General features: G+C 33.8%; 3 protein-coding genes across 3 annotated transcripts; 2 read left to right on the forward strand and 1 right to left on the reverse strand.

Moving 5' to 3' along the window:
• Positions 1–22,129: 22,129 nt before the first annotated feature.
• LOC139859710 (uncharacterized) lies at positions 22,130–36,334 on the forward strand. The gene is made up of 3 exons (XM_071848488.1): positions 22,130–22,279; positions 22,950–23,086; positions 35,830–36,334. The coding sequence occupies exons 1-3, from the start codon at positions 22,130–22,132 to the stop codon at positions 36,332–36,334; spliced, it is 792 nt and encodes a 263-aa protein (XP_071704589.1).
• A 4,350-nt stretch (positions 36,335–40,684) lies between these two features.
• Positions 40,685–42,354, forward strand: LOC139859711 (uncharacterized). The gene is made up of 3 exons (XM_071848489.1): positions 40,685–41,464; positions 41,570–41,741; positions 41,894–42,354. Exons 1-3 carry the CDS (start codon positions 40,685–40,687, stop codon positions 42,352–42,354), a joined length of 1,413 nt encoding a protein of 470 aa, XP_071704590.1.
• A 1,926-nt stretch (positions 42,355–44,280) lies between these two features.
• On the reverse strand, positions 44,281–47,700 carry LOC139859712 (uncharacterized). Its single transcript, XM_071848490.1, has 4 exons — positions 46,866–47,700; positions 45,470–46,750; positions 44,895–45,047; positions 44,281–44,729 (listed from the first exon to the last, which is right to left on the reverse strand). The coding sequence occupies exons 1-4, from the start codon at positions 47,698–47,700 to the stop codon at positions 44,281–44,283; spliced, it is 2,718 nt and encodes a 905-aa protein (XP_071704591.1).
• Positions 47,701–72,089: the final 24,389 nt, after the last annotated feature.

Below are 72,089 nucleotides of genomic sequence, written 5' to 3' on the forward strand. Positions count from 1 at the left end.
ATTAAAATTCATTGATTTTCAAGTCGAAATTATATAAAGATTAAGTTTAAATTTGGTCGGAAATTTTCGGGTCGTTACAGTACCTACCCATTAAAGAAATTTCGTCCCGAAATTTGATCGAGGTCGTCATGGCTAATAATAAGAATGTTATTATGACGAATATAAGTTGATTCATAGGGTTTTATCATGACTGAGAAATATGGATAAAATAATTCGATTACTCGAAACGTATGAGTGAAGCTATCGTAAAAGAGTGAAATGAGAAAATAGGGATTCGTCTTATCTTTTGACGTCATCACGGTTGATCTCCGGATTAAAGAAAATCTTTGTAATCTATATAATATTTGATTCTTCGGCGATTAAGGAAATTATGATCCTCTTTGATTTAATGCAATAATCTGTCTCGATTTCTCTGTCGGATATTTTACTATAAATCAACCTCCTACGTTTCCTTATTTCCACATCTCCCATCTTTTATACTTTCTTCCTTTCTTCGTACTTCCAAAATATTCGTCAATATGCTCCATCCAGTTTTAATTCTTGATATATTCTTGACTATCACATCTGTCATTCTTCTTTTTCATCTTCCACCGGAGGAATCCGTTAATTTCTACTATGCTCTTGGGTTTATAGTGTTCTTAGTTTTCTCGTGTCTTTATATTGCTATACGCATCGATATACACGGTTTGTAATTTCTGCGTTGTCTTCATGCTTATATTTTTCCTTATATTTTGGAGTTTCATGCTTCCGCCTTCTTTTCCCGACTTCAAGCTAAGCGAATAATGGTCTAGAATTCATAGATATGAAATTTGGAATGAACATAGCTAATGCTCTAAGAGAGAAATTGTAATAGCACAATTTGACTTGTGAAATTACTAGAATCCAAAGGAAAAGATAGAACTATCAATAGAATAAGTTCTTGATATGTTTAGAGATTAGATTGAATGTAAGAGTCATGTAACATGGCACATGATGACGTTATGGTCTGTGAATCATTACGTTCCATTTAGAAACTCAGCGTGACTTACTGTAATATAATCACGTTGATCAAGTGTCATTATATTATACTAACTCATGCTTCAGTTCCCAACATTACTTCAAAAACATTCATACTTTACACTCAGAGGTTTCAGATATTTAGAAACTAAAACAGTTTTCTTTATGATGTGATACCGATAACGCGAAGGAATAAATGATTTCAGATAAGAATGGTTATGAAAATATATTCAAAAATATGAAGGATATTTATAATGGAAGATACGATGATATCTTAGAATATTTAAGATAAGAGGATAATGAAGAATATTGTCCGCAAGGGTTTTAGAGTAAGGAGCAAGGAATTTGCTAAGGATTTTAGCAGACACCGAATCATTTGGATTCTTTGAAGGTAGATTTTGTCCTTGTGATTTGTCCACAGCCTCCTTCAGGGTTTGCTCAATCCGTTTTCCAGTTCCAAACCTTCTCTTTTTCTGTACTTTGCTAACACAATATTCTTTATCATCAACTTTTGACTGTTACAGTTGTCTACAGTTTCTGCTGCTTCATTCAGCTTTTTCAAAACTTCATAGTACTGATTCGTAGGCTGAAGTGCTATTCCGGATTTCAGAATTATAATTCCAGGAAATAACGTTATATGTATATGCAGAAATGATGTGAGATTCAAGAATAATTATTGATGCTTCCTGGGGTTTGGTATGACAATTATTGTTACAAGATGTAGATGGGTACATGACAAGGTTTTATAGTGATCTTTCAGAGAGATTTAAGTCAAAGAGCAATAAAGTTGCTGGTAAGCTTACTACTAATGTGGTGGAATATAAAAGGTTCCCCAGTAACGATGGTGAAAAGACAACTTATATATCAAGGTTATAATAAGGTTACTCCTGATGAAAAGTCGAAGTTGTCTTTTTGGAGCTGTGATAAAATTCGCTATTTTGAAAAGGGATTGTAAAGTTATTTTGGATAATAATAATGCTAAAGGATCTGACACGGATACGTGTTGAACCTTTGCTTAGGTTTAAGTGTCCTCCGAATGCATATCTATATGCATATATTCTTCGATTGTTCCTTAGTTGAGATGTTTTCAAAAATTTTGAAGGGTTTAGACGCAGGTTGTCATCGTCAATATCCGTATAATGAATTCACCGTGAATCTTGAATGATACGAATATCTTTATGAGTTCTGTGAATGAAAGTGATGTTCTACTATAGTTTGAATTTAAAGTATGATTTTGAAGGATGTAGGAATTTAATATTGATGGCACTTCTTAAATCTTGACTTGGATTTTGATCTGTCAAAATCAGAATATGTAATTGAATTGGTATGGAAAATGATTTTCTTGAATTTTGTGAAATGATGTATATTGCTATGAAAGGAGAGAGTATAATTAACGATTGTCGAAACATCATTGAAAATGTACAGTGTAACATATTAATGTGAACTTAAGTATTTCTCGGGTATTACCTACCCGTTAAAATAAAATTTCACAAGTAATATTTTGTACAAAAGAATTTTTATTACAGTCTTTATGAAAATATATGTATGTATATTTTCTTCAAATGTAATATGGATTTAATGAGTTAATATTATATTAATCTCATTTGGTTTACGGTTGGAACTAGAAATGAATAATCCCTAAAACTTTAGAGTTTACATAATCGCCGCGGAATATTTCTTCAACGTAAATGAAATAATGAATTAATACTTCATCACTCATTATTGTTGGTATCCCTCAGTGCCTGCGGTGCGTATGATGTTGATGCTCGTGATGTGTGAAATCGCGTCTATAATTTATAATGGGAAATACCGGTTCAAAAGATTACTACACTCTAACGGGCAGTGTACCCGATCGTGCAATAGTATAAAGTCGGTAGATCCGAGATCGTTCCAAGGACAGTTTAGACGTGAAAATTAAGATTGTAACTAATGGAAAAAAACTAAGTTAATCTAGAAAATGGAAATTACGAGATAATAGTTTTGGTGGCTATTTAACGATTAGCCAAATCAAAGATAGCTTTAATTAATAACAAGAAAGAACAATATTTTTGGTATTTTAAGATTTAAGCTTTAAAGCAAACAAACAAGTAAAAATAAGATAGTTATAAACAAATAGGAGAACGAATGCTTGTCTAGACCTTTTACACCTAGTATTGGATGCATTTAAATTAAGCCCCATCTATTATCTAACTTATGTGAATTATCTAGTTGTTTCACCTGGAATTCCCCAGTGCAAACACTTCAATTAAGATTACACGACACGGAATTCCCCGTAGCCTAAGACCTCCTAATTGTGACCAAATATTTCGACTGAGATAAAGACTCGAATCACAATCACACCAACTCTCGTTGCGTATAATTCACCCCTATTTCGTCTAGCCTTTTGAATTCAATTTACTCTCGTCTTCGAGTAAGCAAACAATCAATTAAGACAAACCAATTGTAAATTTATGTACTAAATTAATGAACTCTCGTCCTATCAAATAAGTACACAACCAATTAAATCGAAAGTCTAGCTTTAATAAGAATCGTTCTTTAATTCAAACATCAAAACATCATAAATTAAAAGAATAACTGATAAGTAGCATCCAATACATAGGTTTATGAGTTTAGACAAACATTAACATAACTAGCCAATAACCATGGCAACAAAAGAAATCAAAAACAAACAATTAAGATAATTCATTATTGTTGATAAGAATTAAACCTAGTTGAAATCTTGATCTTGAACGATTGACGAATCAAAACGTGTTTCCGGAATGATTGAGTTGCTTAGATGATGTTGGGATTCCCCAAAAATAACTAAAAATAACCCCAAAGTTGCTGGAATTCGTCAGGATAAAAGTGATAAAAAGTTAGGGTTTAATTCCCTATTTATAGCTCCAAAACCGACACAGTAACGACCCGCGCCGCGGGCCTTCGGGCCGCGCCGCGGCTTAACACTAGCCAACACTCCATCATTTATCAATATGTTTGACTACCAAATATAGTTATAGTCCGCGCCGCGGGTCTTCTGGTCGCGCCGCGGCTTAATACGTGCTCAGACTCATCTTCATTTTTCACCATAAAAATGCCCAAAACCAATTTGCTTCATCATATTAAGGCACCGCTGATTCAATAACATAGAACATACCTCAAAATGATCAAAAAGGCGTATAAAAGATCTTCTCGGCTCTCAAATCATAATCTTCCCAATTATCGCGAATAAAGACCAAAATCGTATCCAAATGGACTAAAAATGAAGGATATTGCCATGTTAAATATATAAGAAATGCGCAATATCAAATCACCCCACACTAGAGTCTTGCTTGTCCTCAAGCAAAGTCGACTCGAAAATAATCTTCTACTAAATGATAACGTCTTCATAAGTGATAGTAGAATCAACGAACAATAACCAAATGAGCAACTAGCGTGGGTACGGTTTAAAGAGAACAAACCAACAATGTGACTTCCACTTGTAATCCCCAAAATCTCCAACATCCCCAAATAAAGTATCGGCACAATAATGGTAATTCGAACAAGTGTACCAAATATGTAATTCAAATAAATGCAGAAGATCTCGAACCTGATAATGTCTTCAAATATATGAAATAAGGGATATAAGTGGAAGCCATGAGCCAAGAAGGTGAAACACACGAACCAAAGAACCGTACGGGCTACCCCGCGATTGGTCAAGCCAATGCCTCCCACAGTACCTAACATCGTGAGATGTCGGTAAGAAAATAATGTGCTTAGGAGGATACACATTACGTCCGGATATCATCAATAATCATGAGGTAATCATCTAATCCGTTAAGTCAATCATAAAGATTGAGGTTCATCAGGCTTGAAAGTTGATATATTACCTTTTTGGAGGTTATCCACTGGGAATCTGATCAATCACTGACATTTTGTGTATCATGGTGCGGTTTCCAATTGGCTAGCAAATCTTCCTCATTGAGATAAGCTTTGACTACCAGTTTTCCTGTTTGATGTTGAGGCCTGGTAGATTTCCAGTCAATTTTAGCAATGACTTTTCAAGATTTTTCGTCACCCTACAACTGGTCTGGACTACAACTTCTGAAACAAATCAGCAAGTGTGTCGTTCGGGAGACTTGACTCCATTTAGGATAGAATAGATACATCCTGTGTGGTTAAATAAAGTGGTCGGGTGCAACATTGTCCTTGTTAGGAGAAACAATAAGGATCACCCTGTTAAAGTTTTCGATCTAGCGCATGGCCCGGTTTCGACCACACGCTACTATCATCGTTCATACGGTTGACACCCGCCTTGGTGCAGATGCCCTACGTATGAATTTCAATGTTCATGTAGGATTTCACATTTAAAATAATGAACATGTTTTGAAAGTTCTAGACTTTCACCTCTAACAGTACCTCATCGTGAAATGATGGGTAATGAAATGGTACAGCTTAAGAGGTATACGTACCAAGTGAAACAGTTGGAAGACTTTACTTCCTTAATGAGTGGATCTGAGTCACTCGGAAGTGCCAATCTATTTCAATTGACACTTGGTTTGAAACAACTTTCGGAAGACTTTACTTTTGATAAATCCCGAAAACCTTCGGGTGCCATAGCTTTTGACTATGGGTTGTGTTGTCTAAGCAAACACAAGCACGTAGCTATTGTTCCTAAAAAGGACAACACTGGTGAAGCTCAAGGCTCCTCTTCCCACAGTATCACACCATTAGATGATGTAATAATAAAATGATATAGTTTCGGAAGTATGCTATACCAAGTAACCAAAAGTTCTTGATCTGGCATGTGATTCGGTCACAATCACGCTATGCAATCACCGCTCTCTCACGTTTTACACCCATTTTGGTACAGGTGACCTACTATTGAGTTCTCCGAACTCGTAGGATTTCATGTCCAATGGTAATGAACATGTGAAACAATTTTGGCTCCTTTGAAATTACGAAATATACCATACATTACCAAGCCATATCATAAACAAAGGTTTTGGCTGAATTTTCAATTGGTTTTCTATTTTTTTTTCTTTTTCTCTAACTTTTCTCATTTTTTTTTATTTTCCCCTAAATTTTTCAATTTTTTTTACGATCAAAACCCGTGAAACGTCAAGTCTTTTAATATCAAAACTAATATGATGATGATTTCATTAACTACCAACCCGAGAGATTTTACATCCCCACCCCACACTTGAGATCGAGTAATGTCCCCATTACTTGAGATCAAAAATAGATTAAAATCGAAAGGGTAAGAAAAATAAAAACTTATCGAGTTAACCACCGATCGTGGAATGACAGTGACAGATGGCGTTGAACTAACTGCCAGCATAAGAACATCGTCCATTCCCGATCCTTACACCAATATCATCACTCATGCGGTTTTGTTGAACTTAATGCCAGACTTGAAAATCGTTTCACCAACAAACCTAACAAACATAAAAGAAACTACATAAAACGGGAAAAGGTGGCACCACCCGGTACCGAAACGCCTTGTCCCCGAATAAGTCTACAGTACATAATTAAAGCAAATAATTATCCAAGTACAGAACCAGATAAAATGTTTGCAAGCAAAATACAACATGATCATCGGGCACGCAGGCCCTCCTTACTGAAAACCATCATACGGCCAAGTGTCGTACAGATACTGCTGCTGAAACCTCTGATGCGCATCTTCCAACCTTTCCTGCTCACTATAAATCGGGCCCTGCACTCGTGGCCGAACTGGACTACGATAATACACGGGTGTCTGAGCAGTAGTACCATAATAATGATCCGGGTTGAAGTAGAAAAGACGAGCATTGTGCCTTTGCCAATCGTTCCCATAAGCAATCCATTACTAGTTATGTAAGGACTCGGCCGACCTCTCATCGACCCGCTGCTGACTTTCCCACATACGGTCATTATGCGACCATTGTTCTCCCCGAAACTCATTAAATCTATCTGACACACCGATTTGAACATTATCAACCCTCAAAACCAAATTATTCCAAACTGTCTCCGAAACACCCTAAGGCTGACCACTACCCGAACCATAAGGCTCCTCTGACTCAGAACCAAAACACTCGTGGATGCGAGCCGTGACTTCATCATCATCATCATCGTGTCGCATACCACCACCACTCGCTCCCCCTCGTTGAGACGGTTCAACATATTCAACTAACATAGACCGATTCGAGTTCCACATCAAAATTTGTGCATTGATATAAAATTGAACCCCGAATGGTTTCATTGAATCCCGAGCCGGTGTACAACGAGTGAAGTTAATATTGAAAAACCGAACAATTTTAGTAAAATAATGACCACCCAAAAGTGGTTTTGCCTTTTGTTTCTCCATCGCATGCTTACGCAAATACTCACCCACCAAATTCGCCAAATCAGCAAACTGTCCATGCTTAATCATATAAATGGACCACAAATCATGATTCGTCACCTTGTCATACCCATTCACTCATGCACAAAACGTGCAACCCAACAACCTCTGAATCAATCTAGCATCTTTGTCACGAATGTCCGACCCCTTTGATTCACTAGACATAAACGGATTCTTCCCACTCAGTTGATACCAATATTGATGTGCATTAAAGAACTCGGCACCATAAAATTTAGTTTCTCTCAAATACTGTCCTAAAATGAAATCTTCCATTTCGGGGTACAAATTTAATGCCCGACAAAGATCAAACCTACTCATTTCCCTATCCATCCCTCCTAAGCGAAATTGTAAGAAACTCGTATCTGAAACTGCACGGCGAGGATTAAAAGTCAATGTGGAAAAGAATTCCCACACCAATTCATCATAAATAACATCCGTACACAAAAACGCCTGCTCCCATGCGTGAATGAAATGGTTCCCCGGTTGTTTTACGCATGTAAGCACCTCTTGGAGATGAGTTCTCAAATGTCTTCCCGCTTGTTCTAGCGGGGCCCAGTCTAAATACCAAGTACCGGTGATGAGACGCCTTCTAATATATCCTAACATTCCGGCATACTCTTCATCACCCCTTAACGCTTGTAACCAATTTTCAGGATTGGTTTGAATTTCCAAAAGTCTTTCTTCCTCCCTTTGAGCATTTGAGATTCTTTGCTTCTGTATTAACAAACACCAAACAAACAAAACACAAAAGCAAACATTGCCATTAGCATTAAAGATTAGTCCCTGCTCATATTCAAAACAATCCACATTTCAAGCATAAGTCAACCTTGGTCAACAAACTTCTACAAGCATAAATCAATTATGACCAACATCAAAATCACAAGCAATCAACCATAACTAATCACCTTTTCCAAATAATCAAACAATTATCATTCATTAGTACATCTCAACATACACTTAAGACGTTCGAAGCAATTAACCTTAGTGGAAAGATAAGTTGAAACTCAAAATTTAGCAATTCAATCCAAAATTCAACAAACAAACTAGCACCAAGTCATCACAGCATCAATATCATGGCATCTATATCATATAAAAGCAAATTAATCATAAGAAAACCATTCAATTAACAAGACCCATAACCAATTCCACCAATTACTCATCTCTAATTGACACATCCTACACTTATCATTCAAGTCAAACCATAATTAACAAGACCCATAACCAATTTCCCCCAATTACTCATCTCTAATTCGAAATCAAATTAACCATGAACCTTAGAATCAAAGATATGCATTAAAAACACAAAAAGATTATGAATTTCATACATACTAATCATATTCAACAAAGACCCATGATCAATTTAAGCATTCAAGACCAAAATTAACAACCCCACACTAATTCTAAACCTAATCCGAATTTAATCATAAAATAAGCATGTAATTAGGCTAGAACAAGACAAAGAAAGTTAAAATCGTACCTTAGGTGCCATGGATTAGAGATTTGATGAAGAAATTTAAGCAAAGATTGAAGATTAAAGATTAGGGTTTGAGAGATGTTTTTGAATGGTGCTTGAAGTTAATAAGTTATGTGTGTTTTTAACTCAGCAAATACTCCTAAATATGTTAAATTCCTGTCGGGTATAACCCTTGGGTCGGGTTTGACCCATTTCCTTTTATAAAAAAAAAATGAATTTGGAATTCCCAACAGATACGGACCGCGCCGCGGTCCCTATAGCCGCGTCGCGGCTTAAAACACCAAAAACTCCTGAATTTTTAAAAACCCTCGACCTGCAATTATAATGTTAACCCGCGCCGTGGTCTCTCCAGCCGCGCCGCGGCTTAATGAATCAAAAACCCCTGAATTTTTAAAAACTGTCGACATTCATTTGAAGTGTTAGCCCGCGCCGCGGGGTCCCCAGCCGCGCCGCGGCTTAATACAGCCGGATTTTCCTTCACAAATTTTAAGTTTTTCCAACCAAAAACCCAATTATCCACAACCAATGCCTTAACCAATGATCATATTGTACCTGTTTCAAGCATGAAAAATACAAACTACAAAAATTATTATACAAACTCTACAACAAAGGTTATAACCAAGATTTTCACGCATCGTTAGAGTTAAAGATGAGTTTAACCTCATCGTCCACCTCTTGCGGTCCATCGACATAATGTTTGATCCGATGATCGTTCACTTTAAACTCTCCCCCCTTCGAGTTAACCAAATCAACCGCCCCATGGGGATAAACCTTACGAACAATAAATGGTCCCGACCACTTAGACTTCAACTTTTCGAGAAACAAACGGAACCGTGAATTGAAAAGAAGCACACGATCCCCCTCCTTAAATTCCTTAGGATCTTTTAATCGACTATCGTGCCACTTCTTTGTCCCTCCTTACTAATCAACGAATTTTCATAAGCATCGAGCATCAATTCCTCTAACTCATTTAATTGGCTCAAATGAAGGCGTCCCGCCTCCTTAAGATCAAGATTGTTCGTTTTGAGAGCCCAAAAAGCTTTGTGTTCAATCTCCACGGGAAGATGACAAGCTTTACCATAAAGTAACCGAAAAGGAGTGGTTCCGGTTAGCATTTTGTACGCCGTTCTAAATGCCCATAAGGCATCATCTAGCTTAAACGACCACTCCTTAGGATTAGAACCAATTGTCTTTTCAAGAATCCTCTTTAAAGCTCAGTTGGTGTTTTCGACTTGCCCATTCGTTTGAGAATGGTAGGATGTGGAAACTTATGGGTCACCCCATATCATTTCAACACCTTTTCAAGTTGGGCATTACAAAAATGAGTTCCCCGATCGCTAATTAAAGCTTTTGGTGCACCAAACCGAGAAAAGAGTTGCTTAAGGAACGAAACTACAACCCGTGCATCATTAGTGGGCAAAGCTTGCGCTTCGACCCATTTCGAAACATAATCGATGGCAACAAGAATGTAGAGCTTATTATTGGATTTCGGGAACGAGTCCATGAAGTTAATTCCCCAAATATCGAAAACCTCGCAAACTTGGATGACATTTTGTGGCATCTCATATCGTTGGGTGATTTGGCCCGCCTGTTTACAAGCATCGCACGATTGACATATTCGGTGGGCATCCTTGAAGATAGTAGTCCAATAAAAACCGGCCTCAAATACTTTTCGCCCCGTAACTTGGGGACCATAATGCCCACCCGTCGGTCCATGATGACATTGGACAAGAATGCGCCCGCATTCGTCTCCGGAAACACATCGGCGGATCATTCCATTGGAACACTCCCTAAAGAGATAAGGGTCCTCCCAAAAATAATACTTAAGGTCACTAAAGAATTTCTTACGTTTATGATGTGACCAACCTTTTTCTAAGAACCCCCCAACCAAGTAATTAGCAAAATCAACGAACCAGGGATCTTCACACTCCTCCACCTTCATGAGATATTCATCGGGAAAATCATCATGAATAGTAGTCTCATCGAGAACCTCACGGGAGGGATTCTCAAGACGTGAAAGGTGATCGGCCGCTAAGTTCTCGGCACCCTTTTTATCCCGGATCTCAACATCGAATTCTTGCAAAAGCAAGATCCATCTAAGCAGTCTAGGTTTAGCATCCGGTTTGGCGAAAAGGTAATTTAGAGCAGAATGGTCCGTAAAGACTATAGTCTTAGATAAGACTAAGTAGGACCCAAACTTATCAAATGAAAAGACCACCGCAAGGAGCTCCTTTTCAGTGGTAGTATAATTCAATTGTGCTCCTTGCAAGGTCTTGCTTGTATAATAAATGGGTCGAAAATATTTCTCAACCCTTTGGCCCAAATCAGAGCCAACAGAAAAGTCGGATGCATCACACATAAGCTCGAATAGAAGGGACCAATTCGGAGCAATTATGATGGGTGCATTGATCAGTTTCTCCTTAAGAAGTTCGAATGCCTTTTGGCACTCTTCGGAGAAGTTCCAAGGTGTGTCCTTTTCGAGGAGTTTATTCATCGGGTTAGCAATTTTGGAAAAATCCTTGATGAACCGCCGGTAAAAACCAGCGTGCCCGAGAAAACTCCGAACACCCTTAAAATCGGTGGAGGTGGAAGGTTCTTAATAGCCGTTACCTTTGCGGGATCCACCTCAACACCATCCATAGAAATCTTGTGCCTGAGGACTATGCCCCCTTGTACCATGAAATGGCACTTTTCCCAATTGAGCACGATATTAGATTTCTCACACCTTACCAACATCCGCTCTAAATTAAGAAGGCATGAATCGAAAGTGTCACCGAAGATCGAAAAGTTATCCATGAACACCTCGATGCAATCTTCTATCATATCATGGAATATGGCCATCATGCACCTTTGAAAAGTGGCCGGAGCATTACAAAGGCCAAAGGGCATGCGACGGTATGAGAATGTACCATACGGACACGTGAAAGTTGTTTTATCCTGGTCCTCGGGCGAGATAGGAATTTGAAAATAGCCCGAAAAACCATCAAGAAAACAATAAAAGCTATTCCCCGCCAACCTCTCTAGCATTTGATCCATGAAAGGTAACGGGAAGTGGTCTTTGCATGTGGCGTCATTTAACTTACGATAGTCAATACAAACACGCCACCCCGTGACAGTCCGAGTGGAAATTAACTCGTTTTTATCATTAGTGGTAACAGTCATACCACCTTTCTTAGGTACACAGTGTACCGGGCTAATCTACAGACGGTCAGAAATTGGGTAAATCAGACCTGCATCGAGGAGCTTAATGATCTCTTTCTTCACGACATCTTGCATGTGCGGGTTCAACCTCCTTTGATGTTGCACCACAGGTTTGGAGTTATCCTCCATTAGAATTTTGTGGGTGCAATAGGAGGGACTAATACCCTTGATGTCGTGAATTTTCCACGCAATGGCCAATTTATGGGCCTTTAGCATGGTCACAAGTTCAGTTTTCTGACCTGTAGTAAGAGAAGAAGAAATAATTACCGGGAGCTTAGATTCCTCATGCAAATAAGCGTATTCCAAATGATCTGGAAGTGGCTTCAATTCTAACTCAGGAGGTTCTTCAATTGAAGACTTGCTCCAGTAATCCACATCACGTTCTAGTTCTTTGAACTCCTCCTCTGTCGGCTCATAGCCTTTTTCCATCAAGGTGGTCAAAATATCCACCTCCTCAACCTGCAAGTCTTCATCAATTTCAACTAATGAACATTCTCCTGAACCCTGTAACTCTGGGAATTCCTGCAAAAACTCAGACTGGACATTCACAGTGTTAAGAAAATAACATGTATCATCAGTGTAGGCAGGGTATTTTAAAGTATGGTCGGTTGAGAAAGTTGCATGCAAATCATCTATCCTAAGGGTTAACTGTTGGCCATAAACATCAATGATACATCTAGCCGTATTTAAAAATGGCCGACCCAAAATCAGTGGAATCCTCTCATCCACTTCCATATCCAACACCACAAAATCGGCCGGGAAAACCAACGACCCGGTCTTAACTAGCATATTCTCTATAATTCCATGAGGGAATTTAATGGAGCGGTCAGCTAGCTGAATGGCCATACGTGTGGGTTTCAACTCCCTGGGGTCTAGCTTTAAGTAAATAGAATATGGCATTAAATTTAAGCTAGCCCCCAAATCTGCCAACGCCCTCATACAATCCAAATTACCCAGTAAACAAGGGATGGTGAAACTCCCAGGATCCTCAAGCTTCTCGGGAAGCTTGTTTAAAACTACCACTGAGCATGCAGCATTCAACCTGATTGAAGACACATTCTCCAGCTTCTTCCTGTTAGTTAGCAAGTCCTTAAGAAACCTTGCATACTTGGGCATACCTGCAATCACATCAATAAAAGGCAAATTTATGTTAACTTTTTTAATCAAATCCATGAACTTGGACTTTTCTGCCTCCAACTTCTCTAATCTCTGCTTCCTCGGGAATGAGAGTGGTGGTTGATACTCTTTAACTACCGGTTTAGCAGCAACAGTTTCCGGTACCCTCACAACTTTCTCAATCACCTGTTCCAGCTCCTTATCCCCCTCCGGTTCACTAATAACAACCGGCTCACTATCCTTAACCAACGCCACTCGCAAATCATACTCATCGGGCTTCCTCGGTGGATCATATGCTAAACCACTTCGGGTAGTGATAGCATTAACGTGCCCATTCTTCGGGTTATTATCTGTCTTACTCGGTAACTCCCCCGGTTTCCTCTCATTATTCTGATTAGCAAGTTGACCAATTTGTTTCTCCAAATTCTGAATAGCTGCTTGTTGATTTCGAAACATTTGATCATTCTTCTCATTATTTTGAGTAACAGTAGTAACAAGCTGAGTTTGAGACATCACAAGCTTTTCGATCATAGCTTCAAGGTTGGACTTTTTCTCTTCTGCTTGGGGTTTCTGAAAATACCCGGGAGCTTGCTGTTGATATCCTCCACTAGAACCTGGCTGGAACCTCGAACCTTGATTACCTTGAGGATTATAAGGATTGTTGAAATTCCTATTAAACTGCGCACGTCCCTGAAACTGATTGTTGTTCTGTTGACTAATATAAGTGATCTCTTCTTTCTGGTTCATAGTCAAACCTGCATCACAATCTTTGCCTAAATGTAATCCCCCGCAATACTCACAACCAACCTTAATACCATGCATGTCCTTTTCCAACTTCTCCAAGTGTCTACCAAATTTGTCTAACTTAGCTTTAATAGACCCATAATCATCATACGCACTAGTGGTTTTGGTTCTCTTAACTGACGTTGAACGAGTTGACTCATGATCTTGATACCATTTGTGAGTGTAAGCAGCTTGCTTTTCAATAATCTCCAGTGCCTCTTCTTCGGTCTTATCTATTAAATTACCACCTGCTGCTTGATCAATACTCTGACGAGTTGGTATGTCACACCCCTTATAGAAAATATGGGCCTTTTGTAAATCATTCAACCCGTGTTGCGGACACAAGCGTAACATATTAGAATAACGGTCCCAAGCATCAAACAATGTCTCACTGCTCTTTTGTCTGAATTGTGAAATATCTGCTTGAAGTCTAGCAGCTCGAGACGTAGGGAAAAACGTGGCTAAAAACTTATCCACCAAAACTTCCCAAGAGGAAATCGCTCCCTCTGGCTGCTTATCTAACCATCTCTTAGCTTTTCCCTTAAGAGTCCAGGGAAAAAGCCTCGTCTTGATTGAAGTATCGGCAACCTCATGCAGCTTGAAAAGGTTGCAAACATCATTGAAAATACGAAGATGCTCGTTAGCATCCTCACTATCCTTGCCATGAAATTGGCAGTCAGAAGAAATCAAACTAAGAATCGGACCTGTAATTTAAAAAGGCTGATTGATGTTCGGTTGAGTAATCGAATTGCCTTGGCCAGCTCGGGTGGCCTTCAACTTTTCTGCCATAGTCCGAGGATGATTTGGTTGATCAGCTTGGTCAACCATATCTTCAGTCTCGAAAAGATCTAATGAAACGTAAGATTCTTCTTCTTCTCTGATTTTAGGTGGTGTATCGGGCACCACAGTCTCAGAACTACTACCCAAATTAATTATATTAGCACTCGAAGAAAAAGATGAATCCACTGTAGACTGTTGCTCTTGACTTAACGCTCTGAATAACTCTCTTTTGGGTTCGTCAAACGGTTGAAGAATCGGAGAATTAGAAGAACGCGTATGTGGCATGCACTACCTGTTATCTGCGAAATCACAACTAACAACTGATTAAATGCACCGATTGAACTGAGAATAAATGAAAAGAAATAATAAACTATAAATAAAACTAAACTAAGAACAATTAGATAACAATCTTAATTTTCGACACAACTGTCCCCGGCAGCGGCGCCAAAAACTTGATGTGTGAAATCGCGTCTATAATTTATAATGGGAAATACCGGTTCAAAAGATTACTACACTCTAACGGGTAGTGTACTCGATCATGTAATAGTATAAAGTTGGTAAATCTGAGATCGTTCCAAGGACAGTTTAGACGTGAAAATTAAGATTGTAACTAATGGAAATAAACTAAGTTAATCTAGAAAATGGAAATTACGAGATAATAGTTTTGGTGGCTATTTAACGATTAGCCAAATCAAAGATAGCTTTAATAAATAACAAGAAAGAACAATATTTTTGGTATTTTAAGATTTAAGCTTTAAAGCAAACAAACAAGTAAAAATAAGATAGTTATAAACAAATAGGAGAACGAATGCTTGTCTAGACCTTTTACATCTAGTATTGGAGGCATTTAAATTAAGCCCCAGCTATTATCTAACTTATGTGAATTATCTAGTCGTTTCACCTGGAATTCCCCAGCGCAAACACTTCAATTAAGATTACACGACACGGAATTCTCCGTAGCCTAAGACCTCCTAATTGTGACCAAATATTTTGACTGAGATGAAGACTCGAATCACAATCACACCAACTCTCGTTGCGTATAATTCACCCCTATTTCGTCTAGCCTTTTGAATTCAATTTACTCTCGTCTCCGAGTAAGCAAACAATCAATTAAGACAAACCAATTGTAAATTTATGTACTAAATTAATGAACTCTCGTCCTATCAAACAAGTACACAACCAATTAAATCGAAAAGTCTAGCTTTAATAAGAATTGTTCTTTAATTCAAACATCAAAACATCATAAATTAAAAGAATAACTGATAAGTATCATCCAATACATAGGTTTATGAGTCTAGACAAACATTAAGATAACTAGCCAATAACCATGGCAACAAAAGAAATCAAAAACAAACAATTAAGATAATTCATTATTGTTGATAAGAATTAAACTTAGTTGAAATCTTGATCTTGAACGATTGATGAATCATAACGTGTTTCCGGAATGATTGAGTTGCTTAGATGATGTTGGGATTCCCCAAAAATCACTAAAAATAACCCCAAAGTTGCTGGAATTCGTCAGGATAAAAGTGATAAAAAGTTAGGGTTTAATTCCCTATTTATAGCTCCAAAGCCGACACAGTAACGACCCGCGCCGCGGGCCTTCGGGCCGCGCCGCGGCTTAACACTAGCCAACACTCCATCATTTATCAATATGCTCGACTACCAAATATAGTTATAGTCCGCGCCGCGGGTCTTCTGGCCGCGCCACGGCTTAATACGTGCTCAGACTCATCTTCATTTTTCACCATAAAAATGCCCAAAACCAATTTGCTTCATCATATTAAGGCACCGCCGATACAATAACATAGAACATACCTCAAAATGATCAAAAAGGTGTATAAAAGATCTTCTCAGCTCTCAAATCATAATCTTCCTAATTATCGCGAATAAAGACCAAAACTGTATCCAAATGGACTAAAAATGAAGGATATTGCCATGATAAATATATAAGAAATGCACAATATCAGCTCGTAATGCGACTTGCGATGTTGAGGCTTGTGATGTTGTTGGTAATGCTGCTGCTGGTGCTGGTAGTGGTTTGATGTGAGGATAGATGATGAGAATTTGTTTTGTTTTGTATTGTGAAAGAAGATGTTTAAAGTTTCTTGAATAAAAAGAGAGGTCAAGAGCTTTATAAAGGGAATGAAATGATGTAGGATGCACTTGCTAATGAAGTTTTGCTTTTCATGACAGTATTTTATTTTATTTTTACTAAATAATTCACCATGCAAGATACGGAGTAAAGGTCGGATAGCCTCAATAATATTAGTAATATTTTACTCGTTGCGGCATATCTTGGAAAGGAGAGAGAAAATGGTGTTACGAACGGGTTCGCCGGTAAGTGCCTCATATTCTTCACCAAGAGGGCAATGTGGTGGATGGAAGGGATCACCTTCTTCTTGTCTCCAATGATTAAGTAGAATACGAACCCATCCTCAATTCATACAAAATAGATGATGGCTAATTGGTTGATCCATTCCGGTCACACTGCTTTCGGAGCTCGAGTGAAATTCCATATCGGAATTCGAGGGACTTGAACTAGTGGAGAGTTCCATTTCGTACGATTGAATAAAGGATTTTTCGATATGAAATGATTTTCGGCTATCGGATGGTATTCTAATTACATAGAATATCTATATATATAGAGCAAAAGATTTCATAGATTACGGAGGAATTTACGTAATATGTTAGGCAAAGTTTACAGTAACAGATACGCTAAGATATAAATTAGCGTATACGCTAAAATATGAACTTTGTCTATACACTATTTATGTAATCAATGCAGTAAGATGTGTCTAGACTAAGAATGATAAGCATGTAATTTTTTAAGGGTGATAAGCAGATGATTTCCGACTAGAAATGATAAGCAAAACTTTTAACATGCAGTTAAGATCGAAGTCCAGACTTACTAATGCATCTTAATAACTATCCGTTAAACACACTAATGCAAGACATGGTTCGCTAAGACCACCGCTCTGATACCAACTGAAACGACCCATCCATATTACTATAAACGCAGTACGTTCTCATTGGTCCCATAGCGAGTTATTTGACCTCTATATGATACGTTTTAGAAAATATTGCATTCGTTTCATAAAAAGCACATCATTATTATACATGATGCATGTTTTAAACAAGTGGGCGATTATTTAAGAAATAATCCCCAAAATACATCGGTTTCCAAATACTACACACGTGACGTAACAGTCGAATATAATACATGACAAAGGTTTTATTGAATGCAACACTTTATTTAAATAAAAATATGAGACTCCATGCACAGCTTGCTCAGATAATGCAACAGCGGAAGACTTTCTTAAGGACCTGAGAATAAACATGCGTAAACAGTCAACACAAAGGTTGGTGAGATATATAGGTTTATCATCGATATAAATATAGATCACAAAATTTCATAGTTATAAATATATGTACACTCGCAAGTGTATAAAAGTATTCTATAAGTTATTGAGTGCTTCGGTAACCATACTTAACCATTAATGTGGCATATTTCCTTTATTATGAAATCTCCCTACACTGTACCAAGTGTAGTAAAAAAACGAAGTACTATGCAACCGTTTACGATACTAGAGCAACTAGCCTGGTTGGGGTTGTCAAACCCGATAGATCTATCAATAGGATTCGCGCTTACATGTTCTTACAACATGTAAATATTAGTTACCAAGCTATTAGGGAAGATATGCAAAGTGGTACAACTCAACGTAGAATATATTTTAAGTACTTGTGTCTATGGCGTAAAAAATAAAATGCATGTATTCTCATCCCAAAATATTTGTAGAGTTTAAAAATGGGACTATATACTCACAGTAGTAAAAGTATATTAATAATAAGTTTTCAACTTATTAAAAATATGACCGTCGTCCTTGGATTCACGAACCTATAACAATAATAACGATTCAGATAATAATACGACACATGAATAAAATAAAGCAAGTTCATAGAATACTTATATAATAATTTTTAACATTTTATGTTAGTAATCCATTGTTAGTAGTCCTTTGTTAGTAGTCCAAAATAGTCCGAAAAGTCCAACAGTCCAATAATCGGTATATATATATATATATATAATCTTAGAATTACCCCACGATGTATTATATACGTATTGTATTTGCATCAACCCAGAGACGCATTGTATATGTATTGTCTTAGAATTAACTAAGACGTATTGTGTACGTATTGTCTTAGGATTTATCAAAACGTATTGTATACTTATTGTGTTAGGACGTACCAAGAATATTATTATACATATATACAATCACAGAATTAATCAAGATTATAATATTTTGTTATACTACTGATAACATGTCCAAATATATATAGGATATAGGAAAAGTTAACAAGGATATGGTTAATATAGTTTTTATAATATAAATTTCGTCCATACAACGTTAATTTTAGCAGATTTTGTTTTGCTCGCCAAATATTCATTACAACTCCGTTTAAAGTGAATCAAATTGCTATGGATTCATTAAGAAGTAAATTTTACAAAACCAATTCGAAAAGTTCATCCCAAGTAGTAATTTTTAGAGCTTTACCCTCTTTTTTTGTCGGTGGACAGATTTAGAAAAATCCCGGCATCCACCCAATATATGATTTTTGATAAAATACTTCCACTTTGTCTAAAATCATGAAAAAAATACTGGAAGTCTTATTTACATATATTAACATATTTCCAAAGTCTTAGCCTCGAACTCAAAGTCTAAGATAGGTTTTTAATTCCCAACCCAAAACAGCCAGCTTTTTACCGAATGGAGATTAAAGGATATATGTTAAGTTTCAAGGTGTTCTTCATATGTACAAGTTATAAGTTCTTATATTAACTTAATATAACATCATAATACATATAAATAAGTGTTATTAGAGTTAAGTTAGAAAGATTAGATTAGTTTTTCAAACAAGCTTGGTGTTCACCAAAACAAGTTCTAGTTTTTACAAATTTTATAAGTATAATAAGATAGCAACTATACAAGGAATTGAACAATGATTTTGAGAAGTATTTTACCTTGATTATGAAGAGGAAAGTTTCTGAGATTAAAGTATGATATGAGAGCATTCAAGTGTATGTTTTTAGTTTAAGAAAATGTGGAGTAAAAATGAGTTAAAATGGTCCTTATTTATAAGCTTATAATTTTGGATTTTAGTGAAAATATCTAAGATAAGTTAAATTATATTAATTCATGCATGACATATTAAATTTATTAGGTCATGGATGACATATTACATAAATAATTGCAGATTTCTATTGGTATATACCAATAGTAAATACTTCTAGAAGCTGTGTATAATACGGGTAAAAATACCGTATGAATGCGAGTAGAATTCTTTGAGAAAATTGAACGGAAATACGAGTATAGTTATCCTTTATATGTATTGGTATATTATAAAGTGTATTCAATACTTGTAAGGATATATTTACACTCGTAATACATTATATGTAAATACATTTTAACATAAGTTAATTACGTCGTTTAAATAATAATATATATATTGTTTGAAAACTCTTTAAATTAGTAGTATGAAAAAATATATATAATACTTTGTTAATATACTTAATGAGATATTTAATTATCATATTTTCAACTTAAATATATATAAATCCATATATATACACAATAATTAAACAATTAAATCAAGTTATGACGTTCGTGAATCGTCGAAATAAAAGGGTGACCAAAAGCTTGTGTAAAACTCTTTTCGAAGTTTCAAGATTTATTAAAATTCATTGCTTATCAAGTCGGAATTATATAAAGATTAAGTTTAAGTTTGGTCGGAAATTTCCGGGTCGTCACACCGCGCATCTAATTACATCAAAAGGTCAAAAGCGCGCAGCATGTGACGCAATTCAGCAAAAGTCGCGCACAACAAATATTGGGCAACCAAAGAAAGACGTGGAATAATTGCGAAGGATGAATAAGACAAAAGATGGTACAAATGATAAAAGACGGAATCTTCGTAGTCGTACAAGTAGCAGAACATGGCAGGGTAGCATGCTATGGAAGAGACCACGTGAGTGCATGATCCATGTGACAGAACAGTACTATTTTGTCCCCCATTCTTTTCTTGTCGCCACTATTCTGTACTATTCTGTCCCCCCTTCTTTTCTTGTCGCCTACGTGGCAAGAAAAGGACGGCCCTTCCACCTATAAATACCCACAGCAAATCTCATAAACGGGACATTCGTGTAGAGGGAAAATACCATCGCTTATTGCTGAACTCTACCTGCGCATCAACCATGGTTCTCATGTAACGTTCTTCGAACATCAAATACTAACAAGGAACCTCCACATCGGGACTATAGCCTAGCTCTGATACCAGTTGTAAGGATCTTATAACTCAAACACAATGTCTTGCAATATAAGCCCAATAGTCCATCCTTATTTTAAAACCAATTGGTGATAGAATGACTTCCTCTTAGACTTATATAAATACATTTGTTTTATCTCATGACCAATGTGGGACTTTGATTTACACCCTTACACCACATCCACATACATATTATGTATAATAAAAACAAAGAAAAAAAACTAGACTAATAATGTTAGTTTCATATACAAATTTATTCGTTTGGGCATCAAATTAAAACTTTATTTATACTATCTCGTTTTAAATAAATTATACCGTATATATTAGTTTACTCGATTGATGATACGCACATTGTTATTGTTAGAGATATTAGAATCAGAGAACATCGACTGTTTGAGTTTTTTCAGGTAAAAACCTGTTGGGTTTAATCGGTTATAATAATTTTAATATATTAATTGTTATGTTTAAATAAATTAATTAGTGGTTTTAGTAGAAATTGATATTCCATATTTAGCTGATTTGGTAGATCAAATACGAATGGAATAGATATTATTCTTTTGGGACAAGTTAATTGTAGGCTATATAAAGCCATAATTAATATGATTAATAAAAGTGTGTGGTTAATTATAATTTCTTTCAAACATATTGTTACGAACGTCAAAAGCTCCTGTCTTTATTATCATCATTTTATCAATTTAGATTTAGTGTTATTTAAGTTTTGATCCTACACTTGGTATCAAGAGCTAGGTGCAGCTTCAACTAGATCGTGTTGTTCGTGAGAAGAAAACTAAACCGGGGACAAGAAATCGTTATAGCCCGTGGCCAGGGTTTGTTTTCTTGAGTGGTGTCAAGAGTTTCTTAGAACAAAACTGATCAGAAGTTGAAGTTGTCAAAAAAGAAAAAAAATGGCGTTAGTACAAGCTAAAGAAGGGGGATCCATGTCATATCAAGTTTCAGTTTTGACCCCAAAAAACTATCAGGTGTGGGCGGTCAAACTGAAGGCAATTATGGATACTTATGGAATATGGGAAGCGGTGGAACCAAAAACAGGTGTGGAATTGGATCCAAAGAAATCAAAACAAGCACTTGCGTTCTTGTTTCAAGCAATACCTTAAGAGATGGTGTTGCAAATGGCGAGTTATACCGATCCAAAACAAGTGTGGGACGGTCTGAAAACACGTTACTTGGGGGTGGATCGGGTAATATCGGCTCGGGTTGCAACTTTGAAAAGGGAGCTTGAAAGTTTGCGCATGAAGGAGGGAGAAATGGTTGATGATTTTTGTGACGAACCGGAAATTTCCGACCAAATTTAAACTTGAACTTTATATGATTTTGACACGATAAGCTAAGTCTTTAATGTTGAAGTCTCAAAAACTTTGAACTGTTTCATAAATTCAATTGACCTTCGACCAGTCTCGACGATTCACGAACCATTATTTGTAAATAGATGTGTATTTATTTATAAATAGATATAATTTCTATACATAATTATTATATGAATATTGTAATAAATTATAAGTATAATAGGTAGAAATTTATAATATTTACTTATATGTAAATAATTACAAATTAAAATATAGTATTGTAATAATATAATTGTTACTATTATTATTAATATTAATATCAATATTTGTATTATTAATATTACTGTTATTATTATTACTATTATAATTGTAATTAATAAAATACTAACAAATTTTAGGGTTATCAAAATGAAGATTTTAAAACTAAATATTAACAAAGAATGATTGAAATTATAAACTAGTTATGCGTTAAATGAATTATTAGTTATTATTATCATTATTTTTTTTACTTATTAGTATTAGTATCATTTCAAAATTTCTATTCTTGATGATATTATTAATTCTATTATTATTATTACTAGAATATTTACTATATTCATATTTATAATTAATAATACTAAACCTAATAATGCAGATACAAACGAAATCTGTTTTATTTCAAACATCATCTTTATCTTTGTCTGAATTAGTCAAATTTGTTACGCATCGCAATCAAATTGCTTTCACTTTCCTTAATTTCCGTGACTTTGGGTCGACAAAAATAGAATTGAAGTGAGTGTTAGGATATTTTAATTTTACATTATTTAGTGGAGTAATACCATATCCTTTTTAACACCCACTAGATACCACATGTATACTTGTGCTTCTTCTTTCCTTCTTTCTTATTTACTGGCTAACCCACAACCAAAGTGAATCATCTTTAGAAATTCACCAATCGATCATCTATTCTAGTTTCTATTTGACTAACAACACAAACCACCATACTAGCCATAAACCGTACACCACCCTTATAAACCATCACCAAAGCCACTCATCTAACCACATTTTTTTTTCTTCTTCCTGCTACGGGTTTTCTGCTACTACCATAACCCGACTACTACAGCTCTAGTTTTCTGTTTCTGCTTCGAATAAACTATAAACCAAACACCATATATGTTGCATATATTCTTCTGTTTCAAACCTTCACAAACACCACGACAATCAACTACATTATATTCCTGACTTCCTATTCGCTGTAGCATATGTTTTCTATTTTGTTATCTATCAAACGGACCAGGCCAAACAAGCCTTATCTGCTACTACTTTGATGCTCCTTTATAGCTGTTCCGTTGCTATTTTGCTCGCAAACCAGGACCTAACCGAACATAGCTTTAAATATTATTGAAGCTTATCAACTTGATAATGTTTTATATTATACAAAGTAATTCAATTATGCTTATGGAACTAAAAGAGGAACCTCATGGCAGACAAAAGGGAGTCACTCAAAAAGGGACGTTTCACTTTATATTTTTTCTAAAGTAACCTTGATGATGATGTTTTAGAATATATTTCAATTGATTAACCAAAACCGCCAACCATCGATGGTATCCCATGCTCGATTTATATATATTATTTTTCTGCTCGATACTGGAAATAAGGGACTGCTGTGCAGCTCCAATCCGTTGCTGTCGTATTGTAACAAACAAGAGCGAATAGATATTAATGATGAATATGATATGAGATGATTGAATGAAAAAGATGTTAAAGATTAAAGACGGTTATAATAATACATACATAAAATAACAAAGATATAGGTGACGGTTTGATAATGATTGATGATGTTGTTTGATGATGAAGAAGAATACACTTGATGAAACGATCCTGTGTTGCCTGCCTATTGATCGAACCAAACCTACTAATTTAATCAATTTTGCTGTTGGTCTTATAAATCCATAGAGCATGATACTCCTTGTTGGGCTGAATTGAAACTGGGCCAGGAAATAAAAATAACGAGTTAAATAAATATTGGGTCGGCTTAAAATCAAAAAAACTGAATTCGCCGAATGGTTGGATGTGTTTGTGCGTGAGCGGGAGGTCTCGGGTTCGATTCTTGTTTGGGGCATTTCTTTTTAGAAAAACTTTTAAAGGGTATACACTTTTACTTTTATTTTCATTATCATTATTATTATTATTATTATTAATATTATTATTATTATTATTATTATTATTATTATTATTATTATTATTATTATTATTATTATTATTATTATTATTATTATTATCAAAATAAGTATTATTAGTATTAATATTAATATTGTCATTTTTTTTTGTAAAATTATTATTAGGATAGTTATTATAGTTATTATTATTACCAATATTATTATTATCATTTTTTTACTAAAAATATTAAAATTTTCATTTTTTAGTTAAGTTATTATTATTATTATTATTATTATTATTATTATTATTATTATTATTATTATTATTATTAAAAGTACTATTAAAATTATCATTTTCCTATCATTACTATTAAGGGTATTAAATTTATTTTTTTATAAAATTATCATTTAGATTATTAATAGTATCATTATTATTATTACTATCATAAAAGAATACAAAATTTTTATTTATTATTATCGATATTATTTTATCAAATATATAACTACATAAGAATATATTTTATACATATCATATAACAACATTAATATTTTCATAATAAATACTAACTATTTATCAAAAGTATATAAAATAAACATAGTTAATTTAGCTATTAATGAAACATACAAATTACTAAAATAACAATTATAATAATACATAATTTGCTCGATTACCATTATATGCGTTAATATATATATAAATGATATAGGTTCGTGAATCCGAGGTCAACCCTACACTTGTTAAATGACGTCATATGTATTTTTACTACAAAATACAATAAGTGAGTTTCATTTGCCTTTTTACCCTTTTATATTTTTGGGCTGAGAATACATGCGCAATTTTTATAACTGTTTTACGAAATAGACACAAGTAATTGAAACTACATTATATGGTTGAATGATTGAAGCCGAATATGCCCCTTTTGCTTGGTAACCTAAGAATTAGTAAACCGATCTACTAATTGACGCGAATCCTAAAGATAGATCTATTGGGCCTAACGAACCCCATCCAAAGTACCGGATGCTTTAGTACTTCGATGTTGTTTTATCATGTCCGAAGGATTTTCTGGAATGATAGGGGATATTCTTATATGCATCTTGTTAATGTCGGTTACCAGGTGTTCAATCCATATGAATAATATTTTTGTCTCTATGCATGGGACGTATATTTATGAGAAATGGAAATGAAAATCTTGTGGTCTATTAAAATTATGAAAATGATAGTTTATGATAAACTAATGAACTCACTAACCTTTTGGTTGACACTTTAAAGCATGTTTATTCTTAGGTATGAAAGAAATCTTCCGCTGTGCATTAGCTCGTTTTAAGGATATTACTTGAAGTCATTCATGACATATTTCGAAAGATGTTGCATTCGAGTCGTTGAGTTCATCAAGATTATTATTAAGTCAATTATAGTTGGAAGTATTATGAAATGGTATGCATTCTGTCAACTTTTGATGTAAAGAAAGTTTATCTTTTAAAAACGAATGCAATGTTTGTAAAATGTATCATATAGAGGTCAAGTACCTCGCGATGTAACCAACTATTGTGAATCGTTTGTGATCGAAATGGACTTCGTCCAGATGGATTAGGACGGGTCGCTTCAGTTGGTATCAGAACGGTGGTCTTAGCGAACCAGGTCTTGCATTAGTGTGTCTAACTGATAGTTGTTTAGATGCATTAGTGAGTCTGGACTTCGACCGTGTCTGCATGTCAAAAGATTTGCTTATCGTTTTTGTCAGAAATCATTTGCTTATCATCCTTAGGAAATTACCTACTCATTATTCTTAGTCTATTCATATCTTAGCGTATCTGTTACTGTAAACTTTGCCTAACATATTCCGTAGATTCCTCCGTAACTTATGGGAATTTAGTATTATATATGCATATGTAAATTATGTATTGCAGGGTACTAATCTACATCCTATAATCTATTTCTTATCGAAAATCCTTCATCTGATCGTACGAGATGAATCCCTCAATCAGTTCGAATTCCTAGGATTCCGACAGCTATTCCAATATTGAGTTTCACCTAAGCTCCGAAAGCAGTGTCACCAGAATGAATCAACCAATTGTCCATCCCCAAATCATCTGATGAGTCCATAGTCAACTTATTCAACGGAAACGAGAAGAAGGCAATTCCTTTCCACCAACCAAATTTCCCTCTAAGCGAAGAACCTGAAACACTTACCGGCGAATCAGTCCGAAACACCATTTTCACCCTCATTTCCATGATATCTCGTAACTATTATATATTATCTTCAATTCTAAATCTTATTCATCTGCTCGTTCCGACCGACAATCATCCTGGAGTAATGGAAGAAGTCAACGAGCTTCGCGCTCGAGTAATAAATTCGGAGAATATGGTGCAAAATTTACCAGCTTCAGCAACATCACCGGCACCAACAGTACCATCAGTAACAGCACCAGTACCATCAACAATCCATGCCTCAACATTTTATTCTGTACCTCGAGTATAATCATCGTTCTACGTATCGTTCTACATCAGTTATCTTCGTTCTTCATGGCGATTATGTAATCTCTAATGTTATAGAGATTATGTATTCTAGTTTTGACGGTAAACCAAATGAGATTAATATCATATTAACTCATTAAATCTATACTACATCTGAAGAAAATATATATGTAAGTATATTTTCATAAAGATTGTAATTAAAAATTCTTTCGTACAAACTGTTAATGGTGAAAATATTTTAACTGGTAGGTAATACCCGAGGAATATTTAGATTTCACATTAATAAGTTACACTGTACAATTTTTCGAATTCTATTCAACAGTCATTTACTATCTTACTTACATTCTCCGATATACATATCCGTCAACACATAATAACCATTTTCATTCAAATTTCATATTTGGATTTTAACCTATCAGAATCCAACAAGTGGCATAATGAAGAAAACATTGGACAAAATAAAATTTGTTAGAAACAAACAAATTAATTCTGAGAAATTTTGTTAAGAATCCATGCTAACTATTCCTAGCTAACTATTCCTAGCTAACTGTTAATTCCGTATTACATTTTATTTATCGCAATTTAATTATCGCAATTTACATTCTCACAATTTTATTTATCGTCATTTAATTTCTATATTTATTTTAAACACTTTAAATATCGGGACACGTATACAAGGTTTTGACATATCATATCGACGCATATATATATATATATATATATATATTATTTGGAATAACCATAGACACTCTATATGCAGTAATGATCAAGTTCTCTATACAGGGTTGAGGTTGATTCTATAATAATATATATACTTTGAGTTGTGATCGAGTCTGAGACATGTACACGGGTCACGATACGTATTAATTAATTTGAATATTATATATTAAACTATATATGAATTATTGGACTGTTAATTGTGGACTATCGACTGTGGACTAATAACATTAGACAATTAAAATGAATTAAAATATTGATTATAACATATGAAACTAAACAATTCTTCAAGTTTGCCACTTGATTTCATCTTAAACCTCATTTGTATCTTGATGATTACCATCCGCGTTCAAACCTTTCATGATTCTTGAAAACACCTCAATCTAGAGAATGAACCAACCGCACTTCATCTACGGAAGAAAAGATTGATGCATATAGCTATTCACCTGAGAAACTCTCGGCAACTGAGTAAACGTTTAAAACGTAGCTATGCTAATTTCTTAGTGTTATTATTACACAAAATAACTTTGCAATCCCTTTCCAAATTAGCAAATTTTGTCACAGCTTCAGCAAGTCAACTTTGACTTTTCGTTCGAAACAACCTTATTATAACCTTGATTTATATGTGTGCTCTTTTATTGTTACCGGAGAAATTTTTATTAAATTTCACCACATTACCAGCAGATGTACTAGCAACCTCGTCGCTCCTTGGTTTAAATCTCTTCGACAAATCACTAAATTTATCTATTGAAGTCTCATCATGTACTCATCCGCATCTTGTAACAAGAATTGCCATACCAATTACCGGGAATCAGCAAATCTGTATTGTGAGTCTCACAACGTTTCCACACCAATAGTTATATGTATCCATATAACATTTATCTCTTAGAATTATGATCTTTCATTCTGAAATTCTGAAAAGCACTCAGTCTACAAATCAATACTCTGAATATTGAAAAAGCTGAATGAAGCAGCAGAAGCTGTAGACAACCGTAAACGACCTTAATCATCAGAAGTTTGATGATAAAGAATAGTATGTTGGAAATGCTCAGAAAAGTTGGAACTAAAAAACGGATTGAGCTAACCACAAAGGAGACCAAGGACAAATAAAAGGACCATACCCTATATTCAAAGAATCCAGATAATTCTGGATCCGTTCTTGCTCCGAAGTCATGTTAAAATCTTGCGGAAAAATCTTTCTCCATCAACCATCGAACTTAGAAATTCCAAAATATCATCATAAATATCTTCGATATTTCTGAAGATATTTTCATAAATATTATCGTCCGAAATTATTTATCTCTTCGCGATGTCAGTGTTACATCAGTAAGGAAACTGTCTCAGTTCCTAAATTCTAAAAATTTCGAACTTAAAATATGAATGTTATTGAAGTAGTGTTGGGAACTGAAGCATGAGTTAGTATAATATAATGACACTTGATCAACGTGATTATATTACAGTAATTCATGCTGAGTTTCTAATGGAATGTGATGATTCACAGAGCATAACGTCATCATGTGCCACGTTACACGACTCTTACATCCTATCTATTCTATAAACATATCAGGAACCTATTTTCTTGATAGTTTTATCTTTTCTCTTGAATTCTGGTAATTTAACAATCAAGATCATGTCAATACAATTTCTCTCTTAGAACATTAGGCATATTCAATCGAAACTCCATATCTATGAATTCTGGACCATTACTTGCGACAAGAAAACAAAAGCATGAAGCTCCGAAAGAAAAAGGGGGTATAAATTGCAGCAAATAGGAGAGAGTATTAACTGTGGATGACCATGATTATTGAAGACAGAAGCAGGGACTTTGAAATATAAGGGAGAATATAAAGCCCAACAACAACACCGAAATTACAAACAGTGAATATTAATACGAATAGCAATATAAATACACGGTAGAATTAAGAAGGGTATCAACCCAAGGTAATAGTAGAAGTAAACAGATTTATCTGGTGGATGATTGAAAAGAAGGATGACGGAAATGATAAATAGAAAGATATCAAGGATTAGAACGAAATTAAACATTTTCACAATCTTTTGAATGTATGAACTAAGAAAGAAAGTATAGGAATGGTGAGAATAATGGAACGGGAGAGTTTAATTTATAATGGAAATATCAGACAGAGTAATCGAGGCAGATCACCGTATTTAATTATAGAGATCTCAATTTCCTTATTCGCCGAAGAATCAAGTCTGTTAGATTTCGAAGATTTTCTTTAAATTCCTTGAATTCCGGAATTCAACCAAGACAATGTCAAAAATTAAGACGCGCCTTATTTTCTAAATTCAACCATGACTAGTTAAAAGTTATGATGAAACATGCCTTTCTCATTTCACTATTTAGTGATATCTTCATTCGTACTCTTCGAATAATCGAATTATTTATTCATATTAATCAATGATGATAAAACTCTATTTATCAACTCATATTCGTCATGAAAACATTTTTATTGTTAGCCATGACCACCTCACTCAAATTTCGGGACGAAATTTCTTTAACGGTTAGGTACTGTGACGACCCAGAAATTTCCGACCAAATTTAAACTTGAACTTTATATGATTTCGACACGATAAACTAAGTTTGTAATGTTGAAGTCTCAAAAACTTTGAACTGTTTCATAAATTCAATTGACCTTCGACCAGTCTCGACGATTCACGAACCATTATTTGTAAATAGATATGTATTTATTTATAAATAGATATAATTTCTATACATAATTATTATATGAATATTATAATAAATTATAAGTATAATAGGTAGAAATTTATAATATTTACTTATATGTAAATAATTACAAGTTAAAATATAGTATTGTAATAATATAATTGTTACTATTATTATTAATATTAATATCAATATTTGTATTAGTAATATTACTGTTATTATTATTACTATTATAATTGTAATTAATAAAATACTAACAAATTTTAGGGTTATCAAAATGAAGATTTTAAAACTAAATATTAACAAAGAATGATTGAAATTATAAACTAGTTATGCGTTAAATGAATTATTAGTTATTATTATCATTATTTTTTTTACTTATTAGTATTAGTATCATTTCAAAATTTCTGTTCTTGATAATATTATTAATTCTATTATTATTATTACTAGAATATTTACTATATTCATATTTATAATTAATAATACTAAACCTAATAATGCAGATACAAACGAAATCTATTTTATTTCAAACATCATCTTTATCTTTGTCTGAATTAGTCAAATTTGTTACGCATCGCAATCAAATTGCTTTCACTTTCCTTAATTTTCGTGACTTTGGGTCGACAAAAATAGAATTGAAGTGAGTGTTAGGATATTTTAATTTTACATTATTTAGTGGAGTAATACCATATCCTTTTTAACACCCACTAGATACCACATGTATACTTGTGCTTCTTCTTTCCTTCTTTCTTATTTACTGGCTAACCCACAACCAAAGTGAATCATCTTTAGAAATTCACCAATTTATCATCTATTCTAGTTTCTATTTGACTAACAACACAAACCACCATACTAGCCATAAACCGTACACCACCCTTATAAACCGTCACCAAAGCCACTCATCTAACCACATTTTTTTTTCTTCTTCCTGCTACGGGTTTTCTGCTACTACCATAACCCGACTACTACAGCTCTAGATTTTTGTTTCTGCTTTGAATAAACTATAAACCAAACACCATATATGTTGCATATATTCTTCTGTTTCAAACCTTCACAAACACCACGACAATCAACTACATTATATTCCTGACTTCCTATTCGCTGCAACATATGATTTTTATTTTGTTATCTATCAAACGGACCAGGCCAAACAAGCCTTATCTGCTACTACTTTGATGCTCCTTTATAGCTGTTCCGTTGCTATTTTGCTCGTAAACCAGGTCCTAACCGAACATAGCTTTAAATATTATTGAAGCTTATCAACTTGATAATGTTTTATATTATACAAAGTAATTCAATTATGCTTATGGAACTAAAAGAGGAACCTCATGGCAGACAAAAGGGAGTCACTCAAAAAGGGACGTTTCACTTTATATTTTTTCTAAAGTAACCTTGATGATGATGTTTTAGAATATATTTCAATTGATTAACCAAAACCGCCAACCATCGATGGTATCCCATGCTCTATTTATATATATTATTTTTCTGCTCGATACTGGAAATAAGGGACTGCTGTGCAGCTCCCATCCGTTGCTGTCGTATTGTAACAAACAAGAGCGAATAGATTAAAGACTAAAGACGGTTATAATAATACATACATAAAATAACAAAGATATAGGTGACGGTTTGATAATGATTGATGATGTTGTTTGATGATGAAGAAGAATACACTTGATGAAACGATCCTGTGTTGCCTGCTTATTGATCGAACCAAACCCACTAATTTAATCAATTTTGCTGTTGGGCTTATAAATCCATAGAGCATGATACTCCTTGTTGGGCTGAATTGAAACTGGGCCAGGAAATAAAAATAACGAGTTAAATAAATATTGGGTCGGCTTAAAATCAAAAAAACTGAATTCGCTGAATGGTTGGATGTGTTTGTGCGTGAGCGGGAGGTCTCGGGTTCGATTCTTGTTTGGGGCATTTCTTTTTAGAAAAACTTTTAAAGGGTATACACTTTTACTTTTATTTTCATTATCATTATTATTATTATTATTATTATTATTATTATTAATTATTATTATTATTATTATTATTATTATTATTATTATTATTATTATTATTATTATTATTATTATTATTATTATTATTATTATTATCAAAATAAGTATTATTAGTATTAATATTAATATTATCATTTTTTTTTGTAAAATTATTATTAGGATAGTTATTATAGTTATTATTATTACCAATATTATTATTATCATTTTTTTTACTAAAAATATTAAAATTTTCATTTTTTAGTTAAGTTATTATTATTATTATTATTATTATTATTATTATTATTATTATTATTATTATTATTATTATTATTATTATTATTATTATTATTATATTATTATTATTATTATTAAAAGTACTATTAAAATTATCATTTTCCTATCATTACTATTAAAGGTATTATTATTATTTTTTTATAAAATTATCATTTAGATTATTAATAGTATCATTATTATTATTACTATCATTAAAGAATACAAAATTTTTATTTATTATTATCGATATTATTTTATCAAATATATAACTACATAAGAATATATTTTATACATATCACATAACAACATTAATATTTTCATAATAAATACTAACTATTTATCAAAAGCATATAAAATAAACATAGTTAATTTAGTTATTAATGAAACATACAAATTACTAAAATAACAATTATAATAATACATAATTTGCTCGATTACCATTATATGCGTTAATATATATATATATAAATGATATAGGTTCGTGAATCCGAGGTTAACCCTACACTTGTTAAATGTGACACCGCTATTTTTTTATAATAAATACGTGGCGGAAGCATAATATTAATTAAATACGATATCGACATTTGTACAAACCGATGTCACGTGTCATTAAAACAATTTACATATTAACAGGAAGAGACGTAAATACATTCTGTTTTCAAAAGTACACGGTTCATATTCTAAAAGACCACATCAGAGTTAACCCTGTTAAACATAACATCATCATGCCCGTCTTCTCCCAAAAGCACTATCTACAAAAGCTAACAACCTGCAGGGAGGAGATGGAGGGGAATTAGCACGAAGCTAAGTGAGTACGACTAAGTACAGTACATAGCATACACAAGTGTTATACTAATCATGTCACAATAGTCTAACACACAAACATCACCCAAGTGCCGTCTACAGAGACTCTGGTGGCTCGGCCAAACCATTAACCACCAGCTGATCGGACTGGGGCTTACCAGAAGTTCCACCACCACCGTATGTATATACATAATCCACACGCGACGGACGCGTCATTCACATATATATACACCGCGGCTGTCTAGGCTACCATAGAGGAACCCAACCCGCAGGTTGATCTCTCCTACCGAGGCTACCACACAATAGGGACGCACCGGGCTCCAGCAGACAAGCATCAACTAACATGCAATCATCACAAGAACTAACTAACCACAACAATAAGTATATCTAACAAGCATGGCAATTATAATATAACATGCTTCTATATACTATATTCTCCAGTTAGTCCCACTCACCGATTACCAGCAAACGAGAAGGTGTTCAGCTATCTAATCACTGAACCTTCTCTTTCTCCTTTTCTCCTGAGAAATACATATACACGAGTTACTTTATGTCCATAAACACCAAATAACACAATACAGAAAATTTTGTCAGAAAACTGTCCGCTAAAATTTTTCTGCTTAACATTTGTGCACTTTCAAAATTTACATCATAATCATCAAAATACAAACGGGCAGCATAACGGCTAGAATTCAACACTTAGTAAAATATTTCACTGCATAGACCATCGATCGATTGTCAGAGACTATCGGCCGATCATCATTACACCATCGGCCGATCGATCACACTATCGGCCGATCATTAAAATTACAACCGTTGGTCGAGGGACTTCCACCATCGGTCGAGGGTCTAGTCCATCGGACGATTATCAGACACCATCGGTCGAGGGTCAACGACCATCGGCCGAGGGTAGTTCATCTGTTGCAGCAGCTGCCAAAGTGACGGGTTTCACACCAAACTCACCAATTCTCGACCTAGAGCTCGTTTTTAACTTCAAAACTTACCAAATCTGATACACTGATCATTTTAAAACATAAACCCACAAGGTTTTGACACTAACAACACCAAAACAACCTATTTTGACCCAATTTACACTTTTATGAAAAACTAACACAAAATCTCTAATTTCTCAAAGATTAAATCACGAAATGTTATAATTCTTACCTTAAAAGAATCAGTGAATCACAAGGAACACAAAGATGTAATTAATTCGAGCTCAAGATCAAGGATTCGAGATTAGGGTTTTGGTAGTTGGAGAAGATGAAGAACGGGGTGATTTTGGGAAGAATCTGGAAAGTGAGAGAAATGGACTGCACTAGTCACCTATAGTGGGTTAAAATCTCACACTGTGCAGCGCACTTGGTAATTATCAGTTATCTGATATCTTTCGTAGATCATTTGGCAACCCAAACGGAGTCCAAATTAAAAAAACAAACCTGTTCTGTAACCCTTGTCACAAACTGGTCTTAATCACATTATTATTTAATAATAAATATTAAATAAAAATAAAAACATATAGTAACACAATACTAACTTAAGGGCACTTTAGTAATCTTACATCTAGGCCCGATTGAGGATGTTACATTAAAAGACGTCATATGTATTTTTACTACAAAATACAATAAGTGAGTTTCATTTGCCTTTTTACCCTTTTATATTTTTGGGCTGAGAATACATGCGCAATTTTTATAATTGTTTTACGAAATAGACACAAGTAATCGAAACTACATTATATGGTTGAATGATCGAAGCCGAATATGCCCCTTTTGCTTGGTAACCTAAGAATTAGTAAACCGATCTACTAATTGACGCGAATACTAAAGATAGATCTATTGGGCCTAACGAACCCCATCCAAAGTACCGGATGCTTTAGTACTTCAATGTTGTTTTATCATGTCCGAAGGATTTCCAAGAATGATAGGGGATATTCTTATATGCATCTTGTTAATGTCGGTTACCAGGTGTTCAATCCATATGAATAATATTTTTGTCTCTATGCATGGGACGTATATTTATGAGAAATGGAAATGAAAATCTTGTGGTCTATTAAAATTATGAAAATGATCGTTTATGATAAACTAATGAACTCACCAACCTTTTGGTTGACACTTTAAAGCATGTTTATTCTCAGGTATGAAAGAAATCTTCCGCTGTGCATTAGCTCATTTTAAGGATATTACTTGAAGTCATTCATGGCATATTTCGAAAGATGTTGCATTCGAGTCGTTGAGTTCATCAAGATTATTATTAAGTCAATTATAGTTGGAAGTATTATGAAATGGTATGCATTCCGTTAACTTTTGATGTAAAGAAAGTTTATCTTTTAAAAACGAATGCAATGTTTGTAAAATGTATCATATAGAGGTCAAGTACCTCGCGATGTAACCAACTATTGTGAATCGTTTGTAATCGATATGGACTTCGTCCGGATGGATTAGGACGGGTCGCTTCAATTTTGCTACAAAATTGATCGGTTTAGCATCAAAGGCTAGAACTCTTGGTTATGAGCTTAAAGAAGTGGACTTAGTGAAAAGATTGTTTGATTCTATGCCTATGTCGTTTCTCCAAATTGTGGCGTCTATAGAGCAATGTTTCGAGTTGGATAAAATGTTGTTTGATGAAGCCGTTGGAAGATTGAAGGCATATGAAGAGCGTATCAAAGGAACCGAGAAAATAGAGGGCATTCAAGGTGGTTTGTTGTTGGCTAGTGAGGAAAAAACACACGGGTGTAAACATTGTGGCCATGGCAGTTCAAATCGTGAAGACTTTGGGCGTGGTCGGGGGAGAGGCCGTGGGTCCGTAAAAAGTCGAGATGTTAATGAACGTGTCCGGGACAAAAGCCGTGTTAGATGCTTCAAGTGTGGTGAATTTGGCCATTTCAACAACGAGTGTCCTACATGGGAGAAGCAAGCAAACTTGATTGAGGAGGAACCGGCGTTATAGTGATAAACCGATTAAGGGGGTGATTGTTGGGTTTAATCGGTTATAATAATTTTAATATATTAATTGTTATGTTTAAATAAATTAATTAGTGGTTTTAGTAGAAATTGATATTCCATATTTAGCTGATTTGGTAGATCAAATACGAATGTAATAGATATTATTCTTTTGGGACAAGTTACTTGTATGCTATATAAAGCCATAATATGATTAATAAAAGTGTGTGGTTAATTATAATTTCATTCTAACGTATTGTTACGAACGTCAAAAGCTCCTGTCTTTATTATCATCATTTTATCAATTTAGATTTAGTGTTATTTAAGTTTTGATTCTACAAAACCAGGTATTGTAATTTACAGCTGATATAAGATTATGTCAACAATTTTAGAAGAAAAAGTTCTATAGTTATAGAGGGATTCTACAAACTCAAATGTGGTGGTCAAAAAGTAACATAAATGTAATGAATATTTTAACAATTTGAAGCTCAAAGTTAGCTCGTTTGACCGAATAGTCAAAACTGGAATAAACAGAGTTAATTATCTGAAATGTGAGGTTTTGGTTTCTTGAGGCTTAATGATCTCTTCATTACAATTGGTAGATAAGAACCCGAGCAAACAAGTAGCTATGTTTCAGGCCGCAATAAATTTGATGATCGAAAGTTCAAGTTGATAGTGTTCTAAAAGACATGACAACAACCATGAAACAACTGAATAGATCAGATGAAGCGATTGAAGCTATCAAATTTTTTGAGTCTCTTGAAAACATTTTGCATACATAATACAAGGTACATTACAATAATACTTGAATTTACCTCTTACCATTTTTGTAATCTGTAATACTTATGTTTCAAATGTCGAATAAATGATTTGAACATTTTTACAGAGGTTTGGACGACTATATTAGACCGTGTTGACTAAGTTTACAACTGTAACCTATTGTTGACCGTGTTACTAAGTTTTCATATAAAGTGTACAGTAGGTTACAGTTGTAAACTTAGTCAACACGGTCTAATAGACTAGACGAATAGACAGGAGTGTCTATGCTAAGGGTAAAACTTAGTGAGGATGAAACAACACGGAATTTGAACAAAATCGAGACTTGCAAGATCACAGGGAAAGAATATTTAAATCACAATGGGACAAGAGTATTCATGGTTATAGGGCAAGTTGGTAAAAATTATAAGACTTCAAACTATTTTAGTAATTACATTATCCAATTATATTTAAGTAAAATATTTTTTGGTCTCAATTTGGAATGTTGATGATGCAGAAAAGCGCGTTCATTGGAGCCAGATAAAACCAATCAGTGTAACCTAGCGATTAGCTTGATGTACACCGTTTACACTACCTTGTGATAAATCTGACTCAGATGGTGGTTATTTATGAAATTACAACTTCTGCATTTTGTTGAAAACGAATATGTTCAGGTGAATCTACCTAGTAAAGCGAGTGAAATGTCGACAGAATCAGGAACACATAGGAAAAGTTGGCTGATATGATTGAAGACGAAGAGTATGACAACAACATTGTTATTAAATTCATAATATATGCATATTTAATTATTTCCTTTTGATAATTAAATACTATTTGATTGTAGGAGCTTACAAAGAGTTACATTTTCGTCTTTGTACCCTGGTTGGTTGCATTGCTACAACAAGGTTTTTCAGTGAACACATTCCACTGTTTCGTAAACGTACAACTTTTACTGCAAGAGGTAAAGTTCATGGATGCAGAAATTTTGTAATGAAATTTTTAGGTAGTATTTGATTTAAGCTTAACGAAATCTGGCGTGTGTTGGAGTTGGAATAAGAACTTTGCTTCTCTTAAAAATCAGATTTCACAAGAAGCTAGTGATGCCGAGAAAGCTCGGTGGGAGGTTAGTAGCGGCAATTTCAGGATTATATATCAATGGGGTTTCGAAATTTTTTCCAGTACTAACTATATTAATTATATTAGAATGTTATTTTAGTGATAGTTTATCTTCAAAGAAATTATAAATTTGACAAATATATGAGGTCCGAGTAGTATAATTTGGTGGTATCCTATACAATTTAAAAGAAAAACTGCATATTTGAAAAATATATGAGGTCATACATTTAAATTTAGTAGTATCCTATACAATTTACAGAGTATTTTCTACTAAAAAATTTCAAATTAGCGGTGCCCTGTAACCACACGAGTCTCTACTTAAATTCACCACACTACTACTGGAGGTCAGTTATAAGCTCTTTGGGTTGGTATAGAATTAACTAGTGTTCGAACCCTCGCTTCGCGCCGGGGGTTCGGTTTTCAATGTATTTTATTGCGTTTAGTTTGTAAATTTATTTCGTGGCCAGCGATGATGTCGTTGAAGCGCAACTCGAGTCGAACTAAAAGGTATAACCCGTGAAAAATTTAATTGTTATTTTAAATTAACAATATATGTGCATCTCTGCGTTTCGCTATGGAATGTGTCAATTTTTAAAAATATAACGCAAAATAAACGTGTATGAAAAGTACCCCAAATATTTAGCGTTTTTTAAAAAGAGTCCGTTTTGCGTATAGCTAGTGACATTGTGTTCCTAAAATTATTTCGAGTTTAACGATGATGTCGGAAGAATTTGACTCGATGCGAGCGAGAAGATATGGCCCGTTGAATATTTGAGTGGAGTTTATTTAAGTTTTTTTTATGAAAATGATAATTTGACACTTTATCCCCGGGGTCGATTTGATTTTTTTGGAAAAGTGTTGGGGCTTTGTTGTGCAAATGATAAAAATATATATATATTGAAAAGGCAAAGATGCCCTTACTATTCATTTCCACTGTCTCTTTTAGAATATATAGGTATAATAATATAATATAATATAATATAATAGCATCAAGAAAATCACAAAGTCAAAGTCAAATTCAAAGTCATGGTATAATTTGTTTGTTGACTTGTTGTAGTTCTAAAAAACAATGCATACATAAATTCGTTTGTTTTATTTGGTTAAGCTTGCGGCATGATCAATTCCAAACGTAACAAGTTGAACATGTAAAATTATGGTAGCATTACAAATATGTAGTCTTTAACATATATCACAATAAGATAAGATATCTCATTATGTAGTCTTTCAAATATAGGGATTAAGTTACTCAGTATTTATGTACTTTTATTTTTATTCTAATTTAGACTATATACCTAGAAAAAAAACTATTGTAGATTACGTACTTTGAAAAAGTGTGCTAATGTAAATAAAAGTTGACCGGTTACCTGTTAGACCGGTTGAACTAATTATGTGTCTTTTTTTTTTGAAAAAAAATTGAAAACATTACACTTACAGTCCCTGTGGTTTGTTCATTTTGCTTGTGCAGTCCCTAAGTAACGGATGTTAAAAGGTTCGTTAAATCAAATCAAATACCAAGCATCTCACAATCATACTGCTTATGTCCGTTTCCTACTCATGTTTCTGTTCGTTTTCATCATCATGTAACATTTCTCGTCAAGCTTGATCTTTAACTTCATCGACACCGAATTTTTCAAAAATGCAATCTAAATGAATTGAGTTATGATATTAATTACAACATCTCCTAGAAGCAGCGACTAGAAGATTTTTGTTAACGATTTGTGTCAAAGACAACAATCAACAACAGAGTGAATGATGAACATTTAGCATATAGTATTAACAGCAAGTGAACTGTGATTTTTCGATTGGTCATGTTTTTGATGAGGATTCCTTCATGAAACTTGTTGCCAATCCTTCGAGTAACACTCGAGAATCATTAGTAACACATGACTGTTTAACGGAAAAAATTAAGAACGTAGCATGTATAACAAATACCTTATTTATCAGATTAACAAGTTAAGTTTGTTTGCATTAACACACTTTTTATGTTAAATAGTCTACAATAGTATTTTTCTGGTTATATAACATACATTGGAATAAAAATAAAAGTATATGACTATTGAGTACCTTAAACTCTAAAATATATCACAAATATGTAGTTTTTAAAATATAATATGATATAATTTTTAGTTATTAATCAAAAGTATCAACATACATAGTGTTGCATTACACTAACAATTAACAAAAAGCTTGAAACGGGGTGAAACAAGGTCATGAATATGAAATGATACAAGAACAGTTAGGTCTCAGCTTCATGCTAATCATGCAATCACACTTTTTCATGAGAACAAGTCCCAAATGTAACAAATCTCAATGTTAATAAACTTGGTGCACCATACAATTAGTTAATGCCAATTTCATCAAACCTCAAATTTCATTTCATGCCAACCACAAATTCAAAAACTTGTTACACAAAAGTATGAGCTCTAGCTATAAGTAACACTCAAAACAATTACCAATTAACTATTTTCTCTCAAACAAAGAAGAAATGAGTGAAGCGACAAAAAAAACTGATAGCATCACAAGACTGCTAGGTGGCACTGAGCAAAATTGGTGCAAAGTAACATCAAGTGGCACAGGGATAGCTGTAATGGCACTTCAAGCCTCTAAACACCTAAATATCACACATCTTAAAGAAGTTCTTCACAAAATTCAAAATAATCATCCTATACTTACTTCAATGCTACTCAAAAACATTTCAACAGGCTCAAACTCTTTCATTATCAACCCTCCAATCCCTCACCTTCATCTCAACGTCATTAACCAATCAAAAACATCCGAACTCCTCACCACTCTCGTGACTCGCGGTCCCAACCCACCCCTCTCTCCATTACACATGATCTTCGAGCATGAGCTCAATATCAACGAGTGGACAAGTGTTGGTAGCCGTTCGTTGAGCATGGGAGGGTTTTACTTAATGTATGCTACCTTGTACACGTTGGCAGACGAGAAATGGATCTTGGCAATGCGTTTGCATACGGCGATTTGTGACCGATTAACGGGTGTTTCGTTACTTAGGGAGTTGAGAGAAGTGATTGGAAAAAATGGGGCAGAAGGGCATAAAGAAGGGTATCATATGGCGATTGAGGATCTTATTCCTATCGGGAAGGCTAAGAAGACGATGTGGGAACATGGGAAGGATATGGTAACATACTCGTTTAATACGTTTAGGCTCTCGAAATTGAAGTTTAAAAATGTGAAAGGGCCTTTTAATTCAGAAGTTGTGAGATTCAAAATGAGTTCAAGAGATACTCAACTGCTGTTAGCTGTAAGTTATAACTTCTTAGTTTACTTCAACCGAATTTCAATTCAAAAAGTTTGGTTATCATAGTATATATTGTTATTGAACTTATATGATTCGACTGATACGTAGGGTTGCAAGTCGAGAGGAATCAAGTTTTGTGGAGTAATGGTCGCTGCGATTCTACTTGCAGTCTACTCCTCTAAGCGCCGCTCGAGTAGAAACAACCGCAAAAAATATGGAGTGGTGTTTTTAAACGATTGTCGCTCAGATCTTGATCCACCTCTCTCTCCCTATAATCTTGGTAAGTTCCTAATTTTTTTTTTTAGGTAAGCATGTTAACGTGCATAAAAATGTTGTACATAACAGTAATGTATTGACTGATACTTTTGTAACATGACTCATTTGTACGCCTTGCGGGATATTACTAATATGACTCATTTGTACGCCTTGCAGGATTTTACCAGTCGGCCATCAACACGATTCAAGAAGTGAAAAGCGGTGAAAACTTATGGGACGTGGCAACAAGAAGCTACACGTCCTTTGCAAGCTCTAAGAACAACAACAAACATTTCACAGATATTGCGGACTTAAACTATCTCATGTCCAAGGCAGTTGATAACCCAAGTTTGACACCAAAGTCTTCCTTGCGAAGCGCATTGGTAACTGTCTTCGAAGATACAATCATCGAGAATGTTAGTGAGTTGCAACAAGATCTTTTACTAGATGACTTTATTGGGTGTGCCTCGATTCATGGAATAGGCCCATCGATCGCTGTTTTTGATACGATTGTGGATGGAAAATTGGATTGTCTTTTTGTTTATCCTTCACCACTTCATTCCAGGGAGCAGATAGAAGGATTGATTGCTCATATACAAAGTAGTCTTGTTGAGGCTACTAAAATGGAGGAAATTTAAACCTTGTATCGTATAGGGTTATTGCATAATTTGTCACATAATTTGCTATCTTTTAATTTTGATAACTGTTTTTATCCAATATAATTACACGGTATATTTGTTGGTATATTTTAACCTCAAGCCGTGGGAGTTTCCTCCTGAGGAGCGGTAGGGGATTGTAATGTTCCTCTCAGGAAATAATTGGGTCGGTGGTTTAAATATCACGTTCGAACTCCATCAAACTTCTAACCACCTTTAAAAAATTATTGGTATATTTTGGTTTATATATACACGTAAAAACAGAACATTGAAATCTATTGTATAGTTTTTTTTTCGGTAAAGGAGGGCAGTACCTCGAACATAATTGAACGCTGAAATATGAAACATGATAGAGGATAGTTCTTGTGAAGGGTGTTTTTATCAAATTTTGAATTTTGTTATTTGTTCGGATTTAACCAAAATCATGGTTGCAAAAGGCGGTTGCGGAGGTTTGGTGATTAGTCCGTCCCCTTTCGTCTAAAAACTTCTAATTGAACGGTCAACGCTAAAAGTCAGGTCAAAGTCGAAAAAATTGAGTTGACTTTTTGTCTGACTTTGTTCTAGTGTAAACGAAAATTTCAAGCCTATTAAAATTCGTTTAGAGAAACACCAACTTACATAGTACTCCGTATTTCCTTAAAGATAAATTAATAATTACATTATAAATAAAAAAACATTAAAAATCCTATATATTATTTGAACTAACACCTCATCATTTTATTTGTGAATCATTTATTTTTTAAATATTTGGTTTTAAAAAATCTATGTTTGTAATATTTATTTAATATATTTACTTAAATGTCAACATTGGTCAATGTGTATCGACCCCGTCTCGACCGATTCAACCTTTCAAGCACCTGATCGACTCATCTCCGTCTCGCATCTTTTCCAACATTGACCGAAATCGAACTGAAGTTAAATTCGATTTTCGTTTCGATTGCATATCGATTAGGACATATGAATTTGTTTTTTGATTTAATTCTAAATAATACCTTTAAAACTATAAACCGATGAAACGATAAATCGAACTAATTAAGTTGAGATTAAAATGGTCATTATGGAGGTTTTGAAGAGCTTTATAAAAAGTGATGCTTTTTAGTTCCCCTTTGTTTGATTCAAATCGAGTAAAGATTAAAGATTATGGTCGGGGGTGAGGGGGGGTGATTCAAAATCTTTATTTGGCTCGTTTTTGGGTGATATAAGCGTTACAGGGGAGTCAGTTTTACAGAATACCGATGTGTATTCATGTGGAAAATGTGATGCAAGTCCTCTTGTGCAAAGTTTAGGCATAATTTACAACTTCATTAGCATCGTGATGATTTTTGTGGCATTTTTACTCGCGTTGATGAAACGTACATAATTTTTTTTTAAAAGTTACTGATCAGATGCGGCACATCTAAGCCAATGCGGGGGATCTGTCCTAAATGCGGCGCATCCGGATCGAGTGATAATATCAACATTCATCACGACGGTTTCAGATGCAACACATCTGTTAGATGTGGCACGTCTTGCCCATATCACCTTAGTTTTTCACTCTTAAACAAGTTTTGACCATTTTGACACCAATATTCTTTCAACAGCAGATATAAATTATTAAGATGACTAATATCATTCCACACATCCAACCAAGCAAGCGTGTCATGACCATATCCGAGTTGGTGAAAAAAATGTTTGTGAATCACATTATGCGTAAGTAATATCTTTCTCCAACTCCAACTAGCATTCGGCTTAACGGAAACATCCCAAAAAAGATATATTATGTAAATGATACGCATGTATTCATTTTACCCACAAGGATTCCTTGTGATTTAAAATACGCCAAACGTGGGAAGTCATAAGAGCAATATTCCAATATTTCAACCTTTTAATTCCTAAACCACCTTGGTCTTTAGGAAGACACAAATCATCTCATTTCACTTTCGCCTTTCCTCTTTTCAACTCTCCTTGACACCATAAAAAATCTCGTAAAATTTTCTCAATATCTTTAATAATTGCATCCGGCAAGATAAATACCGATGACCAATAAACTTGCATCTTGGTTAGAACGGATAAAATAAGTTGGACTCTACCAGCAAAAGAGAGAAATTTATTTTTCCAATCCTCTACCTTTTTCTTGACTCTATCAACCAGAATTTTACAATCCTGATATAAAAGGCGAGATGAAACTAACGGAACTCCCAAGTACCGAACATGCAATGTACCTTCGTCAAATGGAAGAATATGGATAATTTGCGCTTTCAAACCCATGAGAACATTTGCGAAGAACGCCGTACTCTTTGGAAGACTTGGAGTTAAACCTGAGCACGCCTTAAATTCATCCAACGCATCTTTTATGACTTTTACCGAATCCACATCAGCTTAAGAGAATAAAAATAGATCGTCTGCAAAGCATAAATTGATAATTTTCAACTTTTCACATTTTGGATGATACTTAAAATAATGCAATTGCGTTGCCCTCCAAGTCAACATCAATGAAAGTACTTCCATAACAAGAGTGAACAAATATGGAGACATTGAGTCACCTTGACGAAGCCCTCTTTTTCCTTGAAAATAACCATGCATCTCTCCATTGATGTTAATAGAAAAAGTAGTAGAAGTGACACACCGTATAATCCATTTAATCATCAGATTAGGAAAACCAAAACCCTTAAGAGTCGACCTCAAGAAATTCCAATCTACGGTGTCATAAGCTTTTTGAATATCAACTTTAAACACGCATCTCTGGACACCCCGATCCAAATGATAATTTTTCATAATTTCTCGAGTTAAGAGAATATTATCCGCAATCCTTCTCCCTGGAATGAATGGCGACTGATTTAAACTAAAATGCCGACTGATTTAAATTAAGTACATCTTCAAGGCTTGATTTAATAAGATTCGTTATAATTTTAGTAATACACTTGTAAATAACATTGCAGCATGATATCGGTCTGAATTCTGAAACCTTCAAAGGAGTTTAAATCTTTGGAAGAAGAGCAATAACGGTGTGGTTAATTTCTTTCAATAATCTACCGTTATGAAAGAAATCTTTTATAGCAGTAGTAACATCTTCTCCTATAACATCCCATGCTTTCTTGAAAAAAAAATGAAGAAAAACCATCCGAACCCGGAGATTTATTATCTCCAATACTAAATATTGCCGCTTTAATCTCCAAGTCAGAAACTTCACTAATCATTGCGCTAGCTTTCTCCACTTTAATCTTCTTTGTGAATAAATAATTTGGCTCCATAATATTATCACAAATGTTATCTGTTCCAAGGAAATTAGCAAAGTGAGAAACAATTATATTTGGAACTTGAGTACCTTCTACCATGTTTCTATGTATGTCTTCAATAGCCTGAATTCGGCTTCGATGAGTTTTTCCACGCACCACTTTGTGAAAGTAGCTAGAATTGCTATCACCCAACCACAACCATTCCACCTTAGGTTTTTGCTTAAAAAAACACTCTTCTTCCAAAACGGCAGTACTAAATTTTCGCAAAATATCACCTTCACGAGCATGCGCTTCAAAAGAGAGGGGATTTTCATCCAAATGTTTCTGAGACAATTCCAATTCTTTTCGAAGATCAACAACATTTTTATGAATGTTCCCCTTTAACCACATTAATTTTCTCATGGGTTTTTTCAACATGCGCAAGCGTTTAACAACCTTAAACATCATATACCCGTCCACATTAGCATTCCAACATTCTTGAACCGAACTTTTGAAATCCGGATGCTCTCCAATATAATTGCTAAATTTAAACGGCTTTGGTTTCACTTCAACAGCAAGCGAAATTTCAAGAACAGTTGGGCAATGATCTGATATTCGGTACGCTTGAAAGATTACGTATGAATCTATAAAACTATCAATAAATGCATCATTTGCCATTACTCTATCCAAATTCTTTAAAATGCCTGTGTTCGAATCAGGCCTTTGGTTCCAAGTAAATCGAAAACCAGAATGATTTACATCACTCATGTTAATAGCATCAACACACTCTTTAAATTCTCTCATAGAAATGGGTGTCCTAGAAGACCCCATCAACGACTCCTCAATACTGAGCGAAGCATTAAAATCTCCCATCATTACCCATGGCTTATTACCCACAAACGTTTTATGCATATTTAGTTCCCGCCAAAGCGGACGTCTCTTAATGTATTTATTTGCTGCATATATAAAAGAGACAAAAAACATGCTATCATCCACACACGACTTTGCCTGACAATGGATCGCTTGATCCGAAACTACAAGAACCATAAGTTGAATAATAGATGGATTCCAACCAATAATAATACAGGTCCCATGTATGCATACACTCCCATTAGACGTCCAGTACCAAGTAGGAAACACAGATCTACAAATACGACTTAACTTGTCAATAGCCACATGTGATTCTAAAATAGCACAAATACTTAGTTTATTACTAGTCACCACATTTTGAACCTCGTTTTGCTTTGGGAGCCGGTTCAATCCCCGAATATTCCACGATGCTATGTTAATCATTAATACCGTCCAGACAGGGAGTGCATGCCCCCTCAGAAGTTTTAGCCGCCATGAACTTGGCTGTTTCATCAACACACGGTTCCACATCATTATTACAAGGGTCCACATCTTTCAGACTATCATCGTTATTATGTTGTTTATTTAATTCACCCTCATCATTACACATATTAAAAGTATCAAAAGGATTTACTATAACATATGAGTCTTTAACTCCACTGGTACTAGCGACATTAGTATCGACTTTTTTATTGTTACCAATATTGGTCTTGGGCCTGTAAACAAACTTGGGCTTCTGTTTCCCAACTATCATCCAATTTTTGTTCCCAACAGCTCGAGTACCATCTGTTTTAGTAGCATTAATTTTAACCTGTTTAAAGCCATCACTTGTTGCAATAACAGTGCTAGCATCAACCTTTATAATCTTCGGACATTCAGCGTCATTATGGCCAAAAAATTTGCAACAAGAGCATCTCGGGGGACGCCACACTTTTATTTCTTCGATGGTTTTCTTCCCATCCAATAAGTTAGGCGTGGCCACCTTCAAAGTTTCACGTAACTCACACTCCGTTGAAACTCCAATCATAGCTCTAGCGAAGTTAGGTCTCCCCCATGCCTCAAGACACATGGTAGAAGTGTATGAATCTAACAACAAAGGTTTCCCTAGTTTATATGAAATGAGAGTTAATCCTGTTTCAGTAAACCCTGCTAATGGAACATCATATTTCACCCAAATCGGCACTTTATACAAATCTTCCTTTGTAAGAGAAATAGTCGGAGTCCATTTGTTTAGAATAATTGGTACCGTTCGAATCATCCACGGACCACTTTCCATAACACCCATTAATCCTTGTTCAGAAGAAAACTTGAAAAAATAGAAGCCCTTAACATTCATGTAACAATCCAACCCAATATCCAGCCGAAACAGTAAACAAAATTTTTTTTTTTATTTCAGCACAGGTGCGCGGTGCGCAGAAGCCTCATCAGCTACTGTTCGGTTTTTCAATTTTTCAAATAAAGATCACCCACTTCCCGACATATTTAGATGAAACGCTTTTCACAACATGTTATAATATGAAAAACTCACACGATTCAATAATAAAATAAGTTTTACGAAACGGGGTCCACATCGACCCGAATTACGAGTTTCATACAAAACATGAGTTTTGACCACATTAGTTTAAATTCCAAACGACACTATGAGCATGGTGTTTGGGGGTTAAACTACCCAAATCTCGGTCAAACACCAAAAGCTATCACATCCAAAAGAGTCCCCTATCAAAACAAAGCGGGATCACTAATCCAAACGCACGCTCTTACCCTTGTCCACGCCAGAGCCTATAAAAAGGTAAACAACGAGAGGGTAAGCTAAAGTGAAAGGAACCGTTCATATACATTATAAACAATTCACAATAGTTGATTACATCGCGAGGTATTTGACCTCTATATGATACATTTTACAAACATTGCATTCGTTTTTAAAAGACAAACTTTCTTTACATCAAAAATTGACGGCATGCATACCATTTCATATTACATCTAACTATAATTGAATTAATATTAATCTTGATGAACTCAATGACTCGAATGTAACGTCTTTCAAAGTATGTCATGAATGACTCCAAGTAATATCCTTAAAATGAGCTAATGCACAGCGGAAGATTTATTTAATACCTGAGAATAAACATGCTTTAAAGTATCAACCAAAAGGTTGGTGAGTTCATTAGTTTATCATAATCAATCATTTCTGTAATAGTAATAGACCACAAGATTTCAGTTTCCATAAATATCCGTACACTCGCAAGTGTATAAAAGTATTCTATAAGTTGTTGAGCGCTTCGGTAACCATACTTAACAATTAATGTGGCATATTCCCTTTATTATGAAATCTCCCTACACTGTACCAAGTGTAGTAAAAACGAAGTACTACGCAACCGTTTACGATACTAGAGCAACTAGCCCGGTTGGGGTTGTCAAACCCGATAGATCTATCAATATGATTCGCGCTTACATGCTCTTACAACATGTAAATATTAGTTACCAAGCTATTAGGGAAAAATATACAAAGTGGTACAACTCAATGTAGAATATGTTTTTAGTACTTGTGTCCATTTCGTAAAACAGTTATAAAACAGCGCATGTATTCTCAGCCCAAAAATATATATAGAAAGGGAGTAATGAAACTCACTTGTAAGTCATTGATTGGTAAATAATATTATTTTTCAATTCGATGAAAAATACGACCCGGCCTTCGACAGATTCACGAACCTATATCAATTATATATATTAAATAATATTATTAACATATAATATTGATAAAACAAGTTTATATATTAATTATATAATATTTTTACTTGTTTAAGTTAGTAATTAGTTGTTAGTCTTATTTTAAATCTTATATAGATTTCCTGATTTTAAATAGTCAACTCCCGATAGGTATATCTCATAGTGTGTTCGATTTCTATAGGTGTAAGAGCCATCATTGGAAAGGTATTTGAGTCCTATAACCAGCCATAATTGGCATATGTTCTGAATCAGAGTATAGGTTAGTTAAAATTTTATTTTGTCACAGGTGCGTAAATCTGTCCGCACAGTTCAATAATTCATCATAGGAACAGTCCGTAGGCTATGAAAAATAGCTAAACTCAATATTTTTAATTTTCCTTCTATATTTTAGTTATTAACATATACACTAATAGGTGTTATCAAGGAAAATAGCCCAGGTCTTAGTTAGCATAGTTTTCTAGTTAGATTGATTGAGCATACAACATTAATCTTAGCCAAATCTTTCGGTTCATAAATTCTTTGTTACTACATGGTTTTTAATGAATCAAGTTGCTGGAGACTCCTTAATATGTTGTGTTTTCAAACCATAATCGAAAAGTTTTGGTTTCATAGTCGAAGTTAGGCTTATGCCCTTAACTTGTAACGGTGGACAGACTCGGATAAAATCTGTCATCAGTCAACTAATGAATTTTTGAAAACTACTTTCACTTCGTCTAAAATCATGAAAAAATTACAGAAATCTTAATTCATATATATTAACATATATCCAGAGTTATATGCTCTAAAACAAAGTTTAAGATAGCTTTTAAATTCGTGTGTCAAAACAGTTTTCAAGAACCGAAAGAAACCAATTGTTGTATATTAAGTTCTTAGGTGTTATACATATATACAAGTTATAAATTCTTATAATAACTTAATATAATGTCATAATACATATAAGTAAGTGTTTTTAAAGTCAAGTTAGTAAGGTTACATTAGTTTATAAACATGCTTGGTTTCCACCAAAACAAGTTCTAGTTTTTACAAGTTTTATAAACTTATTAAGATAGCAATAGAGTAGGAATTTAACATGAGTTTTAAGAAGTGTTCTACCTTGATTTTGAAGCTAGATTATGAGGAAAATTCTTGATGATGATCTAGTATGAAGATAGAAGTATTTTGAGAGAGTAATTTGGAGTAAAGAATGAGAAAATGGAATGGAAAAATGGGGTGATACATATGGACGAATTTTAAGTTAATAATGGAGTCATATGTTGCCAAAATGGTTAGTAAACTTGTGAGTTTTTGTCTCATGACTCATTAACAAGAAAAAAAGATGCTAGGATTCAAAAATGGGGCTGCTAAGTAGTGTATTTTTCAATAGTTATACATCTATAAGCTGCGTATTAGACGGGTAAAAATACCGTAAAAATATGAATAGAATTCATGAGGAAATAGAATGCGAATACGTGTATAGCTATCTTTGTTGAATATACTTATGTTTATATATGTATTTAAGTCTTTTAAAAGTATTTTTATACTTCTTAATACGATACTTATATATTCATTTTAGATCATATGTAATTACGTTGAAAAATGATACATTTAACTATCGTTTCGAAACCCTTAAGTTAGTAGTCTCAAAATATGTATATAATTCATTTGTTAATATACTTAATGAGATACTTAATTATATATATATATATATATATATATATATATATATATATATATATATATATATATATATATATATATATATATATATATATATATATATATATATATATATATATATATATATATATATATATATATATACCAATATATAATTATTACAAGTTATGACGTTCGTAAATCGTCGGACAAACAGGGTGGTCAACCGTTATATATAAACTCATTTTCAAAAGTTTTTAAAACTTGTCAAAATTCATTACTTATCATGTCGGAATAGTGTTATCATATAAAGATTAAGTTTAAATTTTGGTCAGAAATTTCCGGGTCGTCACAGCACCTACCCGTTAAAGAAATTTTGTCCCGAAATTTGATTGGGATCGTCAAATAAGTATGTTTTCATGACGTATAAGAGCTGAAAATTAGAGTTTTATCATCATTGGGTAATATAGATAAATCAATTTAATTTTGTGAAGAGTACGAGTGAAGCTATCGCAAAAGAGTGAAAATGAGTAAATACATGCTTGTCTTATCCGGTGACGTAGCCACGATTGATTTTTAGAATTCAAGGAATTTTAGAAGAAAATCTTCGAAATCTAAATAAGATTTGATTGTTCGGAAATTAAGAAAATTAGGATCCTCTTTGGTTAAATGCGATAATCTGTTTTGATTGCCCTGTCAGATATTTCACTATAAATCCACCCTCTTCATTTCCTTATTTCCACAGCTCATAACTTCTATTCTTCCTTCCTCAATTCATACTTTAAAGCATTCGTCAATATGCTCCATCCAGTTCTGATTCTTGATATACTCCTAACTTTCATATCTGTCATTCTTCTTTTTCATCTGCCGGCGAAAGAATCTATTTACTTCTACTATACTCATGGTTTTATAGTGTTTTTAGTTCTCCCGTGTCTTTATATTGCTATATGCATCGATATACACGGTTTGTAATTTTTGAGTTGTTGTTGGGCTTTATTTCTTCCCTTATATTTCGGAATCCATGCTTCTGTCTTTCTATAATCACTGACATCCACAGTTAATGCTCTCTCCTATTTGCTGCGATTTATACTCCCATTTCTATTTTGGAGCTTCATCCTTTTGTTTTCTCTTCCCGACTTTAAGTCAAGTGAATAATGGTCCAGAATTAGTAGATATGAATTTCGGAATGAACATAGTTAATGTTCTAAGAAGAAAATTGTAATGGAACGATCTTGATTTGTCAAATTACCAGAATACCTCGGAAAAGACCGAATCATCAAGAAATATTTTCTTAATATTTTTAAGGGTTAAATAGAATACGAGAGTCGTGTAACATGGCACATGATGACGTTATGATATGTGAATCATCACGTTTCATTTAGAAACTTAGCATGACTTACTGTAATATAATCACGTTGATCAAGTGTCATTATATTATAGTAACTCATGCTTCAGTTTTCAACACTACTTCAAAAACATTCTTATTTTAAACTTGAAGGTTTCAGAGTTTAGAAACTAAAATAGTTTCTTTTATGATGTAATATAGATAGTGCGAAGAGGTAAATAATTTCGGATAAGAATAATTATGGAAATATCTTCAGAAATATGGAGGATATTTATAATGAAAGATACGATGGTATCTTAAAATTTCTAATATCAGAGGATGATGAAGAATATTGTCCGCAAGGGTTTAGAGTCAGGAGCAAGGTATTCGATAATGACTTCAGCAGTTACTAAATCATTTGGATTCTTTGAAGGTAGATTTCGTCTTTGGGATTTGTCCACAGCCTCCTTCATACTTTGCTCAATCCGTTTTCCAGGTTCAAACCTTCTCTTTTTCTGAACTTTACCAACACACTATTCTTTATCAAACTTTTTACTGTTAAGGTCGTTTACAGTTTTTGCTGCTTCATCAGCATTTTTCAAAATTTCGAGAACTAGTTCGCAGTTTAGGGTGTTTTTCAGAAACTTCACATTCGCAGTCTGTAAGTCTTGGAGGTAGACGTACACATATAATTGTTAGCATAGATATGCTGCGAGATTTTAAAATACTGATTGCTGATTCTCAATAATTGGTATGGCAATTTTTGTTATAAGGTGCGGATGAGTAAATGATGGAGTTTTGATAAATATAATGATTCTTCGGAAGGTCAAAGATCAGTGAAGTTGTGGATAAGTTTATTGCTAATGTGGTAGACATAAACAGTGCCCTGGTAACGTTGGCAAAAGGGCAATGTATATATCGAGGTTATAATAAGACTATTTTGACTGAGAAGTCGAAGTTGACTTGCTGGAGCTGTGACAAAACTGTCTATTTTGAACCGAAATTGAAAAGTTATTTTAGCTAATAAATGCTAAAGGGTCTGACACGGATACGTGTTAAACTATGACTTTGGTTTCAAGAGTTTTTAGGTACATAACTGTGGGTAACATGTGATTGGATCATCATCTCGATTGTTCATTGTTTGAAGTGTCTTCAGAAATTTCGGAAGGTTTGAACACAGATTGTAATCGTTAATATACATATGATGTTCTAGCACAGTTTTGAAGTCAAAGTATAGCTTTGAAAGATGTAGGAATCTAAGAGTGATGATACCGGTTATATCTTGAATTGAATTAGGCAATTTTAAAATCAGAATATGTAATTAGATTTTGAATGAGTATGGTTGTTTTGATTTCTATAAAAGAATGTATATTGTTGTGAAAGTAGGGAATATAATGGATAATTTGCTGAATCAGATTCGAAGAATATAACATATTAATTGTGAATTTATATATCTCTCGGGTATTACCTACCCGTTACAAAAAAATTTCACAATTAATATTTTGTACAAAAGAATTTTATTACAGTCTTTATGGAAATATATATGTGTATATTTCTTCAGATGTAATATAGATTTAATGAGTTAATATTAAATTAAAATCATTTGATTTATGGTTAAGGCTAGGATAGATAATTTCTAAACTTTAGAAATTACATAATCGCCGTAGAATGTTTCCCCAATGAAGTTATGAATCAATACTTCATCGTTGTGGTATTCCTTGGTATCTACAGGGCGTATGACGTCGATGCTCGTGGGACAGATTGTGAAGTTGAGGTTTGCGATGCGGTTGTTGTTGGTGGTAATGGTACTGTTGATGTTATTGATGGTGGTATTGGTTATGCTGCTGGTGCTGCTGCTTGTGTTTGTAACCTTTGCACCATATTCTCCAAAGCCACTACCCGAGCGCGAAGCTCGTTGACTTCTTCTATTACACCTGGGTGATTGTCGGTTCGGACGAGCGGATAAATAAGATCTAGAATTTGGTGTAGTATATAATCGTGACGAGATACTCTGGAAATGAGAGAGAAAATGGTGTTTCGGACAGGTTCGCCGGTAAGTGCTTCAGGTTCTTCTCTAAGAGGGCAATGTGGTGGATGGAAGGGATCACCTTCTTCTTGTCTCCAATGATTGAGGAGGCTACGAACTCATCCCCAATTCATCCAGAATAGATGATGGCTAATTAGTTGATCCATTCCGGTCACACTGCTTTTGGAGCTCGAGTGAGACTCCATATCGGAATTTGAGGGATTGAACTAGTGGAGAGTTACATTTCATACGATTGAATAAGGATTTTTCGATATGAAATGAATTCTGGCTATCGGATGGTATTCTAATTACATAGAATATTTATATATATATATATATATATATATATATATATATATATATATATATATATATATATATATATATATATATATATATATATATATATATATATAGAACAAAAGATTTCGTAGGTTACGGAGGAATTTACGGAATATGCCAGACAAAGTTTACAGTAACAGATACGCTAAGATATGAATTTTGTCTATACACTATTCATGCAATCAATGCTCCAAGATGTGTCTAGACTAAGAACGATAAGCAGGTAATTTTCTAAGGGTGATAAGCTGATGATTTTCGACTAGAAATGATAAGCAAAACTTTTGACATGCAGTTAAGGTCGAAGTCCAGACTCACTAATGCATCTTAATAACTATCCGTTAGACACACTAATGCAAGACCTGATTCGCTAAGACTACCTCTCTGATACTAACTGAAAGGACCCGTTCATATACATTATAAACGATTCACAATAGTTGATTACATCACGAGGTATTTGACCTCTATATGATACATTTTACAAACATTGCATTCGTTTTTAAAAGACAAACTTTCTTTACATCAAAAATTGACGGCATGCATACCCTTTCATATTACATCCAACTATAATTGAATTAATATTAATTTTGATGAACTCAATGACTCGAATGTAACGTCTTTCAAAGTATGTCATGAATGACTCCAAGTAATATCCTTAAAATGAGCTAATGCACAGCGGAAGATTTCTTTAATACCTGAGAATAAACATGCTTTAAAGTGTCAACCAAAAGGTTGGTGAGTTCATTAGTTTATCATAATCAATCATTTCCGTAATAGTAATAGACCACAAGATTTCAGTTTCCATAAATATCCGTACACTCGCAAGTGTATAAAAGTATTTTATAAGTTGTTGAGCGCTTCGGTAACCATACTTAACAATTAATGTGGCATATTCCCTTTATTATGAAATCTCCCTACACTGTACCAAGTGTAGTAAAAACGAAGTACTATGCAACCATTTATGATACTAGAGCGACTAGCCCGGTTGGGGTTGTCAAACCCGATAGATCTATCAATAGGATTCTCGCTTACATGCTCTTACAACATGTAAATATTAGTTACCAAGCTATTAGGAAAAAATATGCAAAGTGGTACAACTCAACGTAGAATATGTTATTAGTACTTGTGTCCATTTCGTAAAACAGTTATAAAACAGCGCATGTATTCTCAGCCCAAAAATATATATAGAAAGGGAGTAATGAAACTCACTTGTAAGTCGTTGATTGGTAAATAATATTATTTTTTAATTCGATGAAAAATACGACCCGGCCTTCAACAGATTCACGAACCTATATCAATTATATATATTAAATAATATTATTAACATATAATATTGATAAAACAAGTTTATATATTAATTATATAATATTTTTACTTGTTTAAGTTAGTAATTAGTTGTTAGTCTTATTTTAAATCTTATATAGATTTCCTGATTTTAAATAGTCAACTCCCGATAGGTATATCTCATAGTGTGTTCAATTTCTATATATGTAAGAGCCATCATTAGAAAGGTATTTGAGTCCTATAACCAGCCATAATTGTCATATGTTCTGAATCGGAGTATAGGTTAGTTAAAATTTCATTTTGTCACAGGTGCGTAAATCTGTCTGCACAGTTCAATAATTCGTCATAGGAACAGTCCGTAAGCTATGAAAAATAGCGAAACTCAATATGTAATTACGTCGAAAAATGATACATTTAACTATCGTTTCGAAACCCTTAAGTTAGTAGTCTCAAAATATGTATATAATTCATTTGTTAATATACTTAATGAGATACTTAATTAATATATTATCAAGTTAGATATATATATATATATATATATATATATATATATATATATATATATATATATATATATATATATATATATATATATATATATATATATATACCAATATATAATTAGTACAAGTTATGACGTTCGTAAATCGTCGGACAAACAGGGTGGTCAACCGTTATATATAAACTCATTTTCAAAAGTTTTTAAAACTTGTCAAAATTCATTACTTATCATGTCGGAATAGTGTTATCATATAAAGATTAAGTTTAAATTTTGGTCAGAAATTTCCGGGTCGTCACAGTAAGCTTAGTGAATGCAATAATTATACATATAAATATATAACCTACTTACTTGCAATTACTTACACAATACCGCATACAAGTTAGCAATTCGACAACTATGCAAACATTATGCATAAACTAATATCCGCAATTCATAATAAGCTAGTGACACCAAAAGCATATAGTTCACAATTAAATATGCTAATACAAAATTCACACAACCATGGTTAACCAATCGTACAAGGGAACGGTACTCGCTAGAGACCATCGGCGTTCATTACATCTATTAGTGTACATACGCCGCGTAATCACTAATCCCTCGGGTGATGTCTTAAACACCGCGACTAACTCACCCCCATGACAATGTGGTGTCTTGAACACCGCGACAATTCCATATGTCAATCAACCAAATGAGTGGTGTCTTGAACACCGCGACAATTCCACTCCCATGACAATGTGTTGTCTTAAACACCGCGACTATTCCACATGTCAATCAAATCAATGAGTGGTGTCTTGAAATTACGACAATTCCACTCGTTACATAGAATGTGGTGTCTTGAACACCGCGACAATTCCACATTCCACATTCAACGCTACACAAATAAATACATTATATACGTACATGCATAATTATTCCACTCACCTTAACAATTCGGTGACGGTTCTATACTTCCGCGAGCTTCAAGGCAAAGTACCTAATACAATAAGTACTCGATCAACACACAAACTAGTTGGACTAAACGCCAACAACTTACTCGTGTGTATTTAATGACTTAATGCATTAAATACCCCATTTACACTGAAACCACCCTTTTTAGGTCAAGACCATCATTAACCACTAAAAGCTAGCGATTAAGGTCCAACAACACTAACTACCACAAAATCGGGGTATTTCACACCCAACTTTCCCAAATTAGGTCAACCATTACCCAATTGACCATTTAAAGTCAACACACCCATGTCGGGTTATCCACTAACCCACATAACACCCATTTACTAAATATATAGGTGTGCTAGTAATTAACTAACCAATTAAGGCTCATAAACACCAATTAACACTTTGAAACCCTAGGTTAGTTGCTATTGAGTATTCATGACTCAATCTTACCCAAGAACACCCAATATCACCAAATATGGGTTTTATGTTCATCACTAACCCAAACCCTAACCCTTAAACAAATTAAGATAAGGAAATAAAGATTAGAGCTTACCACCACAATCACAACGTAGCTAGTGATTAGATGAACAACTTTAATACACGCATTTTGGCTCGAAATCAACTTCTTCCTCTTTGATTTGAGCTTTCTCACTCAAGAACACTCTTCTCTCTCTAGAATTTAAATGGAAAGGATAAAGGTAGGTGATAATGGAGTTATGACACTCCACTAACTGATCTTGTGGCCTTTAACTCGTCCCTAAGTGAAAAGACTAAAAAGCCCTTCTGAAATATCCAATTAACAGAAACAGGAACTGCCAACTGGAAAGGGTGCGCGGCGCGCTCCCATGCATGTGCGCGGCGCGCACGATGCTCAGAATCGTCTCTGACCACAGTTTAATTATACATAGCTTCTCACCCTTCATGCACCTTATTTACACTTTGTACAATAAATCTTTGGGTGTTACAATTCATCATGACCTTCTCAACACCATATTTTTTTCCAAGCATTCATAGCATAGTTATACACAACAGGGAAAGGCAGTCTACGACCCAAAAAATATCTGTAAAGGGTGTTATTATATCTTTTTGTTGCCTCCATAACAGATTCAATAGGAAGGACAATATCCGTATCATCATCTATGTTATCTTGATTAATTAAATGGAAATTTACCTTCTTCTTAACTTCAGTACCAGCAACGGCATACTGTATGTAACTTTCTTCCTACTAGCACTAAGTTTGCTTTTCTCCTCATCCCCACTCAATTGGATGTTTTCCAGAGGAGGAAAATCATCATCTTTAGCCTTACGTACATCATATTCATTCCATGAATCAGTAGAGTGAACACTTACTTTATCATCTTCGTTTTGCTCAATATGAGTTTCAAGTATGAAAGTTTCTGCTTTGCTACCCAATCCATGCATCTCAGCATTCATCATGCTCCTTAAGATTCTGTTCCATGGATAAAGAATCATTAGGGTTTACCTCTGCTTCAATTGGGACTTTCGACGTTTGTTCTACTTCTGAATCTTCTGACGAATTATCACTGCCACCCAATCCCTTCGAATCAAAATCAATTTTTCTATCGCGTAAAACCCTAGACCCCGTTTGTATCCCTGGTTTTTTCTTCTTATCTCCTGAGTTCTTTCCCATATCAAATCACCCACGTAATAAAATTCAAGACGAAGACAGTAATACGCATTGAACGATCGAATTATGATGAACGATAAAGAAAAATAAGATTCTTCTGAGTATCGCCGTTACGCATGCGAAACTTACGGAGCTTTAGGGTATATAAACATGAATTGCAGTTGATTCATGCATGCAAAACTATATTCTCGAACACTGGCGAAGCTTTGTGAGGGCAGAGGAGGGCTCTTGTCCCCCAAAAGTCTGACTTATAATTATTATTTCAGATAAATGTTCGCTTGTATTAGCATGGTTGAGTGGTTAGGATGCTAGAGGTCTATGTTCTGTACATATTTGGTGAGGGTTCAATTCCATGCTTCAAATCTTATATAGTATTTTTAATTAATCAGTACTCCATAATATATGTACATTTAAACTTAGTCATAAATTGCACCGGGGGTCCCTGTAGTATGTTCGAAATAACAAGTAGAGTCCAAAAGAATTTTTTCACCTTGAGGGGTCACTGTGGTATGCAATAGTTTCACGGGGGGTCCAATTCGCTTACAGACGTTAAAAATTCCGTTAGATTGCATCATGTGTAATGCACATGAGGGTATTTTTGTCAATTTAGTTCTCTCTTGTCCATTGACCCATCCACCCACCCTTTATTCACCATCTTCCAACAAACCCACTTACAAACTTAGATCAATTATAATCAACTTTTACACACAAACATTGATTGATGATTGATAATTATACACAATCAATCAAAATCCCACAAATCTTTGCTACATATAATCTTAATTTAACAACCACTTGTGATCGTGATTGTTACAACAAGATGTATTTCCAATTTCCAGTATAAATAAAACTGTAATCATAATCAGTTACGAGACTAAACATAATATTTGGCTTTAAAAAATGAACAGAGGAGATTTAAAAATATATATAATATGTACTTCATAAGCTTGTAATACATATACATATACAATCGCTTAGAACAAATTACCATTATATAAACACAACCCAAATAAAAACCTCATTTGTAGAGAATTAATTTTAACCTGCAATATTTTGGGCTTGGCTCTTAGTTTAAACTTCTTCCTGAACCCACGAAGCTCCTTGTTATGTGTGGTGACGATGACGCACCAGAGAGGGTTAAATCTGCTATTTGTGGTAGAAAACGAGTACGCGGCGGAAAAGATTCACAACAATGGTTAAATCAAATTGACGAAAACGAAGATTCAATCATAATAGAGGATCATCAAACTGGTCCAGATCTAGATCCGGATCAAGTTCGTCACGGTTAGTCGATTTTGTTTTCCGACGAGTAGGTTTGCAAATTTGACGATTTCATCCATTAGACCCCCGGCGAATCGACAGAATACACGGTTGGTTGTGTTATTCCGGTGGTGGTTGTGATTATTCTCTTGAAACGTGAACCTACGGTCATGGTGGCGGCGGTGATCTCCGGGCATGGTGGCGGAGTAACATGAAATGGCGGAGTAACATGAAATGGGTTGGGTTTAACAAATTTGTTTATTCTCTTGAGATAGTTAGATCTATCGAATGTGAGGGGAAGCAGTAATCACAGAAAGTTAATTAGGTTGGTGAAGGAGATAAAATGTTCAAATGACCATTTTATCCTCATGTGCATTGCACATGATGCAATTTAACAGAATTATTAACGTCTGTGAGCGAATTGGACCCCCCGTGAAACTATTGCATACCACAGTGACCCCCCAAGGTGAAAAAATTCTTTTGGACTCCACTTGTTATTTCGAACATACCACAGGGACCCCCGGTGCAATTTTGTCTATTTTTATTGATAAATTAATTCTAGATAAAAGATAGTTAACACATATTATAATTTTGATCTAAATTATTTTCTCATAACATAATCTACCCAATTTTAATTCAATTTCTGAGTTTAAATGATGTTTGTGATAATTTTTCTTTAATTTTAATCATAGTAAGTATATGGTGTGATACTTTTTTATATTATATAGTTTATTGCTTTTTAGATAATTATTCATATTTTAGATTATTTTGAGCTAAAAATTATCGAATTTTATTACAAGATTTTCTATTGTTCAAGCTCGCCCCCTCAACAAAAGTTTTGAAGCTTCCACTACAACAAATTGATCAAATGTTCACACTTTTTAATTGTATATAATGAGGTGATTTGTTCACGCTTGTAAATGTGTATATATTGAGGAATTACCAACATTAAAAACTATGAACATTGGAAGATTTATTCATGCATAAAAGTGTGAGCATTTTGAGAATTTACTCACGCTTGAAAGTATGAACATTTTGAGCAATTACTTACACTTCCAATTACCTATATATACTAACCACCACAAGATTTTTGGTCGTTTTATCCCACCCCCAACCCAAAATCCCCCAAAAACGACAACAAGCAAAAAAAAGGGGGAAAAAGTACAAACCACCCCCTAAAAAAATGTGACAAGTTACACCCCAAACCTCAAATCAGGGGTATCAAGTGTAAAATTCATATTTTAATAAAAAATCTTAATTAAACTTCACCCATATTTTCAACGGGACATACCTTCCCGTTCGGCTCGCGTTAATTTTTTTCAAACCCACCGTTCAACTCAAAAAAATCTAACGAACACAACGAGACTAACTATACGCGACACTCACACTTCTAAAAAAAACGCTAATTACGTGTATTTAGATATGTGTTCCATAACCTATAATAAACTCCCTAAACTAACTACATCATATCGATAATTCCGTTTCCCTTTTTTTTACACGATCTTCATGTCGTTAAAAAGGCCATTAGGTACATTAGATACTAACTACATGTATTTAAAAACATCCATAGCAAAACGTTTTTACTTCTGTAAATACATAACGCTCCATTAACTACGAATATACAACCCGAAAGGTCCCGCGGCATCGCGCGGGCCCATTTTACTAGTTGTTACCATTGAGCCAATATCTCCACACTTCTAAATGTATTATAATTTGTTTCGGCCAATAACTCCACACTTGTTCAAAGTAAGAACTTCATTATTCTACACACTTGCAAGTGTGTACATATGGCTTAAAAAGTGTGTACACTTCACTACTTTGTTGTAGTGTTCGCCACTGTTCTCGAACACATTATAATGCATGTGTTACAAATAATGTTTTTTTAGTAGTGTTTTTTACAAATTATAATACATGTCTCATATGTTTGTATGCACCCAAAACAATTAACAATGCCAACATATCAGACCACAACAAAATTTGTTATATACTACTCGTAATAAGTAAAGATGGTAAATACTAACCTATTCTAGACTTAAACCACTTGCACTACATGCTTTCATATTTGTACGTACATACAAACTTACTTGAAACAATTACGCTAGATGCTTACACATTTGTACCTACATACAAACTTAACCCTTAACTAACAAGATAAATTAAAAAACAACAACAACAACAACAAAAACAAAAAAAAAAAAAAAAAACTCATCTAATATAAACAAGACCTTTAAACACTAAATATATAAATATAAATATAATAATTATATTATTATTATTATTGTAATATTTAAAAATATAATTATAATTATTTATTACTACTTTATTATAATATTATATTATTATAATTGATAATAAATTACTTACAATCATGGATAAGTATTTTATAATTATAAATGTATGGAATAAACCATAGTCACTTAAATAGGAAATCGTCTCATTAACTTTAGCTAGCGATTTATGTAAATAAATATGAACGTTTAAACTATTTATGCGTATGCGAGTACGGGACCCAGTTATTAAAACCTTAACAGAACGCCAACTTAAACGCAAACGATCAACAACTCACATATCTGGCGCAACGCGAGAACCCTGTCACTCGTTTTCTCTAAAAACAACTATTTTCAAAAAGAAAATCCAAATTTCACAATCCGCCGAGGGACCAACGCCCCCTAGACAATGCATTTCCGCTCCATCAACGCCATCATCCACCGGATCATTTCCAAACATAATAGTACGATTAGAAATTGTCAACACATCATGAGGGAACTCATCAAAAATAACACGCTTGTTATCCTAAAGCTCGACAAGCTCTTTTACCCACGTATATAGGTGGAAGAGTATTCCATCCCATACAAATTCACTTCTACCAAATCATGTATATGTTCACATTCGTATAAGTTATTATACTTATATTAATGGTGGAACTTGATCACTATTCACACGGGCTAAAGTGTAAATATCTCGAGAATGGCAATTTTTATAAAATAAAACTTTGTCCCGTCCTTTTTTTACAACTTTTTTCCCTTACTGTTTTTGTGCTTGACAAAGCCGCACGTAGCCCGGGATGAAACCCCTAAATTTTGGCCAATAGTACATATCGAAATTATATATATAGATGTCTTACTTGTACTTCGCATGTCATATATAAAAGTGTAGTGTTCTGAGTTGTTCTGTAACAGCCTATATTTATTTAAGATAAATTGCAGAAGATTCATAATTAACCAATAACATTTACCAGTATTATAAAATTGTGGAACTACAGCATACGTACTTGGTATCATTAAGATATAAGAATCAATAATCGACCCACTTATAAAAATCTTTTTTGCATGAATTGTGTTCCTTAAAGGTTAACAAATAAACACACATACATACATGTATAGTTGTTTATTAGTGTCTTACTTTTGATCTAGCTTTTGGCATGGCTTGCCTTTTCACTTATAAATATGTTCCCCCATGCTTGAAAGACAGTACAGTGTAATATTATGTAATTTAAATTAAAATTAAAATTGTTTGTTAATATATAAAGGTTAAATTATGCTTAGCTTAGTGGACCACTTAAAAACATATGAAGTGCAACTAAGCATCTTAATTTTCTATATAAAAATACAAAAATAGTAGAGAATGATAATGAGCAAGAGATTCTTATTAACAGATACCTGCAAATTAAATTAAACGGAGAAGTTTATTATTAGCCTTTTAAACGGAGAAGTTAATTATTAGCCTTAAACTATGCGTTAACTAACATTATTTTAGAAAGAGAATTTACACATCTAGTACAAATTTTTCCACGCACTCCTGGATTTTAACTCAAAACCTTTTGGTTAGAACTAACATCCATACGGTTAGGTCAATCGTACATATTTAATAATCAATGTGTTGTTAAATATAGCTTTAAGTCATAATGTATTAATTTGTTAATTACCCCTTATTTATCAGGTAAAGCATTGAATATATAGCTTGAAACCTTTTTGGACTTTAAATTATTGTCTACAAACATAATCCATATATATAAGATTTTTGTAACATTGCATGCACTTTACCCAGCCAGGTCCACTTTTAAGTACTCAAGGTATCTAAATGATTCGTGTTAAAGTCAACAAACTTAGATGTTATAACTTATTACGGAGTATATATGGCTTTGAAACCTGAACAGAAAGTCAACGCCTTTCTTTTCTTGTATACATTTCCAATTTATTTGCCTTATACTTAGCAATTTAGGGTTGTTGACGAACGAGATTTTAACGATCTACTCGAGTTCAAACTCGTTTATTTCGAATTCGAGCTTTACTGAGTTCGAACTCGAGTCGAGTTTGCTGAACAAAAGATGATGTTCAATTAGTTTCACGAGCCGAGCATAAAAATGTAAATATTTGACTCGGCTCGCTCGAAAACTCGTTTAATAGTCGAGCAAGTTAATCGAGCATATATGGCTCGAATAGTTTGTATGCTCATTAATGTTAACTGAGCTACACGAACCGAGCTTCGCGAACATGGAAAAAAATTTTATATTGTAGCAAGTAATATTCGAACTAGAGACCACATGGTTTAGATTCTCTTTGTTTAACCACTAAGGTATATGAAGTTTTTCCTCTACTTTAGTTATTAATGGTACTTGTATCTTATAATATTATATTATATTTCATTTTGCACATTAAAACATAACATTAAACGTTTATTCGTAATGAAGTTTTTTTAATATTTTCATATATGAAATATTCATTTGTAGCTGTATATAACATTTTAATTTTATGTTATTCAAATATAATTACGTTTAATTAATTTGTGATATTATTCATAGCTGTATTTGTGATGTTAATTTGTGTATATAACTAAATTTATATACAAGAAAAAAAATTATATACATTTTTAAGTCATTTATGTGATAGTAGTATTATTTAAAGAATTGTTGTTAATTATGAAAGTAAAGAAGTTTCATCTCACATTGGATGATGAAAGAAACTTACAAGGAGGGGTTTAAGTATAAATATAGAAGTTAAACAAGCTTAGCAACTTGAAAAATTAAAAATGTTTTATCTTTAAATATATACATTTATTCAATATGATAACAATCTTCGAATTATAAGTTATTTATATGCTAATATTTTAGCTAATAAACTAATTTTTATCTCTAAAAAGATCTTTTTAAGATCTAAATGAGCTTAATCGATCTCGAGTTGAGCTTAATCGAGCTTGATTTCGAGCTAAAATACGAGCATTAAATTTAGGAATTTTGAACGAACATCGAGTTCGAATTCGATCCTAGAAAAAATAATCGTGTTCGCACTCGAACACAATATTAAATTTTTAATCATACTCGAGTCGAGTTCTACCCAAATAATAGTTAAATGAGCCGAGCTCAAATTCTTCCTGCTCGACTTGATTCAGTTCGTTAACAGCCCTACTCGGCATATGATATGACAATGTAGAATTGTATGTCTAAAAATCAATCAAAATATACAGTTGTACATAGTATGATGACCAACAATCAATATATTGTATGTCTAAATTCTGAACTACTACAGGACAGGACGTCTCATTAATTTTGAAACCCTATTCGTGATACAAAATGAAAAGCGATGTCAAAGCATTTAATTCTCGAATGTGTCAACTCATTATACTTAAACCATTCTTTAAATAAAACGACATTGAAAGTAAATTTGTTGAAACTCTTTCTAGTCAACACTCTCCAGTATATCATTATTAATAGTTATCAACGTTAATCCGTTACGACTCCTAATTATTTATTATATCATCATTCAAGACGTGTACATGAGTTAAAACTTAATACATTCTTAATTAAAGGAATTTGCACACATCTTTTGTGTCTTTATAATCTTTGAGTTGGTCTCCAACTTTTCTTTACATATGCAAAACTGATTGAGAATTAATGTATTTTTTCCTTCCATCATTAAAAGAATCAATATGGGTCATTTAAACTTTTGGGCCATTTCAAAATTTTGACCTTGTATGATTGCCTACACTCGCGCACCCGAGCTCTAAGACACCTCTGTTACAGGAGAGCTTTGCAATTGCAACCATAAAACTAAAAGAGAAATTTACTGAAATAAGCATGTTTTTCTCTCTCTCTAAAAAATAAGCGTAGTCAGACCACTTTTTTCGTAACTAAGCATTGATTTCGCCTAGACATTAGGCGATTTAGGCGAAAATTATTATAACCAATAAGAACGCTCCACGTCATAAAAAAGTCTTTCGCCTAAGTTTTTTTTTTTCAGATTTTCGCCTAGATTTAAGTTTTTTAGGCGAATTAGGCGAAATACCAATTAGGCGAATTAAGCGAAAATATGCACCAATCAAATCCCGCCACGTATAGTTTATTATTTCGCCTAACCTAATTTTATTAGGCGATTTAGGCGAAAACTTTTAAATCACCTTTACACCTTACCATCTGATTCTATTCGCTTACTGATTCGCCTCACCTTTTCTCCCTTTTCTCGCTTATCTGATTCGCCTCACCAGTTCTCGCCTCAACCAGATTCGCTATCTAACCATCGTTTTTTACCCCACCACCGTACACCACCACCGTACTCCACCACCGAACTCCACCACCGTACCCCACCACCGTACACCACCAACGAATTAGGCTTGTTTGAGTGTTTTTTTGGCTATTTCGAGGCCATTCATCATCTGCCGATGCCCCCAATTTGTACAGGTGCTAATATTATGTATTTTTCATGTTTGAATGTGTATTATTATGTATTATTATTTTTTATGTTTCAAAATAAACTGCTATATCTTTAAATTAACAGAAACCACTCCTGATTGACCCATTCCGTAAGTAAATGAGTTGTAGTGGCCACGTCTAATGTTGTGTGCTTTTGTTCTTGGAAGGATTGGATGCGTTTTATGTACATTCGTTCATTTTAAAGTGTGATTTTTTGCTTATCAAGTTCTATGTTATCTTATATTTGCAGTATGCATTGAATTTGGAAGAGTATGATATTGCAAAACAATTGAGAAACAAGCTTAATGAGGTTTGATTAACTAATTATGATCTTGTTTCTCTATTATTCTGTTATAGTTGGAACATATCATTTGTCGGTGTTGTTATTTAATGTTTTATAATTGTATACATATTGACTATTGTATAATTTCCAATTATATAGGTGGTTGTTGCTGGTTATAATGGCTTAAAAAATGAATATAGTGAGTTTTTTTACATATTAAAAAATATTATTAACATATTTTATATCGAATTTTAGAGCTAAATTGTTGTTTTATTAAGGGAAAATACTATTATGCGGATGTTCAACTAAGAGCTAAGATCAACATTGTCGGTAAAATAGCGAAGTTAATCTATGGTGATAGGTTTAGTTGTGGGAAGCTGTTTTATGAAACATGTTTTGGGTATTTCTTGTTTACGGATTGCAAATTTCGAGAACCTTCGTTGATACATTTTATGATTTCTAATTTAGTTCATGTTAATCGTAAGACAGAAGAGTTAATTTTTGAGGTTGCCGGGAAAAAACTATTTTTTGGCCCGGAGGAATTCATGTTAATTACTGGTTTGCAATTTGGAAAGGTTCTTAGAATTCCAGGAATTGGTGGCGGACAGTTTAGAAAATGGGTCTTCGCATTTGTGGATAAGAAACGTTACGTACTCGTGTCTGATCTTATACATGCTTTTGAACGTCATTATGATTACGCAGATGATGATGTAGTTCGAATTTGTTTGTTATTGGTTTTGGTTCATGGTTTTATTGATTCTTACGCCGAGTTTGTTGTTGATGATGAGTTACTGAGACTAGTTGAAGATTTTAATGCGTGGAATAGTTTTCCTTGGGGTAGTTATGTTTGGCATCACACTTTCAGACAACTGTCTCAATGTCCTAGACGTCGTGTAACGTTTTATCCTGACACACCTACAAAAAATCTGGTCTACGGTCTTCAAGGCTTTATCCCAGCCTTCAAGGTTCAAGGTTATTTCAATATTTAGTTAAATATTATTTGTATTTGTATCATTATTGTTAATAAAACCATGTATGTGTATCATTTAGATAAATAGATATGGATTTTTGAAGTGCTTCCATTTATAAGTCGATATGCTACAAAGGACCGATGTGATCATCATCCTCGAATTCTTGATTGGAAACAAACGGAAGAAATTGGTTGGGTACGATGTGTAGAGTTGGAAAAGATGTCTATGGAGGTATTTTCCTTTGCAATTACATATCATGATAACATCTACTTTTTGTAAGTAGCGATTTGTATTGATACATGTTTTTTTATTATTATTTAATTTGTTAGAGCGAGTATAGACCGAGACCAATGGTGGCGACGCCTCTTGAAATAAAACGTGATTACTATAAGTATAGCATGTTGTTTTTAGCTGGCGAAAGTGAAGCAGAATTACTAACTAAATTTGAACGTCGCATCAATGATGTGAGTAGAAGGCCTAAAAAAACGAAATTCAGGAACATCCCGGAGCTTTTTGAGGTATGACAAACATCAACACTGACGCCTCCTTTCAATCTTGATCTATTATAGTGTAGAACCGGTCGTTATGTATTTTTATATAATAGTTTCTTTGGGAGAAAGCGTACCCGACTATAATATGGCCTGACGGTGTAGTAGTAAGGTTTAAAGATGATGAAAAGGATGATTATCACGATGATGGTGCTAATATTAATGTTGACCATCAAGATGAAGATAGGAATTTGGATATTTCCGATGAAGCCTTGTCTCAACTTTTTGATGCTTTTGAAAACAATCCAACGAAATTTACCACCGACGTTGCAAAAAAAAACACTGTCTCAATTGAACAGTCTGATTTAGACCTAATAAGGGATTTACAAGATTGGGATGGTAATGATAACGATGAAGTAAGTATGTGTTTAATTCCTCGTTAAATTAAATACAAAACTAGAACATATATTACAGTTTTATGTATATATTTTTATTATAGTCACTCATTTGCGAGAATGCAGAGAAAAGATATGTTTTGGTTGAAGACACAGCACTGGAGTTTTACAATAACAGAAAATCAGAAACTATAACATTAAATGGAATAATTAAGCGTGCTGATCGTTATTGCCTTATTAAAGGCTTTCCATACAATTTAAATTTGGATTTTTGGGGAAAACTTCTCAAAATTGAGGGTAGTGGCTGACTGGAAAATGAGGTATGTTATAAGCTTCAGTTAATTATTTATTTAGAAAAAATTACGTCCATAGTACCTGTGGTTTGCTCATTTTTTCATCACAGAACCTAAAATTTTATTTTTGCTTCGATGGTACCTAGGGTTTCATTCATAACTAATTTAGTTATATACTGTTTTAGTGCTAAAGTGTGTTTTAGTGAATAAAGTAGGTTATTTTGACCCAAAGTCAAAATCAGTCCACCAATAGTGTATTTTATACCCCAAACCCTAAAACACTAGAAGATCATTCATAACTAATTTAGTTATATACTGTTTTAGTACTAAAGTGTGTTTTAGTGACTAAAGTAGGTTATTTTGACCCAAAGTCAAAATCAGTCCACCAATAGTGTATTTTATACCCAAAACCCTAAAACACTAGAAGATCATTCATAACTAATTTAGTTATATACTGTTTTAGTGCTAAACTGTGTTTTAATGACTATAGTAGGTTATTTTGACCCAAAGTCAAAATCAGTCAACGAATAGTGTAATTCTTACCCAAAACCTTAAAACACTAGAAAATCATTCTTAACTAGTTGAGTTAATGACTAAAGTAGGCTATTTTGACCCAAAGTGTATTTTTTACCCAAAAACCCTAAAATCAGTCAACCTAAAAATCAGTCAACCTAAAAATCAGTCAACAAATAGTGTTTTAATGACTAAAGTATTTTTTTTCCTCTAACCCAAATCAGTCAAACAGAAACTGTGCAGTTTAAACTTACTGTGCAGTATTTTTTTTTTAGTTCAAACATATACGGTGCAGGTTAAAAAAACTTTAAATATGCAGTTCAAACACATACTGTGCAGTTTAAAACATGTTGTGCAGTAGTTTTTTTTTTCTTTTTTTTTTTTGCAGTTCAAACATATACGGTGCAGGTTAAAAAACTTTAAATATCCAGTTCAAACACAAACTGTGCAGTTTAAAACATGTTGTGCATTGTTTTTTTTATTTTTTTATTTTTTTTGTTTTTGTTTTTGTTTTTTCAGTTCGAACACATACTGTGCAAGTTAAAAAACTTTAAATATGCAGTTCAAACACATACTGTGCAGGTTAAAACATGTTGTGCAGTTATTTTTTTTTCATGCTGTTGGAGGTTTTTTTGTTTTTTTTTTTTTTTGAGTTCAAACACATACGGTGCAGGTTAACAAACTTGATTTAGTCAGATTTTATATAATTTAAGATAATTTGATTAGTTAACGAACTTTAATTGACATTTGTTGTAGCACATTGATATATGGTCGATGATTGTTGCTTTATCACCCACTAAGGATCCAAGGTGCGGCATCCTTCCAGTCCTATTTCATATGATATTAGAGGACTGTCCAAAGATATATGAATTGGCAAACGGCACAAGGGGACCTTGTCCTCCTTGGTGGACTCTCGATAGGGTTAGTATTATGTTACTAATTTAGATATTCATAGATAAATCAAGTGATCTTATATACGTTTGTTTTTCAGGTTCTTATCCCGTTGAATCAGGGTAATAAGCATTGGTTACTGGCAGAATTAGATTTGCGTACTTGGGTTGTTACAATTTTTGATAGTATGTTCAAGCATTGTGGTGGAAATGGGCAAATGTCGGAGTTCGTCACTCATATTGGAGGTCAATTATTGAGCTTAATGCCTATATTTTTAGACAAGCTTGATTATTGGAGAAGAGCAAAAGTTGATAGAATCAAAAATTTACAAGTAACAATTGAAGTAGCAACCGATGTTCCTCAACAGATTGATGGTAGTAGTTGTGGAATTTATGTATGTCATTTTTTGGAAAGGTTAGCACACGGTTGCTCGGTCCGATTAAATTGTGAATCCAACGACTTTGAACAATCGTACCGGCATTATTTGACCGACACTATTTATTCTAATCGTTGCAAGTAAAGTGTGTGTGTTTAATCTTATGTTTAACTTGTGCACAACGATATCGGAAACAATAACTCAAAGATATTGCAATTTATGATATAACTTATTTTTTTGGAAACAATAACTCAAAGATATTGCGATATTGCAATTTATGATGGGATAAATAACATACTAATCAAATTTCAACCTTCTTGAACATCCGGTCGAAGGAGCACTTGAGTTTCTTAGCCCTTCCATGTATGCGTTTCTTGAAGCGTCATAAAGTGGGCCGACTTTAGTACGAGACACATAAACCTCAATTTGTCTAACATTTGCTTCTATAAGTAAAATAATTTCTAGGGTTCCATTGATCTCGTCCACCACAGGTTTTAGACCAACAGTTAATTCGTCTGTTGGATTCTTAAAATAAAAAAATCTAGTGGAATTCTCAGCATATCCTAAACCTTCATATATCATATTGAGTTGATCCATACAAAATGTTTCTACATTCAAGTAGTCTACGTAGGTAACCACTCCATCTTCAAAAGTCCGTGTTGGCAATTGCGTGAATGATCCATAGTGGTGAAGTTTGATTGAGAAATATGTTGGATTTTCACCTACAATCACGTTACTGTTAGCCAATATATGTCACTAATAAAGTATAGACCAAACAATGATTTATGAAAAATTATAAAGTAACTTTACTTACGATAGTCGTGTTCATGAAACATTGGTTCACCAGGTGATCTAAACACATGCTCATAAACCATGTTTCGCATTTGTCATATACTGCGGGGACCAACATTTGATCTAGGTTGTTTATATACATTTTTTTAGTATCTATTTGTACCAAAAATTCGGTGAAAAGTTGAGTTGTGAAATTAGTTCATACCAAAAATTCGCTTTAAAGTTGAGTTGTCAATATCAGTTTCCACCAAAAATTCGCTTAATAGTTGAGTAGTCAAATCAGTTTGGTCCAAAAAATTCGCTTAA

This window comes from Rutidosis leptorrhynchoides, chromosome 7, assembly GCF_046630445.1.
Source record: "Rutidosis leptorrhynchoides isolate AG116_Rl617_1_P2 chromosome 7, CSIRO_AGI_Rlap_v1, whole genome shotgun sequence".
Lineage (NCBI taxonomy): Eukaryota > Viridiplantae > Streptophyta > Magnoliopsida > Asterales > Asteraceae > Rutidosis > Rutidosis leptorrhynchoides.

What these genes read in the sequence shown, in the direction of transcription:
- LOC139859710 (XM_071848488.1), top strand. Translation starts at nt 22,130, where the DNA reads ATGGTGTTGCAAATGGCGAGTTATACCGATCCAAAACAAGTGTGGGAC. An exon ending in GCATGAAGGAGGGAGAAATG is followed by an intron (nt 22,280 to 22,949) that starts GTTGATGATTTT and finishes CTAATAATGCAG; the next exon opens with ATACAAACGAAATCTGTTTT. An exon ending in TCGACAAAAATAGAATTGAA is followed by an intron (nt 23,087 to 35,829) that starts GTGAGTGTTAGG and finishes CGGATGGATTAG; the next exon opens with GACGGGTCGCTTCAATTTTG.
- LOC139859711 (XM_071848489.1), top strand. Translation starts at nt 40,685, where the DNA reads ATGAGTGAAGCGACAAAAAAAACTGATAGCATCACAAGACTGCTAGGT. An exon ending in ATACTCAACTGCTGTTAGCT is followed by an intron (nt 41,465 to 41,569) that starts GTAAGTTATAAC and finishes ACTGATACGTAG; the next exon opens with GGTTGCAAGTCGAGAGGAAT. An exon ending in TCTCTCTCCCTATAATCTTG is followed by an intron (nt 41,742 to 41,893) that starts GTAAGTTCCTAA and finishes TACGCCTTGCAG; the next exon opens with GATTTTACCAGTCGGCCATC.
- LOC139859712 (XM_071848490.1), bottom strand. Translation starts at nt 47,700, where the DNA reads ATGGGTGTTATGGAAAGTGGTCCGTGGATGATTCGAACGGTACCAATT. An exon ending in ATGCACTCCCTGTCTGGACG is followed by an intron (nt 46,751 to 46,865) that starts GTATTAATGATT and finishes GTGCTATTTTAG; the next exon opens with AATCACATGTGGCTATTGAC. An exon ending in TAAATCTCCGGGTTCGGATG is followed by an intron (nt 45,048 to 45,469) that starts GTTTTTCTTCAT and finishes ATGACACCGTAG; the next exon opens with ATTGGAATTTCTTGAGGTCG.